Here is a 72,089-nt window from a genome sequence, read left to right as displayed (position 1 = left end):
GGGTGCCCCCTGGCCACTTATATAAAGGATGGAGGGAGGAGGAGGCCGGCCCTCACAGGGCGCGCCCAAAGTGTGGAGTCCTACTAGGACCCCCTAGTCCTAGTAGGATTCCACCTCCCACATGGAATAGGAAAAGGGGAATGGAGAAGGACAAGGAAGAAAGGGGGCGCCCCCTTTCCCTAGTACAATTCGGACTAGTTCATGGGGAAGGGGCGCAGCCACCCTTGAGGTCTTCCTCTCCTTTCCCCTATGGCCCATTAAGGCCCAATACAAATTCCCGTAACACTCCGGTACTCTGAAAGATTACCCGAATCACTCGGAACCTTTCCGATGTCCGAATATAGCCTTCCAATATATCGACCTTTACGTCCCGACCATTTCGGGACTCCTCGTCATGTCCCCGATCTCATCCGGGACTCCGAAAAAACTTCGGTACATCAAATCACATAACTCATAATACAAATTGTCATCGAACGTTAAGCGTGCGGACCCTACGGGTTCGAGAACTATGTAGACATGACCGAGACACGTTTCCGGTCAATAACCAATAGCGGAACCTGGATGCTCATATTGGTTCCTACATATTCTACGAAGATCTTTATCAGTCAAACCGCATAACAACATACGCTGTTCCCATTGTCATCGGTATGTTACTTGCCCGAGATTTGATCATCGGTATCTCAATACCTAGTTCAATATCGTTATCGGCAAGTCTCTTTACTCATTCCGTAATGTATCATCCCGCAACTAACTCATTAGTCACATTGCTTGCAAGGCTTATAGTGATGTGCATTACCGAGAGGGCCCAGACATACCTCTCCGACATTCGCAGTGACAAATCCTAATCTTGATTTATGCCAACTCAACAAGTACCATCGGAGACACCTGTAGAGCACCTTTATAATCACCCAGTTACGTTGTGACGTTTGGTAGCACACAAAGTGTTCCTCCGGTATTCGGGAGTTGCATAATCTCATAGTCATAGGAACATGTATAAGTCATGAAGAAAGCAATAGCAATATACTAAACGATCAAGTGCTAAACTAACGGAATGGGTCAAGTCAATCACACCATTCTCTAATGATGTGATCCCGTTAATCAAATGACAACTCATGTCTATGGCTAGGAAACTTAACCATCTTTGATTCAATGAGCTAGTCAAGTAGAGGCATACTAGTGACACTCTGTTTGTCTATGTATCCACACATGTATCAAGTTTCCTGTTAATACAATTCTAGCATGAATAATAAACATTTATCATGATATAAGGAAATATAAATAACAACTTTATTATTGCCTCTAGTGCATATTTCCTTCAGTCACAACAGTCCTATCATCATGACACGAGTTCCAGAGATTAACGACCTCCAGGAAGTCGGATTCTATCACGACTTTCCCGTAGCCCCCGAGCTTGGCAAAGATAACACCGTCCCGGATTTCTAGGGTTTCAGAGATAAGGGGGTCGGCAATCCCCTGATAGGGTTTACACCACGCAGCTCTGAAAGTGGAGTGGGATCGAGCAACTCCTCCCACTCCTCTTCGAGCCTCCAATGCAACACTGCCATCAGTGTTTATCTTGATCTCCCCCTCCTCGGGTGGCCTCCATCCATGACCCGGCAGCAACCGGGCATGTGCCTTTCGTAGATCAAGCAAAGCTAAAGTATCTCTGGTCATTTTCATGGACTGTATCGGGTCAAGACCACCTTTACCATGAGTTATGTTATTTCTTGACATCCATATAGCCCACATGATCGTCACCAGCTTGGCTCGGTCCGACTCAGAGAACTTGGGATCACAAGTGATGTCCTTTGACCATGTTAGAGGATGTAGATCAGTTCGTTTCACCCCGAGCCAATCCGGAGCTTGGGTCCAAAACCCTCTCGCATGGGACTAATTCATCAGTGCATGCATCATGTCCTCATCTTCATACTGACATATTTTGCACTTGCTCGCTGTTGCTATATGTCGATATTTGAGTGTAGATTCTATTGGCAAGATACCTCATAGAACCCGCCACCAAAAAACTCTCACTTTTGGCAGAACCTTCAACTTCCATAATGTGGTCCAAACTGTTTTTCTGTCGCTGAAGCTTCGACTACCGTCCCTTCCTCTAGAGCCAAATGCTCGTTTTGAGTCAAGAGAGCGTGGTAAGCTGACTTGACAGTGTATGAACCATATTTCTCAAAGGCCCATGCCAGAATATCATCACCACCGCCAATCCTTAGGGGTGTTCAGAATGGCGTTTGCATCGGGTGGTATGAAGTTCTCTCGGATTACTTGACCTTTCCAGAGCCAAGTTTCAGAATCAATAAGATCAGACACTTGCTGTAACTGCGCATTACCAATGTGAGCAACCGGAGTCATAGTTCTGGCATCAGGGATCCATTTGTCCTCCCAGATAGAAACGGTCGTACCGCTTGCAATGAGCTTAAGCAGGCTAGTTCTCAACGCCTCCCTGCCTGCGATTATAGCCCGCCACACAGCTGAAGAAAACTTAGGTGCAGTAGATTGCATGAAATTACAAGACTGGAAATATCTTCCTTTTAGGACCAGCGAACACAGAGAATTGGGGTTCGTCATCAAGCGCCACCCGTGCTTGCCGAGTAGTGCAAGATTGAAAAGTTGCAGATCTTTGAACCCCATTCCTCCTTTAATTTTAGGTGCAGCCAACGTGTCCCAAGACAGCCAATGTGGAGACCGACGATCAAGGTTACTGCTCCACCAGTATTTGGCCATAAGAGAGGCCAACTTCTTGCACACTTTTTTCGTTAGCTGGAAACAAGACATGCTGTATGTGGGAATTGACTAGGCTACTGCTTTAATTCTAACTTCCCTTCCAGCGCATGAAATGAGTCTCTCTGCTCCACCTTGGAGTTAGACCGAATCCTCCCCCAATGTGGTCGAAGGTTCCTCTAGTAATTCGACCAACAGCCGTTGGAAGACCGAGGTAGCGTTCACCAAAAGCTTCCACTATAATATGCAGCGTTTGCTTCAGTAATAACCTGGTAGGATCAGGAGTGTTTGGGCTAAAAAATATTTCACTTTTTCTTTATTAACTGCTTGACCAGAACACTCCGCATATATACGAAGAATATCATTCAAACGATAAGCACTCTGTACCTTAGCTTGCATGAAGATCAGACTATCATCAGCAAAAAGTAAATGATTGATCCATGGACATCTATAGCTGACCCGTATGCCTCTGTCGATATAAGCCCTCCATAAAAATTCAGCAGTGAAGTGAGGCCCTCGGCACAAAGCAAAAACAAGTAAGGTGATACGGGGTCACCCTGACGGAACCCCCGAGAGGGAGAGAAGAAAGGGAGAAGCTCGCCATTAACTCGAAAAGAAAAACGGACTGAAGTTATGCACTTCATTATGAGTCGAACAAAATCCAATCCAAACCCCAACTTTAGCATAATTGCTTCGAGGTAGTGCCACTCGATGCGATCATAGGCTTTCATCATACCATTTAATAGCACAAGCAGCATTTCCTCCCTTTTTCCTTGTTTTCATGGGATGCACGCTTTCATGCGCGATTAAGACGTTGTCTGTGATCAGACGGCCCGGGACGAATGCGCTCTGTTCTGCTCCAATAATATCATCCAAGAACTCCCTCAGCCGATTAGTAATAGCTTTGGCAGCAACTTTATAAAGGACTGAGCAGAGAGAGATTGGGCGATATTGGGAAATCTTTTGTGGGAACCGTAACTTGGGTATTAGGGTGATGGAAGTGTCGTTCATACCCGCTGACAATTCACCACCATTCAAGAAGTCAAGCACTGCTGGAACTATGTCATCCTTTAGAAGATTCCAGTGTCGCTGAAAAAACCCCGCGGTGAACCCATCAACTCCCGGGGCTTTTGACGGTGCCATTTGAAACAGGGCTTTTTTTACTTCTTCCGCCGTGTATGGCTTTTGCAGCTCATGATTCATCCGGTCCGTAACTCTATTGGGAACAAACTCGAGCAGATCTTCCATCTGCCGAAAACATTGAGACGTATATAAATTTTCGAAGAAACTTTGAACCTCTTCCCGATCCACCTCGGTAGTAGTACACATTGTACCATCCGAGCGTTCAAGTTTCTCGATCCGATTCATGCGCTTACGCTGAGACACTTGAGCACGGAAATATCCTGTGTTCCTGTCTCCTTCACGCAGCCATGGCACTCTAGACCGCTGTCGGGTCCAAATTTCTTCTTGGTGCAGAGCAAGTCTCAACTTTTTCACAATCGCTTTCTCCTCCTCGGAAGGCCCACTGCCCACCGATCGGCTCCTCGGTCGTGTTAGCTGCTCACGTAACTTAAGAATTTTGCGAGCAAGACAACCAAACTCCCTTTTACCCCATGCAGATAACTGTGTTTGTAAGTTGTTCAGGGCCTAAACCACGCCGCTGAGGCCACGACGGCCCGACCCCTTCTGCCAAGAGTCTAGAATAAGCTGGTCATAATCCACATGTGTCTGCCACATATCCTCATATCGAAAGGGTTTAGGCCGTCGTGTTGGAGAACGTAGTAATTTCAAAATTTTCCTACGCACACACAGGATCATGGTGATGCATAGCAACGAGAGGGGAGAGTGTTGTCCACGTACCCTCGTAGACCGAAAGCGGAAGCGTTAGCACAACGCGGTTGATGTAGTCGTACATCTTCACGATCCGACCGATCAAGTACCGAACACACGGCACCTCCGAGTTTAGCACACGTTCAGCTCGATGACGTCCGTCGAACTCCGATCCAGCCGAGCTTTGAGGGAGAGTTCCGTCAGCACGACGGCGTGGTGACGATGATGATGTTCTACCGACACAGGGCTTCGCCTAAGCACCGCTACGATATTATCGAGGTGGATTATGGTGGAGGGGGGCACCGCACACGGCTAAGAGATCAAGAGATCAATTGTTGTGTCTCCAAGGGGTGCCCCCCTCCCCGTATATAAAGGAGTGGAGGAGGGGGAGGGCCGGCCCTCTCTATGGCGCGCCCTAGGAGGAGTCCTACTCCCACTGGGAGTAGGATTCCCCCCTTCCAAGTAGTAGGAGTAGGAGTCAAGGGAAGGGGAGAGAGAAGGGAAGGAAGGAGGAGGCGCAGCCCCTCCCCTTAGTCCAATTCAGACTAGGCCTTGGGGGCGCCCAGCCTCTCCTCTCTCTTTCCCCTAAAGCCCAGTAAGGCCCATATACTCCCTGGTGAATTCCCGTAACTCTCCGGTACTCCGAAAAATACCCAAATCACTCGGAACCTTTCCGATGTCCGAATATAGTCGTCCAATATATCGATCTTTACGTCTCGACCATTTCAAGACTCCTCATCATGTCCCCGATCTCATCCGGGACTCGAACTACCTTCGGTACATCAAAACACATAAACTCATAATATAACCGTCATCGAACTTTAAGCGTGCGGACCCTATGGGTTCGAGAACTATGTAGACATGACCGAGACATGTCTCCGGTCAATAACCAATAGCGGAACCCGGATGCTCATATTGGCTCCCACATATTCTATGAAGATCTTTATCGGTCAAACCGCATAACAACATATGTTGTTCCCTTTGTGATCGGTATGTTACTTGCCCGAGATTCGATCGTCGGTATCCCAATACCTAGTTCAATCTCGTTACCGGCAAGTCTCTTTACTTGCTCCGTAATACATCATCCCGCAACTAACTCATTAGTTACAATGCTTGCAAGGCTTATAGTGATGTGCATTACTGAGTGGGCCCAGAGATACCTCTCCGACAATCGGAGTGACAAATCCTAATCTCGAAATACGCCAACCCAACAAGTACCTTCGGAGACACCTGTAGAGCACCTTTATAATCACCCAGTTACGTTGTGATGTTTGGTAGCACACAAAGTGTTCCTCCGGTAAACGGGAGTTGCATAATCTCATAGTCATAGGTACATGTATAGGTCATGAAGAAAGCAATAGCAACATACTAAATGATCAAGTGCTAAGCTAACGGAATGGGTCAAGTCAATCACATCATTCTCCTAATGATGTGACCCCGTTAATCAAATGACAACTCATGTCTATGGCTAGGAAACATAACCATCTTTGATCAACGAGCTAGTCAAGTAGAGGCATACTAGTGACACTCTGTTTGTCTATGTATTCACACATGTATTATGTTTCCGGTAAATACAATTCTAGCATGAATAATAAACATTTATCATGATATAAGGAAATAAATAATAACTTTATTATTGCCTCTAGGGCATATTTCCTTCACGTCGATGTACACTGCAAGTTAGATTTTCCCTGAGATCTGCAAGGACAAAATAGTGATATGACTCCGCAGCGACAATGTGCCGAACTTTGACATTTGCAAACAAATTAGTAAGTGCTATGTTGCCAAAGGCTTTGTCCAGCCGGGCTGTAACATTAGCTCGACCCGACTGCCTATTATCCCAAGTATATTCCATGCCTGACCAACCCAAGTCAACTATTGCACATTCATCCATTACCTCCCGGAATGATTTCATCTGCCACTCAGGTCTTGGTGAAAGAGAAAAGTGTTCCGAGCCAAATAACGTTTCGTTAAAATCCCCAATGTACATCCATGCTTCATGCCGGATAGCAAACAAAGTTCTCATGAATCTCCAGCTGTGGCATCTATCTTCCACTCGCGGAGCTCCATAGAATCCTGTAACACGCCATTTTTTGGACGTATCATTTTTCCTCTGCACCATAACATCTATATGGCCAGAATTATAATTTTTGAGCTCAACATCTAGCTCAGTAGACCATAACAAACCTAGTCCCCCACAGAGTCCAACGCTGCTCACCGCAAAACATCCAGCAAAACCAAGAGAGTTCTATAGGTTCTCCACTCGCTTGGTTGGAATTTTGGTCTCCATAAGAAATAGGAGGCCGGGCCCTTCCTGCTTCACAATGCTGCGAAGCTCATGAACTGCCTCGGGGTTCCCAAGCCCCCGGCAGTTCTAGCTAAGGCAACTCATCATTCCCGGTGGGGCTGCCCTGCAGCCGCCGCCGAACATTCTGAGTTTTGAGAATTAGTGGGAGTTGGTTTCTTCTTTTTGGTTTCTGGCTCTCTCCCTGACTCCTTCTCTTCGCCATCCGCTCGCATCTCACCCGCTTTAAACACCACTACAACAGTTGTGGTTTCATTCATTTGTGGTTCCTACAGTTGTTCCATCGGAGGCAAGGTGATCTGACGATAAACTTGCTTCGTTCCCTGAGGCCCTCCCTTTCTCTTATTCCTCTGATCATGTTTCTTTCTAGGCGAGGTAACCTCTGGACTGGGGTCAGCTCTAACATTCGTAGCACGAGCATCTTTTGTGCTACTATGGCTAGACTGTTGCTCCTTGGACGAGCTATCATTAGAAACCCCTTTTTTCTTCTCCTCTGGCGCTCTTAGGCTTGTTTTAAAGGGTAGCTCACCGTTTTCATCACGCGTACCAGGGGTCGGACAATGAAGGTCAGAATGTCCCAGTCGCCCGCATGAGAAACAGAAATTTGGTACTTGCTCATATTGAATATCATACCAATCCCTCCCACCTCTCGCTTCAGAGTCAATTAAAATCCACCTGCGTAGAGGCTTACTTACATCAATGGTAACCCTAGCTTGTAGATATCCACCAACAGGGTCAAATTGCACAGAGGATGCATTCTTATCAATTTGTTTGGCCACTTCTCTACCCATCACATCATTCCACAAATTGAAGGGAAGATTTGGAACCCTAACACAGTGACCCCTCCCACACGCGATCGCGATCACGTTGGGACTCAAACTCTGCAACAAACATGTTCTCACCCGCCGGGCGGAACACCAATCCTCTAGGGTTACCCCAAGCCGGGCGCAATGCATTGGCGATCGTCTGGATATGCAGTAAATTCCGGTGTAAAACCTTGCCTGCGATCGCCCAAAACTGCCTCGACCCGCTGTCCTCGTCATCCAGAACCAAGGGTGTTGCCTCCTCTGCGGTGAGATCTAACTTTCCCATGGCTTCCTCCATACGCGCCCTCTCTGCGCGGGGCGAGAGAGCGCCCTTGTCCCTTGAGGGGCCCGGCACCATAGCCATCCGAGCCCGATGGAGTGCTGCCCGCCGAAGCCAGTGATCGGCGGTCGTCGTAAACTCCATGTGAAACCCTAATCGCCTCCTGAGAGAGCTCCTAGTTTTCCGGGGGAAAAAGTCACTGAGCAGACCAGGTGGAAACTTCAATGACATGATGAAGTTCAATGAGATGATTAGCTCTCTAGCCTTGGTAGAAATACCTCTGAAAGGAAGGAGCTTTACTTAGAGTAATATGCAAAGTGCCCCATTATTGGAGAAACTATACTGGGTCTTCACTTCAGAGGCTTGGACCGCTCATTTCCCAAACACCATGGTCCTTCCCCTTGCTAAACCTGTGTCTGACCATATTCCATGCCTCATTCAGATAGGAACTCATATTCCAAAAGCAAAAATCTTCAGATTTGAGAATTATTGGCTGCAAATTCAGGGCTTCAAGGATATTGTCAAAGCCAATTGGGATCAGGATCTGAATATTACAAACAGTGCAAAAAGGATCACTGCCAAGTTCAAAAGAATAAGGAAGTGCTTAAAGCAATGGGCTAAAACTTTTTCACAGCTCAGCAACACCATCAAATCTACAAATGAAGTTCTTCTGTTCTTGGACACTATTGAAGAGTTCAGGCCCCTATAGGTGGTGGAATGGAATGCCAGAGAATGTTTAAAGCAACACTTGTTGAAACTTGCTGGAATTGTAGAAAATATATTGGCAGCAGAGGGCTACCATTAGATGGGTTAAATTTGGAGAAGCAAATTCACGAGGCCAAGGCTACTCTCAAGTATAGAGTTAATCATATTCATAGTCTTCAAGATGAGAATGGCAACACAGTCAAAGATCACAGCTCCAAAGCAAATATTCTTCTAAAAGCATTCAAGGACAGACTGAGCAATTCAGTGCCCACTTTGAACATGTTGTACTTGCAGGGGCTCATCAATAGACACCCTAACTTATCCATGCTGGAAGTCCCTTTTTCCAGAGAGGAAATTGATGATGTTATCAAGGATCTACCAACTGAAAGGCACCAGGTCCTAATGGTTTCAACACCAACTTTGTTAAAGCCTGCTGGGATATAATTGCTCGAGGTTTCTATGCTCTCATTAAGGATTGCTATCATGGAAAGATCAACTTGCAAAGTATAAAATCATCTTTCATCACTCTTATTCCTAAGACTGAGAACCCAGCCACTCCAAATGATTTCAGGCCTATTTCATTGCTGAACTGTTCAATCTAGATCATCACTAAATTGCTTGCAAATAGACTTCAGAAGGACATCCTTAAGCTGGTACACACAAACCAATATGGCTTCATTAAGAATAGATCTATCCAGGTTTGTTTGGCCTGGGCTTATGAATACATCTACCAATGCAATTCCTATGATGATGAAATCTTGGTTTTGAAACTTGACTTCCAAAAGGCTTTTGATCTCACTGAACATCAAACCATCAAGGAGATACTCATTGCCAGAGGTTTTGGAGATAGATGGCTTATGTGGATGGACATGATCTTCAACTCTGGTTTTTCATCTGTGTTATTAAATGGGGTCCCTGGTAAACAGTTTCTCTACAAGAGAGGAGTCAGGCAAGGAGACCCACTCTCCCCTCTTCTTTTTGTCTTGGTTGCTGATTTGCTACAGTCAGTTATGAATGAGGCTATGAACAACAATCTTATTACTAAACCTCTGCCTGGACAACCATGCCCTGACTTTCCAGTCATCCAGTATGCTGATGATACAATTCTTCTAATACCAGCCAACACTATTCAGTTGGAACAAGTCAATAATTTACTCATGCATTTCACAGCATACGCTGGCTTGAGAATCAACTTCCATAAATTAGCCATGGTCCCAATTAATACTAGTCCAGCAAAAATGGAGTTGCTGGCTCAAAATTTGGGATGTTGCATTGGTGCCTTCCCCTTCACTTATTTGGGATTGCCACTCAGTTTGGCCAAACCAAAACTAGAGGATTTTTCTCCCATTCTTAACAAGATTGACAAGAGGCTAGCTGGTTGTTCCACCTTCCTGTCATATGGGGATAAACTTGTGCTCATCAAATCTGTTTTCACAAGTCTACCAACCTTCTTCATGAGTACTCTTGAACTCCCTGCTGGCATTGTTGAGCAGATTAAAAAATTTGTCAGACACTATTTTTGGAGAAAATATGGTATGGAAGACCAAGGCACAACTGTTGGGGATATTACCACTGGGCGTAAACCGGCCAGGAGAGGTCGGGTTAACCCCATAAGTAGTTCATCTGTATCTGAAGTCCATGAAGATAGACGGTGACGCTTCATGAAGGCCCAGCGCCCAAAGCCGGTTTAAGGCCTGTAGACATAAACCGACATTGACATGTAAACTTGTGTTGTAAGATAGAAGTAGCAAAGACCGAGCCGGACACGATTATGAGCCGGCCTCGGATTCTGCAAACCGACGGGCATCAACCCATGTATATAAGGGGACGACCCGGCGGCGATTCAAGGACAACAGACAACAACTCGAGACCCAGGCAAAGCGTATTCGCTCCCTGGTCATCAAAACCCCAGCAATTCCATCACAACTAGACGTAGGCTTTTACCTTCATCGTAAGGGGCCGAACTAGTATAAAACTCTCTTGCGTCCCTTGTCCGCTTTAACCCCTTTAAGTTAACCCATAGCGATGGCTCCACGACTAAGTCCTTTCTCTAGGACATCTGTCGTGACAAAACCACGATAGTTGGCGCCCACCGTGGGGCTATCGGACGATGGTTTCAAGTTCTTGGAGGGCAACTTCGAAGGACTCAAGGGTTACGCTGTGGGCCGGATGACCAAGAGTCGTCGCGGCAAGCTCTACATCGACGATGCAGGCTGGGGCCCCGGGGCCAGCTCAATCGAGTACGGGTACCGGGTCCCCTTTGGTGGCATACACGTTTTCATTGGCAAGATCGGCGAACCGGGCCCTGAGCCAGACATCTGCACCGACCTCGTCGAAACGGCTCAGCGTGCGAGATCTGCCCAGGTCAAGCCTGTCATGAAGCGTGCCTTCGTGGGAGTTATCCATGGAGGGGAATCTGAGGATAGATCGGAATCTGGTGGTGAGACCGTCGTTTATTCCGGCGACGAGTCATCAACCGGAGAGACCGAGTCGTTATATCAGTTACAAGATGGCCGGATTGGGGGCTGTTCCGATGGCGACAGTATTCCGGACCCCTTTGATCTGCCAAACCGGGTTGCGATCTTCATGGCCGGCACGCAACCAGCGCTCCACTCCTCGACCGCAGCGGCAGCTGCGGCCGGGGCAGGAGGCCCTATGCGACTGCCAGCTCAAGTTCTATCTGATTTGTTTGACGCGTTGGCAATGCTGATGGCGGAGGTTAACCCGGCGGATCAGGATGCACACAATGCGGAAATCGCGAAAGTGAAATATCAGATCACCCAAGCCAAAGCCGACTTAGCAGCTGAGGATACCAGGATAGCCGCGGAGCGGGCCGCTTTGGATGCACAAGCTTACCGGATTATGCTGGATCAGAGTGCGTCGAACGAAGTCCTGAAGAGGAGGCACCGATCTCGCCTGCCGCCGGTTTATGACGCTAGAAATCTCTTTAACACCCCAGGAGCAGGGACCAGTAATCCGCCGGTGGTAAACCGGGCGGAGGCACCTGCAGCAGGGGCGCCGATTCAGCCAGGTTTGGCGGATCCGCCTCGTCAGAACAACATTGTAACACCGCATGTCCCCACGCCACCGGATCATTACTCTAACCCGATGGACAACATTGTCGCTGCCGCTTCACGGCTGGCGGCCATCCCGATCGAAGGCGATTCTCCGGCGGCGGTCGAGACGCGTCGGGTTAAGGAGCTTCTTCAGACAGCCTTGGTTCAACAAGAGGCTTATTCATATAGTCGCGATCGGATTTATTCCACTCCCCATCCAAGCCGGAGTTACAACAGGCGTATGGATGAACCGGAAGTGTCAAGCAATGCGCGGAACCGTGATCCGCCCCGTGGCAATAACCCGGCGGGTGGTGCTGGTGATGCTCAGGAGGTGGTGGCACTACAAGAAATATGTCAACTTATGACCTTCTGTCAGTGACCCTGGAAGAATTGGTCATAAATTTATGACCATTTTAGACCAATTGGTCAAAAGCTATCTGGGGGGCTCCAAACCCTAAACCATAACAACCATTTTGGTCAGAAAGGTCATAATTTCATTAAAGGAAATGGGCGTAAAGCTAGTAGCACTGTCGACTGCCTCATGCCTAGCCGATAACGACCAATATAAATGGTCACTACCCTTTATTTTGAATGCATTAGGATGATTAGGCAGCCACCTCAGCAACCTCGCTTATGTGTCATTCTCTAGGTGTCATTTTTGCTTAAATGTTAATATTCAACAGACAGGCGGGGCACACACTGATAGGCGGGACCCATTTGACAGGCGCCCGAAAGCTTAATTCGCCCAAAAAAGATGCGCGAGGCGGGACTCGAACCCACGACCTCGTGCTTGATTCGCTCGCTCGCTACCGCTGGGCTAGAGAGGGATAGTTGCTCATGTATGGGAATTTGCCTATACATTATATAAAACTACGGCTCTCTCGTATCATTGACAAGTGGGACCTTCCGACCAGGTGGCATCGAACAGAGCAACACTTAGCGTTTTTCTAGGTCTTCCGACCAGGTGGTGGCAGGCGTTTTTCTAGGTCTTCCGACCAGGTGGTGGCGGGCGACGGCGGGCGGGGGGGGGGGGGGGCGGGGGCGTGGGCCGGCAGCGGAAGCAACCGGCAGGGACGGGGGCGGCGACCGACGGTGGTGTTGCCGGGGCCGCTCGCCTCGACCACAATAGGAACGGCGACCTCGCCACTCGCCTCGCCCATGACATGAACGGCGACCTCGCCGCTTGGCTCGCCCACGCATGGGGGACTTGCCGCCACCGAGCATGGGGGAGTCACCGCCGCCGCAAGCAGACCTCACCCACGTATGCACCACTCTCCTTCCCCCCTCTCCTCTCCCCCATGCCTCAAATTTGCCTGTGTTGCGCCTGCTGATGAACACTAGCCTGTGTTGCGCCTGCTGCGGAGGGGCAGGGGAGAAAGAGAGAGATAATTTGAGTTTTATTATCTTACTAGCTGAGGGGCAGGGGACGAACACACCTCCCAGTATGCACCCCTCTCCTCTCATGCTGATCTTGTTACAACACTAGCTGAGGGGCAGGGGAGAACTTTGTTTGAATCCTAGGAAATGTTTGTGTGGAGAACTGATAGGACTTTATTTGTCTGATATGATCATAGGTATGTAGAGAACTTTGGATGTCCAGAACTTTGAACTTTGCTCCTAAACTGAATTTGTCTGATCTGAATTTTTGAGCATTGGGCAATGTAACTAGTTTTGTGGATGTCATAATGTGTGTGTGTGTGTGTGGTTGTATGAATAATCAATCTGCACCTCTGAAGTTCCAGCCTAAGGTTTATGTAGATTTGATGTAAACTTGGAAAATATGAAGGGAGTTAATGTAGATTTGATGTTACACCTCTGAAATTTCAGCCTCAAATCTGTTAAAGAACATCAATATTGATGTAGACTTGATGGAAACTAGGAAAAATCTCATTGATGTAGATTTGATGCAATCTTGGAAATGTCATTCATGTAAATTTGCAGTGCTGTTATTGTTGGTGGTTTAACCACAATAGTTCTTTGTGGCAGCATATGTTGTTATTGTTGGAGGTTTAACCACAGTAGTTCTTTGTAAATCACCTTTGTTTTTTGTAAACCAGCAGGTTTTTGTTAGCTTTTCTTTTCTCCCATGTGAAATCTGTAATTCCTATGAACTGCTTTTTATTACTCCCATGTGAAATCACTAAACCATGTGAACTGGACTAAAGTAGTGAGAAATTGGAAATAGCTGAATGTTGTGCTTAGGGAGTTAGCATATAAAGTTGGGTGCCATTACTGCCATCCATTTTCATTAATTAATCTTGATGCACTTAGATTGATTTGCTAAGTTGCAACAATTTGTTGTCTTTGGCAGATGGACAGAAGCTGGATTAGAAAAGGAGTTAGAAAGTTTTCGAAAGAACATATGAACGGAGTTGATGATTTCATGGCATTTGTTCGAGCAAATTTTGCCAACGATGCTCACATTCTTTGCCCATGCTGCGAATGCCTCAACCGTTCAAGAATGGCTCAAGGAAGAGTGGAAGATCATCTGCTTCTTAATGGGATGTCCAGCACATATGATAGGTGGATATATCATGGGGAACCTTTAGACAGACAACCTCAACATTTTGAAGCTGATACAGAGGCCCCTCATATGATGGGTGGTGGTGATGCTGGCAATGATTTCATGGAAAAGGTTTTGCGAGATAATGCTGGTTTGGAGGAAGAGGATGGGCATGAAGACGATAGGATTCCTGACCTATTAAAGGATTTGTACGATGCTGAAGATCGTGCTGATGGACAGAAGTCGTTGTTTGCTGAGGTGTTAGAGGAGGCGAAGCGCGCAGCTCGTGAAGGGGGTAAATTTTCAAGATTTACCTTCAGCGTGAAGTTACTCCACATCAAGTCTTTCTACCGGATTAGCAATGCTGCATTCAACGCAATACTCCGCCTTTTGAGCTTGCAATTCCCTGATAGTTGTGTTCCCAGATCTTATGATGAAGCATTGAGCATAATCGGCAGGCTGGGGTTAGGTTATGTGTCAATACATGTGTGCCCAAATAACTGCGTCTTGTTTCGGAAGGATTTAGCAAAGCATGATAACTGTCCAAAATGCAATGCCTCTAGGTGGAAAGATGCTGATGGGAAGAAGTCAATACCGGAGAAGGTACTGAGGCACTTTCCGTTGATACCAAGGCTGCAGCGGATGTTCATCTCGAAGAAATCATTGCGTGAGGTACAGTGGCACCAGCTGAAGCGGCAACCTATGGACAATGAGCTGAGCCATCCAGCGGACGGAGAGGCATGGAAAGAGTTTGACCGTATACATTTAGATTTTGCTGCAGATCCAAGGAACATAAAACATGGCATTGCCACAGATGGGTTTAATCGGTTTGGGAACATGAGCACGTCTTGTAGCATGTGGCCAGTTTTTGTGGTGCCGTACAACCTGCCACCATGGGCATGCATGGATCAGTCCAACTTCATGATGTCATTTCTTATCTCGGGTCCAGAGTCTCCAGGAAAGGATTTTGATGTCTTTATGGAGCCCCTCGTAGAAGAACTGCTCCAGCTCTGGACTGGTGTACCTACATACGATGCCTTGAGTCCGGAAGAAAAGTTCAATCTACGTGCTGCAATCATATGGTCCATCCATGATTTCCCGGCTCTGCACACTATTTGGGAGGATCACAGCAGGTTATAAGGCCTGTGTCCATTGTGACAAAGACCCTTGCTCAAAGAGAATAAGGAGCAAGATCTGCTATATTGGGCACCACCGCTTTCTTCCCCAAAACCATCGCTGGCGAAGAAGCAAAGATTTTAATGGTAAGAATGAAACCCGTGACAAGCCAGCTAAATTCACTAAAGAAGAGCTGGAGCAGCAACTTGAAAAGGTGAAAGATGTGAGACCAGGAAAGCTTGCGAAGAAAAGAAAGCGTGAGGAAGGTCAATGTTGGGACCGGAGGTCTTGTTTGTGGGACCTGCCATACTGGGCTGATCTGAAATTAAGGCATAATCTCGATGTAATGCACATTGAGAAAAACATATGCGAGAATCTGCTAGGGATGTTTCTGAACATTGAAGGGAAGATAAAGGACACGGTTAGTTCTAGGCTTGATTTGGAGGACGTGGGCATAAGAGAAGATTTGCATCTACAGCACAATGAAGATGAAGATTCATTTGAAATGCCACGAGCATGGTATACAATGAGTAAAGAACAAAAGCTTGCATTCTGTGAATTCCTAAGAGTGGTGAAATTTCCAGATGGTTATGCTGCTAACCTAGCAAAGTGTGTTACTTCTGATGGATTCAAGCTTTCAGTACTGAAAACCCATGATTGTCACATCCTCCTCCAAAGGATTTTACCGGCGGGCCTCCGAGGAATCATGGACAAGGATATATGTGAAGCGGTTGCTGAGCTGGGAAATTTCTTTAGAGAACTGTGCTGCAAAACACTCAAGTTAACTGTCCAGGAAAGACTTGAAAAAGAAATCCCAATTATTCTTTGCAAGCTCGAGAAGATTTTCCCTTTAGCTTTCTTCACTGTGATGGTCCATTTGGCGGTGCACTTACCAAAATAGGCAATGCTTAGAGGCCCTGTGCAATACGGTTGGATGTACCCAATCGAAAGAAGGCTGCTTACTTGTAAGCGTTATGTGCGAAACATGTCAAGACCTGAAGGTTCTATTGCTGAAGCATATGTCATTGACGAGTGCTTGACTTTTTGCTCTAGATACTTTGGCGATGTGGAAACAAGATGGAACCGGCCAGGCAGAAATAGAGAGTGGTCTGATTCGCAAAGTGGTGATGTCTCTGTTTTCAACCATGGTGTGAACTTTCTTGGAGCCTCACAATACTTGGAGGCTGGTGATGAGTATGACAAGATGGTTTGGTATGTGCTCAGCAATTGCGCCGAGGTTCTACCATATATCGAGTACGTTATATCTTGTGCACTCATTATATTTTTTTTGCTTGGGTTGGCACTAGCCTAATGTTTTAATTCACATGTTTTGTTTGCATTGCAGGAAATGCAAGGAAGAGTTAAATCAGGAAGAAAGCAAGATCAATGTTGATAAAAGGGTTGCCAAGGGGTTTGCTAATTGGTTTAAGAATCATGTGAGATCTTTAGCCACATGTTTGATGTTTTCTGTGTTATTCACCAATTGTTAAATACCATTGTTTGCTAAATGGTTTATTTGTGCAGATTGGAAAGTTGCATGAGGAGAAGAAGGTCAGTGATGATCTATTTGCTTTGGCATGCTTACCGGATAAGCGAGTGAGAGTGTATTCAACATGCATTGCTGACGGTGTCCGGTACCACACCGTTGACCGCGAGGAAAAAAGGAAGACACGGAATAGTGGAATCGTCACTGAGGGGTCACATGATCGTGAGATCATTGACTTCTATGGTCAGTTGAGAAGCATCGTAGAGTTGCAGTACAACTCTAGTGGAGGCATCCATCGCTCGGTTGTCTTATTTCGCTGTGACTGGTTTGAGCTTGGTAGCAAGAAGAAGAGAGACTCTTTTGTCAAATATGATGGCCACTTCAAAAGCATCAACACTGCAAGGTGCTGGTATAAGAGTGATCCCTTTATTCTAACAACACAAGCAACAATGGTGTTTTATCTGCCAGACACTCTTTTGCACGGAAAATGGCGAGTTGTGCAAAACTTTGAGCACAGACACTTGTGGAGTGGGACTGAAACTGAAGTAGAAAAGGGCCCCGGTGATGGTGGACTAACATACCAAGATGATGACTCTACGGAAATTCCGTTGCAAGCTGATGATGACTCTATGGAAGTTCCGGTGCAAAGCAGAGTGCGAAGGGACCGGGAACGTGTGATCATTGATGCTGCAATAGTTGAAGGCATCAAGAAAAGAAGAAACGTGGTAGCGGATGGACATGAGAGCGAGGATGAGGAAAACAGGACTGATCATACTATACTGCAATATTGTAGTGATGATGAGGAAAACAGGAGTGGGCATAGAGTTCCTTGTTTTCGTATCGACGACGATGAGTAGCGAATGGACATGAAGGTAAATTTGGTCTCCTTGGTGGTCCTTGTTTTTATTGGTAGTTTTGGTTGATGTGATCCTGATGTATTTTTTGTACTACAATTCTCTCCAGGTACCAAAATGCATGTGATAGAGAGGCAGGTGATGGTTGAAGATACAAAATGAAGAGGCAAAATGAAGCTTTGGTGTTCCTGATCCCGATCTACAAGTTTTGAAGATACAAGATGATGGTTGATGTGATCCTGATCTACAAGTTTTGGTGATCATGAAGTTTTGGTGATCATTAAGATCATGAAGTAGTGGTGAACTATTTTCAGAGCTGTTTTTCTTAGTTTTGGTGAACATGCTCTAGTAGTTTTGGTCAGAATTATTGTTGTCAAAATGTTGTCAAATGATTGCAAAACTATTTTGTCTTGTAATGTTGTCTTGTAATGTTGTCAAAATGTTGTCTTGTAATGCAAAATGTTGCCAGAAGATGTTGTTTTTGTGATCCTTTAGTAGTTTTGGTGATCTATTTTGTTCAAGTTTCAGAACTATTTAGTTCAAGTTTTTTTGAACTGAAGATGTTTTGGTCAGAGCTGTTTTGGACAGAAGATGTAACTGAATTTTGCATCATTTCACCGTGAGCAAAAATATATGCGCAAGCAGGGACTCGAACCCACGACCGTGCGCTTGTTTCACTGTGTTTCTACCACTGGGCTAGGAAGAGGCTACTGGTCTTCTACTCTATGACATATCTTTTCAAATCATTAAACAAGGCAAGTATTTAACACATACCTCACTGACAAGTGGGCCACTCGACCCACTCGCTGACAAGTGGGCCATTTTGCTACTCTACCCACTCGACCAGTTCCCCAGAAAATATTGGCGCGCGGCCAAAAAATATGAGCGAGCGGGGGCTCGAACCCACGACCGTGCGCTTATTTCACTTGGCTTCTACCACTGGGCTAGGAAGAGGTTGTTGGTTTTGTACTCCATGCCCACCCTTTTCAATATATCAAACCACTCGCTGACAATTGGGCCCGCTCCTCCTCCTCTCCACTCTTTTCCCCACTCCCCCTCTCCACTCCTCCTCTCCACTCGACCCGCTCCTCCTCTCCACTCGACCCGATCCTCCTTTCCGCTGCTGCCGGCTCCTTCCTCTCCCACCGCCGTCGTCTCCTTCCTCTCTCTCCGTCGCCGACTCTCCGAAGGTATGAATCTGCTTCCTCTTCCTCTTTGTATCTACTGTTATGATTAGATTAGGGTTCTTGCCGCTGCCTAGATTGGATTAGAGTTTGATTAGGATTGGATTAGGGTGTTTGTTAATACAAATTTTGTGCTATTTTAGGTGACGGCGATGGCCTCCCCTTCTCCTCCCCGGCGCCTCTGCTCGTTTGCTGGTCCGACGCCTCCCGGGCGGCTTCCCCTACGCCGCCGGCGACCACTTCTACTCGGACTCCGTCGTAGGTAAGCCATCCGCTTCATATCCTCTCTCCTTTCTCATCTGCTCCACCGCGTGGTTTGAGAATCCAGGGTTTGTTATGCATATTAGGCATATTGTTCTAGGGTTTGAGAATTTTTCTAGTTGTTCTTGGTGGATTTAGGCATATTGTTCTTGGTGGATTTAGTATGCTCTGTTGGTGGATTTAGTGTGGTAGATTGTTGCTGTTGATTACTATGTTGTTGCTGGTGGTAGTCACCTGACAGCAATTAACTGGTAGACTGCTGACAGTGTGGAGATGAAGGACAGTGTAATTACCTGAATTCTGTGATAGACAGTGTGGTAGACTATTGTTGCTGTTAAATTCTGTGGTGAACATGCTGTTGTTGTTGCCAGACTGCTGACAACAATTAACTGAACATGTTGTTGCTGTTGCCAGACTGCTGTTAGATTACTATGATGTTACTGTTGTTATTCTTGTTGTGGTTACCTGATGATGAGTAATAGCAGAGGAGAGGAGTATTGCTGTTGTTATCTGATTTGGCATGACTAGTAGAGTAAGTAACTGATGAGGAGTGTTGCTGTTGTTATTCTTGTTGTGGTTACCTGATGATGAGTAATAGCAGAGTGTTGTTGATATTTTTGCCATCAGAAATGTCCTTGTTTTTGCCATCTGCTGTTGATGTCTGTGTGGTTGATTTCTGTGGTGGTCACCTGTTGATGGTGGTGTTGCTCAAGTCTGTTGATGTTTTTGCCACTTCTACTCATTGCCCCTTTGCCAAGATATAGTAGGAGCAAATTGAGGCCATTGCCATTTATAGTAGTATTCCAAATTGAGGCCCTGGCAAACACATGTAGTAATTATTCTACTGTTTTGAAGTGCTTGTTTCCTATTTATGTCCAGTCTTGTTTATGGTAACTTGTTGTTTAATTACAATGCTGCTTTTCAGATAAGTGAGATGGCTGGCTTGGAAGGTTTTGAGTTCTTCGAGATCGTAATTGAGAAATCTTGCAGTAGGCAGGTATATTTATCATAACTCATCTCTTTAATTATCATCACTCTGCTGTCTAGTGCTTGATTGGCACAATTAACCACTGCTTGACCCTCGCTGCAGAGGCTGCCTGACAAGTTTGCGAAGATGCTCGCCGGCCATGAGCCCCACAAAGTGAAGCTGCGGGAGGCCGGCAACGGGCTTCGCAGGCTGTGGGACGTGTTGGTGGTGTTCGATGGTGAAGGCCACATGTACATAGGGCCCGGCCGGGAGCAGTTCGCCCGCGCCCATGAGCTACAGCTCGGGCACTTCCTTGTCTTCCGCTACGACGGCGACGCCATGTTCACCGTGAAGATGTTTGACAACACCATGTGCCGCATGTACTACCAGCACGATGACGATGCCAGTAAGCTCTCTGCCTCTCTTCTTCCTGTCCTTTTGGCTTCCTCTACCTGCACGCCGACAACACCATGTTCACACTTTGTTGCATTTGGCCAGGCAATGGGAGCAGCAGCGGGGATGACGAGGAGCAGAGCGGGGATGACGAGGAGCAACCTATTCTGGCTAACGACGACCCTGCTATGGTGGTGGCGGATGACGCCTTGCTATGGTGGTGGATGACGACGACCCTGCTATGGTGGTGGCGGACAACGACCCTGCTATGGTTGTGGCTGACGACGAACTCGCGATTGTGGTGCCTAATGCTGACCTCGCAATGGTGGTGCCTGACAATGACCTCGTGATGGTGGTGGCGCCTGCAATCCCACAGCTTGGCGACAGGACCATGCCAATTGTGGTAGAGGAGTACATCCGCGTTGGGATTCGCCACTCTAAGCACATCAGGTTGATGAAGGAGAAGAAGGAGGAGTGAAGATGTTAAGAAATGAAGTGGCAATGTTAAGCATGTTAGGTTTAAGCTTGTTAGTGTAATCTCAACATGTCAATGTTAAGTATGTCAGGTTTAATTTTGTGCTTGCTCATGGATGCTGTATGACAGTGCCATCTAAACATGTCAATTTCTTAATTATGAATATTCAGTTTGGTAATTCATGGGAATTGAAATTTTTTATGCATGCTCATGGATGAAAGACAAAATTATGGGTTTTTGTGCATGCTCATGTATGAAACAATATAAGTTTCATTTTTTGAATGCTAAAAACATGACTCAAACCCTAGCCACGGACGGCCGCCGCGACGAAATCGGCCGGTTTTTGAAAACATCGTAAAAAATTCAAAAAAAATCAAAAAAATGGGAGACCTCCGCGTAACATCATCAAATGTGGCCTACCAACTAGCAAAAATACTAAACTTGCAATACCGGTGTTTTCTTGAAAAAGTGTTCTAAAAAACGACCTACCATGAACGAAGATTCATGGCTTTCAAGCCAAACTAGCAATTATATGGCCGCATCCGTTGAATAGTTTTTGATAATATGCCCAAATTTGGCGCATGCCTCCGTCTTGTGATGGCAAACAATGTTGCCAAAGCGAGGTTCCAACTTGTTTAACAAAAAAACCGTTTTTCATTTTTTGAATGCTAAAGACATGCGTTTTTCGTGAAGCGGCTACAAGGAGGGTCACCCCAAATGGCGCCATTCCATGTCTATCTCAAAGTAGACCCTGTTTTACGGACGGTCGCCAAAAAGCATGCATTTCCGACCCTCGTAGCTACTCCCGGCCATTCAGACCACCTTCGGCCGATTCAGCTGGATCGGCTGGAATTTGAACTGCTGGTCCTCCATAGCTTGCCCGTTATTTTTTCCAAAAATCATTTTTAGCTTCACAGGTAGGCATTTCATCAATGAATCGACGCAGATTGGCACGACTCAAACCCTAGCCACGGACGGCCGCCGCGACGAAATCGGTCGGTTTCTGAAAACATCGTAAAAAAAAGAATCAAAAAAATGGGAGACCTCCGCGTAACATCATAAAATGTGGCCTACCAACTAGCAAAAATACTAAACTTGCAATACCGGTGTTTTCTTGAAAAAGTGTTCTAAAAAACAACCTACCATGAACAAAGATTCATGGCTTTCAAGCCAAACTAGCAATGATATGGCCGCATCCGTTGAATAGTTTTTGATAATATGCCCAAATTTGGCGCATGCCTCCGTCTTGTGATGGCAAACAATGTTGCCAAAGCGAGGTTCCAACTTGTTTAACAAAAAAAATGTTTTTCATTTTTTGAATGCTAAAGACATGCGTTTTTCGTGAAGCGGCTACAAGGAGGGTCACCCCAAACGGCGCCATTCCATGTCTATCTCAAAGTAGACCCTGTTTTATGGACGGTCGCCAAAAAGCATGCATTTCCGACCCTCGTAGCTACTCCCGGCCATTCAGACCACCTTCGGCCTATTCAGCTGGAACGGCTGGAATTTGAACTGCGGGTCCTCCATAGCTTGCCCGTTATTTTTGCCAAAAATCATTTTTAGCTTCACAGGTAGGCATTTCATCAAAGAATCGACAACAGATTGGCACGACTCAAACCCTAGCCACGGACGGCCGCCGCGACGAAATCGACCGGTTTTTGAAAACATCGTAAAAAATTCAAAAAAATGGGAGACCTCCGCGTAACATCATCAAATGTGGCCTACCAACTAGCAAAAATACTAAACTTGCAATACTGGTGTTTTCTTGAAAAGTGTTCTAAAAAACAACCTACCATGAACGAAGATTCATGGCTTTCAAGCCAAACTAGCAATGATATGGCCGCATCCGTTGAATAGTTTTTGATAATATGCCCAAATTTGGCGCATGCCTCCGTCTTGTGATGGCAAACAATGTTGCCAAAGCGAGCTTCCAACTTGTTTAACAAAAAAAAACGTTTTTCATTTTTTGAATGCTAAAGACATGCGTTTTTCGTGAAGAGGCTACAAGGAGGGTCACCCCAAACGGCGCCATTCCATGTCTATCTCAAAGTAGACCCTGTTTTACGGACGGTCGCCAAAAAGCATGCATTTCCGACCCTCGTAGCTACTCCCGGCCATTCAGACCACCTTCGGCCGATTCAGCTGGAACGGGCTAGAATTTGAACTGCGGGTCCTCCATAGCTTGGCCGTTATTTTTGCCAAAAATCACTTTTAGCTTCACAGGTAGGCATTTCATCAAAGAATCGACAACAGATTGGCATGACTCAAACCCTATTCACGGACGACCGCCGCGACGAAATCGGCCGGTTTTTGAAAACATCGTAAAAAATTCAAAAAAAAATGGGAGACCTCCGCGTAACATCATCAAATGTGGCCTACCAACTAGCAAAAATAATAAACTTGCAATACCGGTGTTTTCTTGAGCTATTCGCTATGCTTTTAACCATGATTTCTACAAAGTTTACAAAAAAAACCTGATTTTTTCTGCCTCCAAACCTCTAAAAACTGGTGAAAATTTCCCTCCCACCCCACCAAAATTTCCCTCCTAGCACAAAATTTTCCCTCCCACCCCACCAAAATTTCCCACCACTTCTCTCCCACTACTAGGCGGGTCCCACCACTCCCTCTACCACTAACACGCGGGATCCCCTCCCCTCCCAAAATTTCCCCATTCCCCTCCCCTCTCCCCGACGAACCCTAGCTTGTCCCTCCCCGAGCCGCCCCGCCCCGCCGCCCCTCCATTCCCCATTCCCCACCCCGCAACCCTAGCGCCGCCCCTCCCCTGCTCCGCCCCGCACCTCCCTGCTCCGCGCCGCCCCGCTCCCACTCCCTCCCCTCCTCCGTGCCGCCCCGCCACGCCGCTGCGCCGCCCCGCCTCGCCGCAGTGCGTCGCCCTCCATTGACGGCGGCTACATCGACTACATCAACGAGGACGGCGGCTACATCGACTACATCAACGACGAAGGCGGCTACATCAACGACGGCGCGATCGACGACGACCACCGCTGCATCGTCAACATCATCTCCCCCTAGGTACTTCTCCCCTTGATCCATCTCCCCTCCTCTGGTGGATCCACCTCCCCTCTGGTCGATCCATCTCCCCTCTGGTAGATCCCCCTCATGGGTTAGGATATTCTAGGGTTAGGATCTCCTGGTGGTTCGGTAGGTCCTTGTTCTTGGGGTTAGGGTTCATGTTTATTGTTGCGTGGGGATGATCTCCCTCTGGTTCATGGGGTCAGGGTTAGGATTCATGGGGTCAGGGTTAGGGTTCATGGGGTTCATGGGGTTAGGGTTAGGACCTCCTGGTGGTTCGTTTGGTCCGCTTCATGGTTTAGGGTTCATGATTTTAGGGGATGGGGATGGATGGGGAAGTGGATGATTTTAGGGGTGAAGAAGTGGATGATGTCTGGTTCATGCTTGTATCAGTACTTGCGTGTGTATGGTTCAATTACTCAGCTAGCATAGATGGTGAATTAGGTTTCCAACAGCACTACTTGCTTGTATCAGTAGCACTTGGAAAAGAAGCTACTTGCTTGCTTGTTTGTATCAACGGTACTTTCTTGTTTGTTGCCCTTCAATTTCCTTCCTTGTTTGCTTGTTACTGTCAGTAGCACTATGCTTGTTTCTATCAGTAGCACTTTCCATGCTTGCTTGCTTGTATTAGTAGCACTTATGCACTTTGCTTGCTTGCAACTATGGTTGGTATGAACATGTACTTGATTGCTTGTAGCACTTTTCTATCAGTAGCACTACTGGGGTTTGTAGCAGTGTTCTTCTTTCATGATATGTGCATGAAGCTTGTGTTCTTCTTTCCAGTGAACACGAGAATGCTTAGTACTTATTGTGGCATTGGAATTCCTGGTGTGTTAAGGCAGTATGACTAGTTTTAATATATACTAGATTGGTGCTAGATAATTTTGGGTGTTGTAATATACAAGGTTGATTCTAATTGTCAAAATGTCTTAATTTGTGTCATCTAGTCTGTAGCCATTTTTGGTGTGTAGAGGCAGCATAATCAATAGTTGAGTATAGTTTTTTCATCTGCTTTTGTACGGATGCAAGTATAGTTGTTTCATGCTTTACCAGTGGCAACATCTAGTTGTTTTGAAGGTCCTCATGATATACTCGTCTAGCTTGCTGTCAGACTGTCTAAGCATGTGTACATGACACCAATTCACTAGTTCATGTTGCTTGCTTGCTAGCATACATGTTGCTTGCTGGCATACATGCTTAATTAGGGTTTCCATCAGCAGTACTTGCTTGTATCAGTAGCACTTGGACAATAATCTACTTGCTTGCTTATTAATTAGGGTTTGTATCAATAGTACTTGCTTCCTTCTCTTCATTTTCCTTCATTGCTTGCTTTTTTCTATCAATAGCACTTTGCTTGCTTGTTTCTATCAGTAGCACTTTGCTTGCTTGCTTGCTTGTATTAGTAGCACTTATGCACTTTGCTTGCTTGCTACTAGTGTACATGCATGCTTGTTTAGTGCACTTACATGTTTTCTTAATTAATAACACTAGATCACTGTATTGTTGATCCATCAAGTTTGTTTCACATGTATGTGCATGATGGTCCAAATGCTTTCCTTTATTGATACAAGTGCATCATTTTACTTTATCCCTGTTGTATCTGATTGTTGTTTATTCTAATTTGCAAGCACCACCTCAAGATGATCCATGGCAAGGAGGACAAGGTCAAACATGAGGCCAACCGTTGGTATGCAACTTGCTCCTTGTGGTTATACTGTTAGTTTCATAAAATCTGTGTCTTAATATGCTAAGTGAAATGTATTGCTGCAATCTGAATATGCTGGCTTAATTGTGCCTGTGTGCTGTTAGTCTTCCTTACCTGAATAACTAGGATTAAATGATAATAAAATATCATAAGATATGTTTGGTTGTCTGTCCATGCATTCCAAACATTCACCTAATAGTTACGTTTCCTTTATCATGCAAAGAAGAGCCTCTTATCGAGTACGAGAAGGTTAGGGCTAGAAATATCATGAGGAACAATCGGATGTTCCAGTCCCTTGGCATCGGTGCAATAGCGTCGATGCTTAGGAAAACAAATGGTGTACAAGAAGGTAGATGTGATGACGTTCAAGAAGGTAGTGGAGTTATCAATGATGACCCAGAGTACAATCCTAAGGAGGATGAAGTTATTGATGGAGAGGAAGTGGATGATGTTGTAGTGAACAAGACTGTTAAGGTGCAAACTCTGTCTTGCTTGGAGGGTTGGGGTTCTTTTATGCTATGTGTTTCCTTGTGCTCACATATTTCTCTTGTGATCTAATGCTTTTTTCCGTGCTGTTTATACAAGGCACTGAAGGAATCTAGGACGAAGAGGCCTGGTGTTAAGAAGACAGTCATCAAGAAGAAGCTCAGAAACATCTGCTGCAATGCCTCCAGGAAGGGTGATGGCCCCAGCTCCAGGACAAAAAAAGAGGATCCTGGAACCTGATGAACCTGCCCATGATAGAGTCACAAGGCAGAAAGCAAAGATGGCGACTGCGATGGACCATCAGGAAAGTCTGCTGCGCGTGGACTCTGAGACCTCGGTGCAAATGGGTGATGAGTTGCCGCCCATGGATGAAGGAACCACTCTCAGCATGGATGGAAGTGGCACTGTCTGCCTAGATGAAGGAGGAACTATCTGCATTGATGAAGTAGGCACTGTCCACACAGACCTCAGCCCTGATGCACCTTCTATTGACAGGAATGTTGTCATCAATGAAGAAGAACAGCAGCTTGTGCTTCAATCAGGCAAGTTGACCTTTGCAATGCTATCTTTTACTAGTGCATTTTCCAAATGGAATGATCATGTATGCTTTTGTCGATTCCTGCATTTGTTGATTTCTATTCTAATTTATGAGTTCAATTTCATTTTCAGATGCAATGAGTACCAAGACTAGACTTAGAAAGGGCAAAGGGCTAGAGAGAATCACCAAGTCACTTGGTAGCAAGGTGCCTATCCAAATTACCGAAGGGATGAAGCGTCCAGAGAAGCCTCTGCAGGCAGCAAAGCTTGCTTCTGAGTGTGGACTCGTTGCAAGAAGCCATCTTCCGGTTCTTCCTCACTTCAAGCTGTACAAAAAAAAAGCTAGTCTATTGGAGAACTACATTGGGAAAGTTGCTGTAAGCTACTTGTTTCATAGTTAATGTGCTATCTATTTTCTGTTACACCTATGCATGATCACTAATATTGTTCCTACCTTGTTTGCTGTCTTGGTAGGCAAATTTTGAGATGAACACGGACTCGGAGACCATCAAGACCGCGTGCAAAGATATTCTGCAGAAACATTCAAAGAACAGACGCCATCAGATCAAGAAGAAGTATTTTGACACCGTAGCCTCAAACAAAGTCAGCATTAAGTCTCCGGTTCCAGATCTGACGGATGGTGAATGGCAAGCTCTGGTGGAGATGTGGTCTACCCCAAGACACAAGGTTTGTCTCTGCTTTGTTTGATGCTTTATGTTCTGCACATGATATGCTAGTGCTAGATCATGCTGACAATATGCTTTTTTGTAGGAAACCTATGTGTCGAACAAGATGAATCGAGAAAAAGTCGTGTACAATCAGAGAACTGGTTCCAGGCACTACACAGCACACATTTTTGCCACTGTGGGAACTTTTCTCTAGAGACCTTACCGTTTGATCCTCGTTGAATAACATTTCTAATTCTTGCTGAATAACATTTTGATTTTTGTTGAAAAACATTTCAGAAAGAAGAGCGTAAGGGTGAGGAGCTGTCTGCGATTGACTTGTTTAAGGCCACCCACAACAGCAAGAAGCACGGGTTTTCGGAGCCAGTCAAGACTGCTATAGTAAGGCACTCCATGCTTTGTCCATGCCCTGTTTGATTCACAGCCAGCTTTGATGCTGTTTGATGCTGTTTGATGCTTTGATGCTGTTTGATTCGGAGCCACTCAAGAACACATGCTATGTTCCATGCTTTGATGCTATTTGATAGTTCAACAAAGATATCAGAACTTGCTGTAGCTATTTGTTGCATTTTTTATGATATTATGAAATTTGCTCTGAATGTTAGTCTGATGATCGGCTCACTCGGGAAGCCATCTTATATAGAACCACCATTCTAGGCTTCATGAAGCGATCATATTGATCCAATCGCATGTCTCCAGGTCACATAAGTTACTAGGCAAATAATGTTGTCAAGTTACTAGTCATCATCTTCTTCTGTTTGAGTTTGAGTAAAATAATGTATAGATTTTGTGTGCTGGTTTGGTTACTTCAAATAATCCATTGGTGTGCTGGTTTGGTTTCTCTTGCTTGGTTTGGTTTGCAAAATGTGAAATAGATCTCCCACTAATGCCTATCATTTTCCTCCATATGCTAGCTTGAGATGGAAAAAATGAAGGACGCGCCGGTACCAGAAGGTGAAGAGCCAAAGTCTGCTGTTGAAATTGTCGAAGAAGTGCTCAAGACCGAAGTCAAGCAAAGCACATTCCTCAGGAATGTTGGGCTCCAGTCATCTAGGAACAACTCCGGCAAAGCAACTGCTGAAGTGGCTGCTCATGTTTGTGACCTTGAGCAGAAGCTGGGGAGGTCCGAGCTTCAAGCTGAAGTGATGCAAGAAGAATTGGCGGCAATCAAGATGAAGGTGGAAGAAGCTGAAGCTGCACGCGACAAGGAACTTGAGCTGCTGCGCAAGAAGTCTCAAGAGCAGGAACAGAAGTTAGCCCACTTGATGGCTCTCTTTGGAGCTAAGGTAGTTTGATGGTTGTGCAGTTTGTCTTTGAACCTGTGATCTGATGCAGTTTGTCGTAGTTTGAAGGCTGGGAAGTTATGTCGTAGTAGGTCGTGAACTTATGCAGTTTGTTGCATTTTGCACTTTGCAAGTGAACCTGGGAGCACTTGTGAACCTGGGATCTTGTGAACCTGGGAGCACTTTTTGTTGAACCAGTGAACATGTGATGGCTCATTTTGGAACCAGTGAACTTGTGATGGCTCATTTTGGAACCAGTGAACTTGTGATGGCTCATTTTGGAACCAGTGAACTTGTGATGGCTATGTGCAGTTCCGAAGCTGTGTAGTTCTGCATTTTCTGAATTATTTGAGTTTTGTTTGGATCACAGAATATTATTTGGATTAATTGGGCTCCAAATTGAGTTGGACTGCAAAAAGGCCGAGGCCCAAACAAGAATTTGACTAAAAAGGCTTGGGCCTAAAAAAAGAGTTGACTGTAAAAAAAAGTTGGTAAAAGGCTGCATCCAAGAAAATAAAAAGGCCAAGGCCCAAATTAGAACTAGACTAAAAAGGCTGTGGCCCAAAACAATAGTGGACTTTTAAAAAATCATCATAAAAAGGCTCCATTCCCAGAAAATAAAAGGCCAAATTATTGGGCCAGGCCCATGCAGATGAGCAAAACAAAGAGAAAAAATAAATGGGCTGAATTATTGGGCTTGGCCCATGTAGACGGCTGAAATGGACCTGGCTGATTCTATTTTACGACCTTTTCATTTGGTCGTAATTCTGCCACGTCAGCTTGCCACGGTGGATCTGACGTGGTGTGGGCGGATTCCAGTTTACGACGGCTAGCTTTTGACCATCTATTTTTTGTCACAAAAAGGTCACAAAAGGAAAACTATGACCATTCACTGACCAATAGTGGTGGTCATAAGTGTGGACCGGGCTTGGGCACGAAGAGAGGCCGAATTAGCGGCGCAGCATGAAGCCCGTCAGCTTACTCTGGTTCGTCCACCCACATGGGTGGAACCAGGAGTTACCTCTAGTTCTTCGGGAGTGCCGTGTCTCGTCCCGGCATTGCGCAATGTGCGCCTGCCCAAGGATTTCAAGGGCCCGCGCAAGGTGCCGAATTACACCGCCGATTTATCCCCTGAAACTTGGGTCGAAAGCTATGAGATGGCCATGGACATGCTGGATGTGGATGATGCGGCATGTGCGAAATACTTCACCATGATGCTAGTAGGGACAGCCCGCACTTGGTTAAAGAGCTTACCGGCTAATTCTATCAGGTCATGGGCCGAGTTGAGAGCCCGGTTTATTCAGAATTTTAAGGATACATGCATGCAGCCCATGTCAATTGTGGACTTAGCTGCCTGTGTCCAGGAGGAAGGAGAGTCAACAACCCATTGGGTGCACCGGGTTTCGGAGATTTTGCATTCATCGGACCGCATCAACGCTGACACCGCAGTTTTAACATTGGAAGGCAATTGCCGGTTTGAACCCCTGAAGTTGAAGTTGGGATGGCTCAAACGTCATTGTAATGACATTGGAACCCTCATGGCTGCACTGGCGAAGTATGCCGACTCTGATAGTACCAAGGATCCCGAGTCTGATGATGATAAGACAGGGAAGGGAAAAAAGAGCGGCAACGCCAAGGGGCAGCACCACAACCCGGCGGGTCATGGAAACGGCGGCAAGCGTAAGGCGGACCACGGTTAGACTTTGTGGCTAATACTAATACACATGACAAGGGCCAGCGGCGTAAGGGTAAACCACCCCAGCGCGGTGGAAGGCCAAGTCCTAATCTGGACCGTTTGTCTTATCTGTTGAACCAGCCCTGTCCAAAGCATGGGACGAAAGAGGACCCGCCCACGCACCTCTGGAAAGATTGTTACATCATGCAAGAGTTCAAAAATTCTGATTCTTTCCGGTATGATCATGGACCAGGAGGCGGTTCGGGCCCCGGCTCTCATGGGCCGGGTTATGGTGGAGGAAATTCCGGTTCAGGCTTCCACAATAATCAGGGTGGACATAACAATCAAAGTAATCAGGGTAACCAAAGTGGCTATAATCATCAGGGCAATCGGCAGCAGCAGCAGTCGGGTTACCAGAGCAACCCGAAGCAGTTGAATAGCGGACAGTATCATGTCTTCACCACTAGCTTGGACAAGCGCGATCAGAAGCTTCATAAAAGGGTGATGAATGCCGTTGAACCGGCGGTGCCCCGTTATTTGCGCTGGTCCGAGCAGCCGATTGTGTGGAGTAAAGAAGATCATCCACCCCGGGTTGACAATCCGGGTCATCTGGCTCTGGTGGTGGCACCTCAGGTAGGAGGTTATAAGTTCACTAAGGTACTCATGGATGGAGGGAGTAGTATCAATATCCTTTATTATGAAACTTTCCGTTGCATGGGGCTAACAGATAAAAATCTTAACTGTCCAATATGGTGTTCCATGGTGTGGTGCCTGGTAAGTCGGCATATCATGTTGGTAAGATAGCTCTGGAGGTGGCTTTTGGAGATGAGCATGACTCGAGATCAGAAACCTTAACCTTTGAAGTGGTGAAAATCAGAAGCCCGTATCATGCCCTATTTGGACGGCCAGCTTATGCTAAGTTTATGGCACGGCCTTGTTATGTTTTTCTGCAGCTCAAGATGCCGGGTCACAAGGGAACTATAACCGTGCATGGGAGCCGCAAGATTGCTCTGGAGTGTGAAGAAGATGATGTGGCTTATGCTGAGTCGGTTTGTGCAACAGAAGAGTTGAAGTTTTACAAGGACAATGTTGATCCGGCCGATATGACTTCGTTGAAGAAACCAACTACAGAGCATGATCCGGCCCTGAAGTTTAAATCGACTGATGAGACTAAGCTTTTTGACTTCGTGCCTGGCGATTCGTCCAAGCAGTTTAGCATCAGCGCTAACTTGGATCCGAAATAGGAAAGCGCGCTCACCGAGTTCATCCGTGAGAATCGGGACATCTTTGCATGGAAGCCTTCTGACATGCCTGGTGTACCAAGAGAACTCGCTGAGCACACTCTCAATGTTGATCCTAAGTATAAACCGATCAAGTAGTTTCTCCGCCGGTTCAATGAAGAAAGACGCAAAGCTATTGGAGAAGAAGTAGCCAGGCTCTTGGCGGCTGGATTTATCGTTGAAGTATTCCATCCTGAGTGGTTGGCTAATCCGGTGCTGGTCCTCAAGAAGAATGGCACTTGGCGTATGTGTGTAGACTACACAGATCTTAACAAAGCTTGTCCAGCAGATCCTTTTGCCCTTCCCCGTATTGATCAAATTATTGATGCTACGGCGGGTTGCGAGCGTTTAAGCTTTTTGGATGCATATTCTGGTTATCATCAGATCAAAATGGCAGTTAAGGACCAGGAGAAGACAGCCTTCATAACTCCCTTTGGAGCCTTCTGCTATGTGTCCATGCACTTTGGGCTCAAGAGTGCCCAGGCGACTTATCAACGGTGTGTGCAGAATTGTGTTCATAAACAGATCGGCCGCAATGTTCACGCCTATGTGGATGATATTGTGGTAAAATCAAGGAAGAAGGAGACATTGATTGATGACTTGAAGGAAACCTTTGATAACCTACGGGTTTATAAAATGATGCTTAATCCGGCCAAGTGTGTCTTTGGTGTACCTACAGGCAAGCTCTTGGGCTTTTTGGTGTCTAACAGGGGCATTGAAGCTAATCCGGAAAAGATCAAAGCCATCACCTCCTTGGCTAAACCGAAGTGTATCAATGATGTTCAACGCTTGGCAGGCCGGATTGCCGCGTTGAGCCGGTTTGTCGGTCGCCTTGGCGAGAAGGCCATCCCTTTGTATCAGATGCTGAAGAAAACGGATAACTTCGTCTGGAGTGACGCCGCTAATGAAGCATTTGAGGACTTAAAGCGTCAGCTAGCTAATCCGTCGATTCTCGCTGCTCCGGTTGACAAAGAACTATTGTTGCTATATGTGGCAGCTAACGCTTGGGCTGTTAGTGTGGCTATTGTGGTGGAGCGCAAGGAGGCAGGAAAGGAATATCCGGTTCAGCGGCTGGTTTACTATATCAGTGAGGTACTTATTGAGTCCAAGCAGAGGTACCCGCATTGGCAAAAATTGATGTATGGGGTTTTCATGGCAAGCCGGAAGCTTAAGCAGTATTTCCAAGGTCATCCCATCACGGTGGTCAGCTCTGCTCCTTTGGGGGATATAATCCAAAACAGGGAAGCAACCGGCCGGATTGCTAAGTGGGCTATCGAGCTCGGGCCTCACGGGTTGAAATACATACCCCGAACGGCGATCAAATCTCAGGCACTTGTGGATTTCATCAATGATTGGACAGAATTACAAGCGCCAGAGGAGAAGCCGAATCATACTTATTGGACTATTCATTTTGATGGGTCCAGGCAATTGCAGGGCTCGGGGGCTCGAGTCGTATTAATTTCCCCACGAGGTGATAAGTTTTGTTATGTTCTCCGTTTAATGTTCCCTTGCACTAACAATGCAGCTGAATATGAGACTTTACTCCATGGTCTTCGGATGGCTAAGGAGATGAACCTAAGCCGAGTTAAGTGCTTCGGTGACTCGGATCTGGTGGCTCAACAAGTGTCCGGCACTTGGGATTCCAAGGACCCACTAATGGCAGCATATCGTCGTGAGGTGGATATTGTTGCAGGTCACTTTAAAGGTTATCAGGTGGATCATGTGGACCGGCGGAGGAATGAAGCGGCGGACGCTTTAAGCCGCCTGGGTTCCCAACGTAAGCCGGTTCCACCTAATGTCTTCCTGGATGTTTTGCATAATCCGTCCGTCAAGCTCCCTGGTGAAGAGGATTTGGCTGTTCCTGATCGGGAGGCTCAGTTGGTGGCGGCTCTTCATGTTATCCCGGATTGGACGGTTCCATATCTGGCGTATATAAACCAGGGCGAGTTACCAGAGGATGAAACTTTGGCCAGGCAGATAATCCGGCGGTCCAAGTCCATGACTATTATCAATGGAGAGTTACATCATTGCAGTGTGACAGGGGCGTTTCAACGCTGTGTGTCTCCTGAGGAAGGCCGTGAAATTTTGCGTGAGATCCACGAAGGAGATTGTGGTCACCACGCCGGTTCAAAATCTTTGGTGTCCAAGGCGTTTTGTCATGGTTTCTATTGGTTGACAGCTCATGCTGATGCCGAGGACTTGGTCAAAAGATGTGATGGCTGTCAGAAATTCTCAAGGCGCGCTCATGTACTGGCTCAAGAATTGAGAATGATTCCAATAACCTGGTCGTTTGCAACTTGGGGGCTGGATATGGTTGGGCCTTTCAAGAGGTCTAAGGACAAGAAGACCCACCTTTTGGTGGCGGTTGATAAGTTCACAAAGTGGGTGGAGGCAGAGCCAGTTAGTAAGTGTGACGCAGCCACGGTGGGTCAATTCATCAAAAAGGTGATCTTCCGGTTTGGCTTTCCACACAGCATTATAACAGACAATGGTAGCAATCTGTCAAAAGGTGCCATGAAGGAGTTATGTCAACGTGAGCACATCCGGCTTGACGTGTCATCAGTGGCTCACCCACAGTCTAATGGTCAAGCGGAGAGGGCCAATCAAGAGATCTTGAGAGGCATCAAACCCCGGCTTATGGTTCCTTTGCAACGGACGCCGGGTTGTTGGGTGGAATAGTTACCTTCTATGTTGTGGAGCATCAATACCACACCCAACAGATCGACAGGATACACACCATTATTCATGGTTTACGGAGCGGAAGCAGTTCTTCCTAGTGACATCCGTCATGACTCGCCTCGTGTAGCGGCATATGTTGAAGCTGACAACGAGAAGGCACAGCAGGAAGCTCTTGACCTGTTAGATGAGGCACGTGACATGGCGGCAGCCCGTTCGGCGATTTATCAGCAAGATCTGCGTCGTTATCATAGCCGCCGGGTTAGAACCAGAACCTTTCAAGAAGGTGATTTGGTGCTTCGGCTCATCCAGGATCAGACGGATATGCACAAGCTATCCCCCTTGGGAAGAACCATTTGTGGTCAGCAAGAATCTACCTAACGGGTCATACTACCTAATCGATGTTCGAGAACGCAAAGACTCACGTAAATCGGAGGAGGAGACCAACCGGCCGTGGAATATTGCTCATCTTCGGCCTTACTATACTTGAGCTATAGGCTCTGCTTATGTACATATTATGACATTGTATATATTATGTTCAATATAATAAATAGGAACCTCAGCTAAAGCGGGGTATCTGTTGTTTTTCTTACATCATGTGTGGTTACATGGAGCTTACAAAGCGGCGTCTAGTTTACCCCTTGATTTAGCTTCTCAAAAGCTTCATATTAGATCACTTGGGGGCTTGGTCGTATCCGGACCATAGCTACACCTCTTGATCGGCGCAATGCCACAGCATCACTTGGGGGCTTGGTCGTATCCGAACCATAGCTACACCTCTTGATCGGCGCAATGCCACAGCATCACTTGGGGGCTTGGTCGTATCCGAACCACAGTCACACCTCTTGATCGGCTCAAAGCCACATCAATCCGGGGCCAAAGACAGTGTTGTAAAACAACAGCTCAAACATAGGCACCCACTGAGCACAGCTCACAATGTTGTTTGGAGATTCTTTGCTGTCGAATTTAGGGCCTGGCAGCCCGTGAAAAGCCTCGACTACAACGCTGGCTTGAGAATCAACTTCCAGAAATTAGCCATGGTCCCAATTAATACTAGTCCAGCAAAAATGGAGTTGCTGGCTCAAAATTTGGGATGTTGCATTGGTGCCTTCCCCTTCACTTATTTGGGATTGCCACTCAGTTTGGCCAAACCAAAACTAGAGGATTTTTCTCCCATTCTTAACAAGATTGACAAGAGGCTAGCTGGTTGTTCCACCTTCCTGTCATATGGGGATAAACTTGTGCTCATCAAATCTGTTTTCACAAGTCTACCAACGTTCTTCATGAGTACTCTTGAACTCCCTGCTGTTATTGTGGAGCAGATTAAAAAAATTGTCAGACACTGTTTTTGGAGAAAATATGGTATGGAAGACCAAGGCACAACTCTCATTTCATGGAACAAAGTTTGCATTCCAAAAGATCAAGGTGGTTTGGGTGTGCTAAACATTGCAACTCATAACAAATGTCTCTTGATGAAGCATCTTCATAAATTCCTAAATCGTCATGACTTGCCCTCGGTCCACTTGATTTGGGAATCATACTATCCTCAATGAGTTCTTACCCAAAGACCCCAGGGATCTTTTTGGTGGAAAAACATTCTCAATCTGCTTCCCCAATACAAAAAGGTTGCTACTGGATTAATTGGACAAGGAAACACCATCACTCTTCGGGATGACAATTGGGGTATGGGGATTATCAAAGATAAATTTCCCCAATTATTCTCCTTCTCCAGCAGGCCTAATTTGATAATCCAAGAGTACCTCCAAGCTGATAATGCACTTGATAACTTTCACATTCCACTTTCAATAGAGGCACACCAACAATTTTTGCAACTACAAGATATGTTTCAGACACGTGCATCTAGAAATCACCATGACAAATGGAGCTACCCATGGCGAGCTGAATACTCCTCCATGAAAATGTACGAGTTGATTGCAATTGGGGTTCAAGCACCACCTATCTTTGCAAAGATATGGAAGAACGCTGCAATGCTGAGATATAAAATACTCTTCTGGCTGCTCTTACTTGACAGAGTCAATACAAGGAATCTCCTGCACAAAAAATCTTTCCATTTACCATCATACAAATGTGAGCTTTGCCACTCCAATGCTGAAGAAACCTCCCTACACTAAATTTGGGACTGTGACTTTGCCTCAAGTTGTTGGGAAGCTCTGCTTGGTCACAGAAACAGAGGCATTTCACCTTATGAAGAGATTACACTTTTGGCTCAAGCCCTCCCAGATCAATTGCCATGGAAATCCTCATCATGGGATGTTGGAACATCTGGATTCAGAGGAACAGAAAAAAATTCAGAGCACGATAGCATTCTATTCAGGCTTGGAAAGGCCTGTTGAAACATGATCTTTTACTTCTCAAGCATAGAATCAAGTCCAAGTTTGAAGCTCAACTCTCCAGCTGGATTGATCAGTTCCTAGGATAAAATTCAAAGCATGTTGGGATTTGATAGAGCAGGAATTGGTCGACTTAGTCCTCTGTGACTTGTAAACTTCTGTAAATACTTTTATTTTTAATTAATTCATACTGTATAATGATTGTTCTATGGGTTTCGGTTAAAAAAAATAACATATGTAATTAACAAACTCCACATCATGTTTCAGTTTTCTGCCCTATCGACCCGATGACATGCTAATTATCCACGCCTACCTAGTAGTACGGCCGTACACATGCATCATGCATTGCAATGTGAGCATACAGTTGCACAAAGCGGCTAATTCAGGAGTTTGAGCAACCTAGGCTATATAACTAAGAATTGGTATCTACTTGATATTAATATATTTCCCTTTTCAAAGAAATAGAACTAAGAATTCGCAAAAAAAAACTAAGAAAAGTTGGAAGCAGCAAAGAAGAAATTAGAACGCATGCCACGCGCGGGTTTCCCACACTGAAGTAACCGATGAACTAAGGGCATCTCCAACGGCAACCCGCAAAATTCCCTGCACCGACCGATTGTTTTTCTCTTTTGACAACCGGAACTGCACCAACCGAATAGCACTGGCAACTACTACTAGTACTAGCGTCACGGAGGTGAAGGTGTCATGGACCTTTTTTTTAACATAGGATATTTCATTGATCTAGCAGCAACGTACATATACAATTGTGCATTGCAGCACAAGACCATCTGCAAATACAGCTGCGTTGAGACAATTCTCTTTGCTAGAAGCTAAACATCTGAAACTTGAACATCTATTCTGAATCTTTAGTGCTAGCTTGGCTTGGTGATGTGCTCGATAATTCTGACTCCTAGGAATGTGGTAGATCCTGGAAGCATTGAAGGCTGAAGAAAGTTGTCATGTGGGATAGTTGCGGCCGGATGGTCCAATGACCCTGAGTGAGGAAGATATTTTGAATTGCTGCCCCTTCGCTAATGTTGCGTTGTCCGTGAGGAAAGTAGCCTGCTGAAGCTGAAGCAAACCTGCAATGTGGGTTGCAAGCATCAAACTGAAAGCTTCAGCCTAGATGGCAGAAGCCACTAGTGGAGAGACAACCGAGATACAAAGTTGAGAGCATGTCCGGTCGCCTCCCAACCGCATGAATATACCTAATCCAGTGAGTGTCGGTTGGCCATCCGAATTACAAAACCAAGAGGCATCTGAGAATATAATAGGACCTGTAAAACTGGAGATATATCTAATTGTGCTTCCTGGATGTGGTATAATCTGCAAGGAAGCATGATCCTCCTGCCCTAACACAACATGCTCCATATGTAATTTGCAGACTCTCTATCTAAGGGAACTCTCACAGCGCATGCGCAAATAGATCGATCGGTCCCACGATACGACGGACGGACGTGTCGTCGACCCGTCGACTGGCCTACCGTGGTCTACCAAAGGTTTTGTTTTCCTTTTTCTCCCGTTCGTCTCGTGAACCGATCGGGTCGCCCCGTACGGTTTCCCATCGTCTCTCAACTCAAGCCTACCTATGCATTGGATAAATTTTGAGCTTAGTCGGCAGTGCGTGAGTCGTGCGCACGCTCGTGAAAGTCACCGGATGCCCGGGTCGACGATGTTTCTTACCTTGGGAGGGGGGTCCGGAATACCGTTTTTCAGACCACCAACTCGTCCATGCAATCACAAAGGCTAAAATGTTGTGCAAAGATTGGAAGATTTAGCTTCAGCGGGAGAAAGGACCAAAGGAGATCTTGGGTAGTCCTTCTAAAAATACCAACACTCTTTCTAGGGCAACTCCAACGGGTGTGAAGCATTTTGTCCGCCAGCATCACTTTCTCTAAGCGTGGACAAAAACCACGGCCGAATGCGACGAGTGAATGGATGGACATCCGCTTTGACTCATTTACTGCCCAAATTTGGGTTGGGTTTGTTTCCGCGCGGACACACCGCAGACGTCCACGTTGTCCCTCCTCCCTTGTTCTTCATGTCTTGCCTGTCGGTGGCACACGGCTAGTACCCCTCCCACCCCATCGATCTTGACCTTCCCGACATCTTCGCCCTCATCGCCGCAACCCAGCTTCCTTCCCCTTTGCAACCACCGGTGCCCCACCCAGCCGCCACCGATGCCGCCACCGCCGGCGTTGTTTCCACTTCTTGCGACCGATGGTGTAGCTCGTGGCCCACACCCTACACCCCCTTCAACCAGGGCCGTCGCCACCCTCAGCACACCACCGTCATGCCACCACCATTGTTGGAGGACGTTGAGTTTGATGGCCTGCTCCCGGAACCGACCAGGACATGCGTAGGACAAGACTAATGTTGTTGGTAGGGGCTGATATCTTTAGAAATAAGATACACCGGGCGACTATCATGCTCAGGATTGTTGGATGATGATTCTAAGATATATGTTGATTCGGTGGCTGGTCGTGCGGTTCTGTAATAAGGTTTAGATTTTGCTCGGTAGACGTCTCTTGTTGTTAGAGGGTGCTCGTTAACCCGTCATGTGACACTCAGACTGAGGTCTTAATATGAACTTGATGGATGCTTGTGTTAGCAATTTTCAGAAAAAATGAAAATTAGGGGGTGAATCCTTCAAAAAAATTAATACTCGTGTATATCGAAAAATTGCTTACAACCGGCCTATGAAATAATTACATTTTGTAAAAATGCCCTCTGTCAATGCGAATTTTAAAGAATTTGTGCACTTTTTTTGCAGACTTTACATACACTGCAATACTACAGTACTCATAAGCAACAATCCTCCATTAACAAAATAATTGTGCTAATCTCTCCGGCCTCACTTTGCTCCATTTGCTTCGAAACCCTGGTCGGCGATGTGCACCGACGGCTGGGTTCTCCTGAACCTAAGTCTGTTCACCATGGGCTTCACCTTCTCGGTAAGCTTCATGATGGCCAAGAAGAGCACCCTGTACAATATGACCATCCCGAACAGGACCGCGAGGTCGACCCACTTGTTGTACCCCATCTCCACCTGCCAGTAGTCCCTGAGGATCTCGTCGCCGGTGATGGTGTCGCCGCCGCCAGCCTGGTTGTTTGGGAAGGTGAGGCCGAGGAACTCGTTCTTGTAGAACCCCTGGTTGGCGTACTTGTGGAAGGCGACGTAGTACATGGGGTACCTCCACACCGGCTTGGGAAGGTCGTGGGGCAGGCGGAAGAAGCCGCCGTTGAGCATCATGACGCCCTGGATACCAGCGCCGGTGATGATGCCCATGAGAAAGTCCGGCACGGCGCTGGCCACAATCATCATCAGGCCCTCCACCAGCATCATGGTCATGAACAGTACCAGTGAAAAGTAGGCGAAGTGGTCGAAGCTCCTCTGCAGGCCGACCAGGTAGTAGGCTATTGCACCCGGCACCAGGGAGATGAGCAGCAGGTACGGCGTCGCCGACACTGTGTTGGAGATCACGAACGACGACACGCCATAGTGCCCGTTCAGCCTTTCCCTCCCAAATATCTGCATTGCACATACAGAAAACATATCAGATCAATGTATCGCCGTGAGTCGTGAGATGAGATTAGCCAGTTGTTTCGTATGACGGAGCTCGATCGGAAACTTCACCTTCATGTCCTCAACGAAAGACGGGAAACCTCCGATTGCCATGAAGGTGAGGAAGGCACCGACGAACATGAGCATGGAGCCACGAGCCTGCATGCAGAGTTTTCAGTCACGCGATCATAACAACAAGTACAACAATGATCAACGACGGTGGCAATGAGCCAACGACAACGAGGGGCTTCCAGTCACCTGGATGGATCCGTAGTTGTGACCGATGTCGTAGAAGATGGTGCCGCAGCAGAGGCAGAGGGCGATGTAGATGGCGAAGCGGAGCCAATAGTAGCCAAGGTCCCTGTACATGTTGACGAAGGACCTCTTGGTCAACACGAAGGACTGCGTCAGGAAGCTAGGCTGCTGCCCTTCCATCTTCACCACCTCCCCTCTCTGAAACCATGCAAATGAACCACATCCACATACCCCACTTAAAATCGGTAAAATTTAGCACTCTAATTGGAAGTTTCGGAATGTACGTGGTGGCCCGGCTACTCACGATGCCGCGTATGTCTATGATCTGCCTCGTCACCTTCTCCATGTGCACGGAGGATTTGTAGGAGGCCGCCAGAGCGTCGATGTTGTCGGCGGTGGTCGTCCTCTTCCCGCCGAGGCCTTCCTCGATGTCCTGAGGAATCAACGTATGCAGGGCATTGTGAGAAGTTGTATTCACTTAGGCCGCCCATAGTGGTTAGTATCGTAAGTTTGTATCGTCCATATGATAATATTGTATGATAATTATCATAGAGTGGTGTCTTAGATGACCTTATTTACTGTCATGCAAGATAATTTATTATGATACGGTATCGTGATATGATACTCAACTTTTTCTTCTTCATTTAATTATATGTCATCAATGAAAATTGTCTAATTGACATGCATGATACTAACTATGATACTTCCATTACAAGCAGCCTTAGAAGATTTCAGATATAGATCCGTGTTAACTGGACTGTGACGATGTGCTTACGTTGTCGAAGTCCTTGTTGATAGTTCTCAGGAAGTGGTCAGATGGGTTCATCAGCGACGGGCAGGGAAAACCGTTCAGTGCGAAGAACTGCAACAAGCAACCAAACAAATTACTGTATTCGGTAACAAAAAGATCAGTGGCTTCAAGAGTTTCTTGTGTACTTTGACTGTAGTAATCCGGAAGATAGGAACAGATGACATATGTCTGAAATTTCACATGTTTTGTCAAATCATTAGGAATATCATTTCTTCAATTATCTACCATTGTATGACCGACCGACCAAGACACATTTCTTCTCCTCTGTGACCGGCACACCGTCAGATAGGAAAACGCGCATGTTTGTCAAACCGTGTGGTCAATTTAATCACCCTATAAAATTACTCTCACCTATTACTTCCTCAATACACCGATTAATTTGTTGTATATGGAGACTTGCTTCGCGCAGTGGTTTACGTAATACGAGTACTACACGATCACTCCACAGTCGTCTACAGCTAAACCGAGCTTTCAGCCTCAGCTGTCACCACTGAAAAAGCTGTCCAGAATGCAAGCAGATCTTCACCACTGTGCTATGAACGCGACGCCGCAGTTGAGTCAGGCGGCACTGATCGATCAATGCACGTGGCCAGCCAAACGTGTATGGTTTTTTATTCTTTTTGGGAGTTAGCTTCCCTGCCAAAATGAATGTTCCCAGTGCGTGGCGCAGTCCATATGTTCCCCGGCGGTTTGGATCGATCGTGTGCAGTGCTCCTAGTCCCTACCAGTGACTCGAGCACAGTTCCAACTGTGCGTACAGTGGTTAATATCGTGATCTATCTTTCCACAGTACGCACGTGGTATTGCTTTTGCACGTTACAACTGTTCCTCTGGGTCTCTTGGCGAGCTCTAGTCATTTTCTAATACTCCCTCTGATTATATAAACAAATTCAAATGATAAGTATCACACGTCAGGTGCCTGACACTCTGGTCCTGACGTTTTTCCTATAGCAATTTTAGTCACGCAAGGATGGCAAATTCCAGTGACACACGGCAAATTTTTGTAAAAAAAAAAAAACTAAACCACGAAAGTTGTCATACTTGCCAGCTGAAGTGATGTTATAACCTTTTTCTTTAAATTAGATGTATACAGACATGTTTCATTGTATTTGTTTACTCATTTCATTCCGTATGTAGTTCATATTAAAATATTCAAATTGAACTTTTTGTTATCTTTCTGTTGAGCAATTAATGGAAAGGGGATGCCCGGTTGGAAAAAATATATTGAAATATATAAAATATCTTATATTTGTTAACGGAGGGAGTGCATAATTACTGCCGTCGTACGGTACTTCTTTGGCAATTGTGATCTCTTTGAAAGTTAACAATGTATTTTTCTGAAATCTTTTAGTGCAATTCTGTTGTGGGTGGATAACTAAGTTAAATGAGCTATGAATGGTGTACCCAATTACCCAACCAAAGGTGATATTACTTACAGAAGTTTTTTTTATTTATTTCTCTCGATTTAGATCAAATTTTGGCTGAAATATATTGGACTTGCAGATATACCCCCATAGGCCGTGCTAAAAAAATCAGTATATATGTTTTATAAATTGATCATATGATCTCACCAACAGATTCAAGCCTAAACATCAAATAATTTGTATTACCACCGTCCAGTGTGAAACTGTGAATACGCCTACTAGGGTCGCGATCATGTCCAAGTCCAAACACGTACATACGATAGCAACAGCAACAGACAACAATCAAAGTGCACGTATTCGTACGTGGACGCATACGTACGCACGAATACAACAGTATGTACAGACGTACCTGGTTGGTCTCGGCGGCGGGACCGAAGAAGACGGTCTTGCCGTAGGCGAGGAGGCAGAGCCCGTGGAAGAGGCCGTAGACCTCGGTGCTGGGCTGGTGCACGGCGGCGACGACGGTCATGCCCTCCCGGCGCGCGAGCCTGGCGATCCGGCTGACGACGTGGAAGGAGGCGGCGCTGTCGAGGCCGCTGGTGGGCTCGTCCAGGAACAGCAGCGCCGGCCGGGTGAGGATCTCCATGCAGATGCTGACCCGGCGCCGCTGCCCGCCGCTGATCCCCTTGTGCATCCACCCGCCGATGCGCGTGTCCGCCGCGCCCTCCAGCCCCATCTCCCGCAGCGTCTCCTCCGCGCGCTCCCGCTTCGCCGCCGCCGACATGCCGCTCGGCAGCTGCAGCGACGCCGAGTAGCGCACCGCCTCCCGCACCGTCAGCGTCGTCATCAGCACGTCGTCCTGCGTCACGTACGCCTGCAACACGCAAAGGATGCGTTGATTAACTAAAATAATTGATAGAGTACGTTCGTTCACGATCAACCCGAATGAAAATGAGATTCTCGGAATTGAAATAGCTCATCCATGGATGCATAGGCTTACCGATGTCCCGTAGGATAGCTTCTGCCTCCGGCCATTGATCAAGATGTCTCCCTTCTGGCTGACACCAGAGCGTAGCCTTCCTGTAATTTTGTACCACGGAAGGTCGTCGGAATTAATTCTTTAATCTTCTTACCGCAAAAAATATAGGATCTGTTTAGGACACATCTAGATGTGACATAGTTATATCACATCTAAGCTGATGTCTACTCTGTTTGTGGTCTATTTTCTTTGTCCTATTTCTTTTTCTTATTGCTGCATTATATATTTATGGGAGCTTAGATGTGACATCCTTAAAAACATCTGAATGTGAATTAGACAAACTGAAAATTATAATATCTAGATACTAATTGTACGAGTCGCTACGACGCTAGCTGGCGAACAAAATATTTCCAGTAGTTTATCAGGAAGGCTGGCTGTCTGACTAGCGAAGGCCAGCCCGCATACGATATCGTATAGGAGTAGTATTATTCACGAGCATGTATACGGCTGTACCAACCTGCTAGAGCGTCCAGAAGGGTGGATTTGCCGCAGCCGGAGGGCCCCATGATGGCGAGGACCTCGCCGGGGCGCGCATAACCGTTGAGGCCGCGCAGGATGGGGACGCGGCCGGCCTTGCCGCCGGCCGCCGACACCCACAGGTCCTCCCAGGAGAGCACGACGCCCTGGTCAACCCGGCGCAACGACGTCTCGCGAACCACGGCGGGCACGGCGCCGGCGCCGTTCTCCACGCTGATCTCGAGCGACGAGGAGGTCCGCGACCGCGGCAGGGTCACCGGCATCGGAGCGAACGGCGGCGGCGGGAACGAGCTCCCGCTGCCGAAAGGGAAGCCGTCGGTGCTGCGCAGGGAGCCGCCGAGGACGTCGGAGGCCGTGTCGGACGGGCCCTCGTCGTCTGCGGCGTGGCCGGGACGGCTCTGCTCCCGCGGCGGGCTCGGCCTCCACCTCGGCACGGCGGGCAGCAGCTGCTCGGACGCCATATAGGGATGCTTAGCCGGCTCGATCGTCGGAGACGTGCGCGGAAGCTAGCAATCAGCTGGCCGGGTGGTGGTATGGGTTTCTTCTTTTGCTCGTGATGACTCTGCAGATTGGTGGTATGGGCTGAGAGCCCGAGACTGCTTAAATAGAGGGAAGATGAGGTGGTTGAGTGCAGGATTTGTACTTACTCCAAACTCAAATCACAACTTGGTTTAGATTAAGTTTTCTTGAATGCCTTTTTGAACACAGGAGCGGGTCAAGAGGGGAACGGGGTGCTTAGTTCCTTCTGCATGTGTATACTATACGTACGTGCGTGTGGCATTCAACTTCCTTTTTCTATGACAAGGTCCAATGTTTTGCAGACAAATACTAATATTGTCGTGACAAGTACGAGGCTGACACCATTAGGCAATTTTACTGCCGAAGCAGTGGTTCTGCTGTACTAAAATGATTACGTCTGTGTGCTTTCATTGCTTGGTACGAGGTTCTCCAGAGCAACTTACCCTGCTTCCTTCGGGTTACGATACACTGGAAATGCACATTTAAAGAAATTTCGTACCAACAGCAAATTCCATCATAGTTGCTGACGTCCTCACCCAGTAGATGACTCACCCTCCTGCCCCATGGTAAGATTCGCAGAGGACACCCTAATCCTAGCTAGGGCAACACCACAAACCGTGATAACTCTGAAAATTCTTGTTGACTTTGCCAATGCCACGGGACTCCACTTAATTTCAAGAAACTACTATGTATCTTCCCCGACCAAACGTGAATTCTCCTCCCCTCTACCTGACACTCTGCCGGATGGTGGCAAGGAGGGCAACACCGGTGCCTTGGCTTTAGCTAATAGTTTAGGTTAGACTTTTTAGCCTTTGCAGTGGTGGCGCTTCATCTTCGAGTTCGTCTTCTCAGCTTCGATCCTCCTCGAATCTAACCCTCGGGACGGAGTTGACGAAGTTGCAATGTAGATTCTTGTCATCTTCTTGGACGACGAGGTTAGGATTTCTCGTCATGCGTGTGCGGTAGCGAGATCTTGTGTCAACCACATTTGATCAATTCAAGGGCTCAACAACGACAACTGTGACTACAGGGCGCTCGTCCGTAGGGGCACATGGACATAGACTTCTCGACTGTTATTGACAAAGTCAGGTCAGCTGCAGCATGGGAGGGACGACATCGAGACGTCGGTAGCTCATTCTAGCATTAGTAGTTGTCGTTCGCATGTCTAGAAACATTGATATAATTTTTATTATGTTTGGGTTTGCTTTGTACTTTTGGTGAACTTTTATAATAGACTCGGGTTTTCACAAAATAATATAATTCAAGAAATTACTTTCTACCCCATCAATGTTTCACACAGGAACTAGCATCATGCTAGCAAATGACCATGGCATTGTCATTGCCTTCTTCCCCAAACATACCTAGCCTACCCCATCACCAACTAATCTGTTGTAGCCTTTCAACCACCTGCGACAATTTTCTCTTCAATTGGCGAGCTCTTCTTCTCAGGAAAGGGTGTTGGCTTGTCCTCTCCTCCGCAGTTTTGGATAGCCCCTACTTATTTCATGGGCTCCTTCCTTGAAAAATGGTGGTAGGATGACATGATCAATATAGACGGTGTTTATTTTGGTCAGACAAGGATGGTCACTTAAGAGCACAATGTTGGTGGTTGCTTGGGGAAATGTTTGAACTCCTAGAGATGATGGGGGCTCGGGGTTAGAAGCATTCAGGCACAACAATTTTGTCTTATCTTAAAATTTACTTACAAATCCTTGCATTCAAACAACCCCCATGAGAAAGAGTGGTCCCATCTCCCATGGGACCAATGAATCCTACCTTGCAAATATTGCACACAAACATTTAGTCACACTATGAGAGGTCACACAAATGCATAGCTAGACGTAACAAATCTACTTTCTTCTGGATAGGCAAATGGCTACTCCTCAAAACCCTAGCAACCGCTTTCCCAGCCATCTACTACCACCACCTATACTAGGGAGATTTGTAGCAAAGATTATGCACAGAATGATCAGACTTGTCTTGCATAACAGACTAACCATGGTAGTGGCCAGTGAACTCTATGTGCTTCTACCTCTATTGCAAGACCTCATCAACCTAATGGTGACACCTTCGCCACCCGGGGATACTACTCCAACCTAGACACCTAGGTGCCAACCCGAAGCTTGAACCTATGTGTGCCCAACAAAATCATGATTTTTGGGTGGAAAGTTCACATGGATTATTTCAACACCATCGAAAACCTCTCCCACAAGGTGCCCCTCCCCAATGCAACCATCCATATGTTCCACCATGAGGTTGGGACTAGGATGCACTTCTTCTTCCGATGTCTGGTTGCTCAACGATTATGCCATGCCACAAGCATGAAGCATGTGTTCCAGTCATTCGATGAACTCTAGTTCTCCTCATGGCACGCAAACTTAGAAACAACGCTTTCCATGTCCATGTTGCTCGTCGTCCTCTAGGTAATCTGGGTGAAAGAAACACAATTGTTTCAGGCAGACAACGCTGCATATAAATTATGTAATCCATACTATCATTTATGACCTAACGATTTGGACACTAGCTGAAAATGTGGACTGGTTTCCTATCCCTGCAATAATATCGCACTTGTACTCCATCCCCACCCCCTCCTAAAAAATGCTATGAAATTAAGGTCGGGAATTCCCCCTCCCCTTCCCCACGTGAAATTTCAAAAAAAAAATTCATAGGGAGATTATATTAAGAATTGGATAATTGAAATTTCTAACGATTCCTTGACTTCTTTCTATGATTCTTTTGGGTTTTCCATGTGAAGTTAAGCAATCCTATAGGATCAAATAGTATATGCTACTCCAGAACCATGGGTTTTCATACCCGTGTGTCTTGACATCCTTTTATCGCATGTTATTAGAAACTAAGAAAAATAGCTACCATGCCCAAGAGCCAGTGGTGTGACAAAGAAGGCAACTTTCGTGCCTCGCACATCATGGGAGAAGATTTGTGGCCATTTAATTGCTTCATGACTCATAAATTGTGATCTTTGCATGTCCTTTATGAAGGAATATGCCCTAGAAGCAATAATAAAGTTATTATTTATATTTCCTTATATCATGATAAATGTTTATTATTAATGCTAGAATTGTATTAACCGGAAACTTAGTACATGTGTGAATACATAGACAAACAGAGTGTCACTAGTATGCCTCTACTTGACTCGCTCGTTGAATCAAAGATGGTTAAGTTTCCTAACCATAGACATGAGTTTTCATTTGATTAACGGATCACATCATTAGAGAATGATGTGATTGACTTGACCCATTCCGTTAGCTTAGCACTTGATCGTTTAGTATATTGCTATTGCTTTCTTCATGACTTATACATGTTCCTATGACTATGAGATTATGCAACTCCCGAATACCGGAGGAACACTTTGTGTGCTACCAAACGCCACAACGTAACTGGGTGATTATAAAGGTGCTCTACAGGTGTCTCCGATGGTACTTGTTGAGTTGGCATAGATCAAGATTAGGATTTGTCACTCCGATTGTCGGAGAGGTATCTCTGGGCCCTCTCGGTAATGCACATCACTATAAGCCTTGCAAGCAATGTGACTAATGAGTTAGTTGTGGGACGATGCATTACGGAACGAGTAAAGAGACTTGCCGGTAACGAGATTGAACTAGGTATTGAGATACCGACGATCGAATCTCGGGCAAGTAACATACCGATGACAAAGGGAACAACATATGTTGTTATGCGGTTTGACTGATAAGTATCTTCATAGAATATGTAGGAGCTAATATGAGCATCCAGGTTCCGCTATTGGTTATTGACCGGAGACGTGTCTCGGTCATGTCTACATAGTTCTCGAACCCGTAGGGTCTGCACGCTTAACGTTCGGTGACGATCGTTATTATGAGTTTATGTGTTTTGATGTACCGAAGATAGTTCGGAGTCCCAGATATGATCACGGACATGACGAGGAGTCTCGAAATGGTTGAGACATAAAGATTGATATATTGGACGACTATATTCGGACACCGGATGAGTTCCGGGGTCACCGGATATTTATCGGTGTGCCGGGGGGTTATCGAAACCCCCCGGGGGAAGTATTGGGCCTTAGTGGGCCTTAGGGGAGAGAGAGGGCTGCAGCCCAGGAGGTGCCCCCCCCCAAGGGGAGTCTGAATTGGACCAGGGGAGGGGGCGCGGCCCCTCTTTCCCTCTCCCTCTCTTTCCTTCCCCCTCCCTCCTTCCTAGTAGGACTAGGAAAGGATGAATCCTACTCCTACTAGGAGGAGGATTCCTCCTCTCCTTGGGCGCACCAAGGGCCGGCCGGCCTCCCCCCTTGCTCCTTTATATACGGGGGCAGGGGGCACCCTAAGACACACAAGTTGATTGTTCCAAGCCGTGTGCGGTGCCCCCCTCCACCATAATCCACCTCGATCATATCGTCATAGTGCTTAGGCGAAGCCCTGCGCCGGTAGCTTCATCATCACCGTCATCACGCCGTCGTGCTGACGAAACTCTCCCTCGAAGCTCTACTGGATCGTGAGTTCGTGGGACGTCACCGAGCTGAATGTGTGTAGATCGCGGAGGTGCCGTACGTTCGGTACTAGGATCGGTCGATCATGAAGACGTACGACTACATCAACCGCGTTGTCATAATGCTTCCGCTTACAGTCTACGAGGGTACGTGGACGACACTCTCCCCTCTCGTTGCTATGCATCACCATGATCTTGCGTGTGCGTAGGATTTTTTTTGAAATTACTACGTTCCCCAACAGTGGTATCCGAGCCAGGTTTATGCGTAGATGTTATATGCATGAGTAGAACACAAGTGAGTTGTGGGTGATACTAGTCATACTACTTACCAGCATATCATACTTTGATTCGGCGGAATTGTTGGATGAAGCGGCCCGGACCGACATTACGCGTACGCTTACGCGAGACTGGTTCTACCGACGTGCTTCGCACAAAGGTGGCTGGTGGGTGTCAGTTTCTCCAACTTTAGTCGAATCGAGTGTGGCTACGCCCGGTCCTTGTGAAGGTTAAAACAACACATACTTGACGAAATATCGTTGTGGTTTAGATGCGTAGGTGAAAGTGCTAGTTATGGACTAGAGGTGGGGTGAATAGGCGATTTTTATGAAAGTCTTCAAAACATGGAAGTTTCGAAGACAAACAATAGAAATGAACCTATTAACATGCTGTGGAAGGTAGACTACACTAGGCAGCTAGGTAGTAATGATCAGGATGGAAGATAGTATGAAGCCAAACAACAATAGTAGTCACAAGTGAAGTCAAACAGGTAACGCAAGCAGGCAATGACTTCACGAAGACAAACTGTAAGTAAAGAGAGGGAGAGGATAGAACCAGTCGCTTGGTGAGGACAAGGATTTGTTGGACCAGTTCCAGTTGCTGTGACAACTGTACGTCTGGTTAGGGAGGCTGAGATTAAAGTCAGAAGACCGCGTCTTCACCTTATTCCCCTTGAGCTAAGGACACCCAGTCCTCGCCCAATCACTCTGGTAAGTCTTCAAGGTAGACTTTCAAACCTTCACAGACTTCGTTCCCCGGCAATCCACAATGACTCTTGGATGCTCAGAACACGACGCCTAACCGGCTGGAGGATTCACACTCCTCAAGTGTAACAAGTCTTCAGGTCACGCGGATGGAAAGACTTCAGTGATGCCTAACACTCTTTGGCTCTGGGTGTTTTGGGCTTCGTCCTCGCAAGGATTTCTCTCTCTCAAAGGCTTCGGAGGTGGGTTCCTCTCAAACGACAAAAGCCGTGCACTAACTCTGAGCAGCCACCAATTTATGGTGTAGGGGTTGGGCTATTTATAGCCACTAGGCAACCCGACCTGATTTGTCTGAAATGACCCTGGGTCACTAAGGAACTGACACGTGTTCCAACTGTCAAATTTCAAACACACGCGGCAGCTTGACTTGGGCTACAAGTAAAGCTGACTCATCCAGCTATGGATAAGATTTGCTCTCATTGTCTTCGCTCGAAGACATAGGATTTGGTTGAGCATCACTTCAGTCACTCTGACTTTGTTCACTTGGACCCCACTTAACAGTACAGTGGTTCCTATGACTCAACAAAGAAGAAGAGGAAACTATGAAACAACTATGTCTTCGCACTCCATAGTCTCCACGTGAATGTCTTCTCGAGTCATAAGCTTCGATGTGATTGTCTTCACATACCACCATTGTCTTCAATGTCTTCATACATTTTTAGGGGTCATCTCCGGTACGTAAACCGAATCAATGAGGGACTACTACCTATGTTATCCTGCAATTCTCACAAACACATTAGTCCCTCAACCAGGTTTGTCGTCAATACTCCAAAACCAACTAGGGGTGGCACTAGATGCACTTACAATATCCCCCTTTTTGGTGATTGATGACAAACTGGTTGAAGTTTTCAACGGGGATAAAAGTATGTGAAATTGTAAAGGATTAAGATATTGTCTTCATAAGTAGCAAAAGGCTCCCCCCTGAAGATGTGCATATAAGTATTTTGCTTTTGGAATGCGAATGCACATGGCAGGTTGTACTTGTGGAGATCCTCTTCATCTTATGAAGGCAATTCATCATGCATGATAAGATATAACGAAGATAATTGCATGCATAATGAAAAATGGACGTCTGCAATATGACTTCATGCGGGATTTATCATCGCACATGCGGAATTTATCGTTGCATCACAGAGTAGCAGAAAAAGTAGCAACCACCCATATGGAACCAAATGTATCAAAAGCGAGAGTTGTAAACACTTGGCAAAAGTATAGCAACCACCCATATGGACCCGCTTGAAGACTATCAACTCATATGCTTCTCCCCCTTTTGTCAGTAAGGACCAAAAAGGTTTGAAGACATAGAGCCTCTACTTGTTCCCATGAGGAGTAGGTGAAGCAGCAGGGTCGTCGTTGAGGTTCGGTGGTGCAGAAGAACTTGGTGCAGTGTCGATACGCGCCGAAGTTGGAGGTGGTGAAGTAGCATCATCTTCTTCATCAATAACTCTGGCATCAACAGTTGCAGCTGAGGAAGAATAGTCAGATTCTTCAAGTGAGGGAGTCCAACGCAAGACAGCAACCCTGGGAGGAGTGGAATCAAACTTGAATCAGTGAAGCCATCGTCTTGAAGATCAGCTTCAAAACTGAGCAATGTCAGACTCTTCCACGACCTCCGACAGGTTTCATGAGTGACAAACGCATTCTTGGTGGCAAGGTTGTGAATGCGATTGACATCCACCAAGAGGTTTTTCATCTAACACTTCAGCCAGTCATGATGCTTATCCTATTTTTGATGCAGGGCGATGAGAAGCTCCCGGTCGTTGAGAACACGAGAATGCTTCCGAGGCCTTTGAGCAATTGTGCTTTCAGTGGCTTCCGTATGGGCACGATGAGGTGCATGTGTAATGCCAGCAAAAGGATAAACACGAGTAGCAGCCAGAACGCCTTCAATAGGTTGAGTGAAGCTTTGGTGATCGGCATTGTGAAGATAAATTTGCTCCTTGGCAGGCTCTGGGTAGATAGCTTCGACAGACATATCAACCTCTGGCAAGAATATCAGATGGTTGGGAGTAGACGGCTGATAGTTGACAGCAGAGTGAAGCTTGATAAGACACATAACCCATGGAGCGTAGAACTTCAGACCAAAGAGATCAGAGCCAGATGCAGCCAATTGCGTGATGAAGAAGTCTTGAGCATTGAAACTGATGCCATTGAAGTTATCGAAGACCAATGTCTTGATTGCTCCTTCAAGCTTCGCTGCAGGTGAATGTCCCTTGATAGGCCATAGAGTTCGCCTGATAATATGGTAAATAGTGCGGGGCAGATACTCTAGGTCTTCAACAAAGAATTCCCTTGGATATTCAGCGTCGCGTGGTAGTGGCTTCATCATGCTCAGCATTTGGCTCATGTTGGGCTCAGGCTTCTGAAAGATGCTCTCCAAAGCATTGCGGTGAAGCTGACAACCAGGCTCGAAGAGTTCACCTGGAGTGGGCAGGCCTGTGAGCTCAATAATATCCAGAGCTTTGGCTTCGTGGTGTATATTGCCTGTCATCCACTCAAGGATCCAAGTCTTCGGATCCCTGTTGTAGCCGCGAATGTGGAGGGTAGCATAGAATTGTAGCAAAAGCTCTTCATTCCAGTGCTCTTTATCAGTCACAAATTGCAGCAGACCAGCATCTCGGAAACAGTCAAGGGCTTCTTCTAAGCAGGGCAGTCCAGCAATAGCTTCACAGTCTAGACGCATATGGGGAAAGATGCGCCCTTGATCATAAAGAACACATGAATAGTAATTGCACCGCTGATAGCTCCAGAACCGATCAGATGAAATTCTTGGCTTCGAGTAGGGGTTCTTGGCACTATCAAAGAAGGTGTTGTGTGCAATGAAGCCATTTGCATTGAAAGATCCTGGTGAAGTTGCAGTACCTGGAAACCTTGGCACCCTTGGCTTAGGCTTCTGGACCTGAGGCCTGTGCTCTACATGATAATCAAATTGTGGACCGGCAGCAGGTGGAGGAACCAGAATGGGCCACCGGACAGTAACCAGCTGACCATGATCAAATGCTTGCTCAATGGTGTGTGGCCTTGGAGGCGGTACAGGAGCAGTGGCATTGGCATTAGCTTAAGGCTACAGATTGGCTTCAGGTGCAGCATTGGCTTCAGGTTCATTAGAAGCTTCAGGCCCATTTACTTCGGGCGCCATATTGACTTCAGGCGCCACATTTGCTTCAGCCATGACAGCGTCATTGGCTTCAGTATTGATGTTGGTGGCCGCCGCAATATTGTCAACCTCCACTTGAGTAGTTGGAGGGACGGACACGTTCTCCTCGAGAACAACTTCTTGGTTAGACGGGGGTGTAGCAACACGTTCTTCTTCTTGACTTGGTTCTTCTTGTTCATCGGCAGATGCAGCCAGAATGTCTTCAGCAGCTTTGGCTTCAGACTCTGAGATGTTTGCAGTTGGAGTGGCTTCAGGAAACTCTTGGCGTGATACTGAGTGGTGATGCTCTTCTCCTTCTGGAACACTCGAAAGAGTGACTTGTGGCCTTGGTCCTTTGCAAAGCCTGCGAAACACTGGCGACGCTTGTGGAGATGGAGTTGTCTGGGCCACAAAGTCTTCATCATCAAGCACCGGAGTGGTGACTTGAGTTGGGGGAGTACGTGGTGATTCTTCTTGACGGGGGGAGTCTTGAGGGTGATAAGCCCATGAATTATCCCAAGCAATTGGCGTCAACGGACGACCAATGCTGATGAGTTCGCTTTTCGTGAGAACAGGCGATGATACCATTTGGTGCTCGATCTGAGGAAGGACTTCATCATCATTTACATTGTCTTGGGGACCAATGTCTTCAGCTGCGGTGTGGTCAACAGCTGGATTTTCTTGAGCTTCAGGAGCCTCTGTGGTAGCAGGCTCGTGAACTATCAAACGACGCTCTTGGTGTGTGGACGCAGGACGAGCAACTGAGATTGGCTCGATGACAAGGGGCTCTGTGGGAGCAGCCCGATCTTTCTTCTATGTCTTTCTCTTCTTGGTCGGTGGAGCATCATCAGTGGTGTTCTTGGACTTGCGCTTTCTTGCTTTGGCTTCTGCTGTCCTTGTTTTCTTGAGCTCTGAAGCTACTGTGGGGACCTTAGGCTTCGAGCCTATCATGCTGGCGGGGAAAATAATGCGAGGTTCTTCCCGCCTGGATGCTTCAGCTGGGGCCACAGTAGGCTTCATCTTCTTGGCAGACATCTTGGGGTCGTTGCCAGGACGCCCAACTGCCTTGTGCTTCTCGGCTTCATTGTAAGCTTGAACACATTTGGCAGCAAGGAGTTTCATGCGTTCTCGTGAACCTTTAGCTTCGTCACGTTTCTTGTGAAACGCCTCCTTGAGCTCATGCATCATTTTCTTGAAGTTTTGGACATCAGTCACACTTAGCTTGGCCATGTGCTTCTTGAACTGAGCCTTTTCATATTCAATTTTGTTCTTCAGTTCAACTATCCCCTGAGAAAGAGCCAGTTCAGGAGCAATGGCTCCGTGGAAGGAGACGCTGAGGCCAATTGGGAGCTGAAGATCATCAAAACTGAGGTTTGGGCTGTCAAACCACTCATCAATGAACTTGTTCAGGATGTCCTCATCGAAAAGGGGAAGATCATTGAAGATTTCCGCCTCTTGCTTGCTCTTTATCAGCAGCTCGAGAGCATCGTCACCAAGGTCGTCGTCACTAGACAGATCAATGGCTTTGTTCTCACTCCTCAGAATGGCAGCTGGGGTCAGCGCTTGTCCAGTAATCTGCATGGGCTTCTTCTTCTTCTCAGACTTGGAGATGCGAGAGAGATCTTCGGAATGCACACTTGGTGCAGGAGGATCAGTGGCCAGAGGCTTCGGACGCAAAGCTCTTGGTGCAACAGAGGGCTTTGAAACCTTGGGTTTCTTTGGCTTTTGTGGCTTTGGTGGAGCAGGCGCTTCATCAGAATCAGCGTCGTCTGCAGAGTGCTCCACGACTGCCCCTTGAATGGCAATATGCGTGATGAGACCCTAAAGGTTGTAGAAGGGCCTGATGATATTGGGTTCTGCATCATGTGTGCCATCAGCCTGAGGAGCAGAAGGACCGGGGTTGAAGTCTAAACCAAGTGATTTCTTGTTCTCTTTGGCCGATGCCTTTGCAGTATGAAAGTTGCGCTTGAAAATATTGTCGTCACGACACCATAGCAATGATGATGGGTCGGCATTGGCAGGCCGTGGTCCACGGACCATACAAGGGTAGAAACCCTGAGCAATAGCTTCAGCTCTGTTCTTGGGTTGAAGATTTCGAAAGAGAATATCACCCGAAGTACACTTGATGGCATTCTTCTCAGCATACTCCTGGGTCACGAACCTGTATTTGAACCATTGCTCGGCCCAATATCTTCGAATCCAATGGATTTGAGTTTTACGCTGATTGTAATCCTCTTCTGGATCACTCTTGTACAGCTCATAGAGATCTGGTGGCAAATCCCTTGATGTGCCCCCACGGCGCTGCCTGCCGCCCTTCCTTGCAGACTTTTCCGTGGCCATGAAGTTCAGACTGAATGGCTTCAAAGCTGTCAAAGTCTTCTGTCCGCTGGTCAGACAAGAACTAGCTTCGGGAGAGTTAATGTGATGCTGTAAGAATTCTGCAAATGAATGCAGACTATGAGAACCCAGGGATTCTCCCACGGACATGTACCAGTGACAGCATTAGAGATGTGAGGGAAGGGGAAGAGGTCATATGCATTCTTAGGAGATTTTGAAGATAAATCAATTTAGAAAACATTGACCTCATAGCGCGAAGACATTCACTTTATGTTGGGAGTTGGTTCCAGATTTGTACGAATCCAAGAATAGGTACAAGTGAGGAATCTAACTATGTGTGAAGCATAAGTGAATATACTAGGCATATTATGAGATGCAGAACAGGATAGATCTAACTATGTAGCCACAGAAACCTCTTTTGGTGAGGAAGAATGAATCTATCGGATCAAAAAGGCAGTAAAAGTGAGTTTTAATTACCACACGAAGAACTGCTAGACGGAGTAGAGAGGAGGCCGAGAAGTTCGATCTTCCGTGCCCTAACTTGGCAACGGAAGACACCTACGGCGGCGGCGGAGAAGAGGAATTCCGCGGCCGGCATGAGGACGGCGGCGGCGAGGTCGCGGCAGCTAAGCGCTTCGTCGCCGGCGTCGTCTAGAGCTAACGGTGGCTCTAGGATTTGTCGAGGTGGAGAGGTGGAAGAAATATTTTGACCGCGATGTGATGTGTATTTATAATAAGAGGGACAACACAGCGCAATTACGCAGGTGCCCCTGGCGGTTCACATCTGAGGGACATGTGGCAAACATGCAACACATTGGAAGTTGTTCCATGTTCCCACGCACGCCTGGACTGTCGGGTGGTCGTTGCGGCTTCTCCGGGTTTCAGGCAATAAGGATTTGAGCATTTAAAACAGATTCTCCGTATCTTCTGCTGACAAGGACGCAGAGAAGACATTTGACGGTTTCAATAGAATGCATATGATTTGGATAGATAGAATTTGAGGTAGAAGCATAGAGAGGTTAGGGTCCGATCACATTCACTTAGTTCAAAAGATTCAAACGAGAAGACATAGCTATAAGTGAATGCTGTAGAGGACAGAACACAAGTATATGTATATATCTGAGTAAGGCCAAATCAACAAAGTGAAGATCAACATGAAGACAAATCAATGTTGAAGATAAATAAAATACAAAGACTTAGCAAATGTAAAGCCAAGAGAAAAACACTCCAAACAAGAATTTGGTGGTGGCGTTACCCACCGTATAGGAAGTATTAGACCCAGACACGGCGCACAATTATTGTGGCGCTCCGAAGTCAAATTCCGCATTAATGTATTCACACTTAGAGTGTAAGTCTTCATTGATTGAAGATATACATTACTTCGTGTGTTGCACATCTAAGTCATCAACATGCATAAGTGTTAGGATGTGTGCCTAATCACAGGACATTCGAGGATTCCAAGATATTTAGCTCACACCGCTACTTGCAAAACCTTTTCTCATCCAAGGGCTTTGTGAAGATATCTGCCAATTTCTCTTCAGTGTTGACGTGAATGATATCAATATCTTCCTTCATGACATGATCTCTGAGAAAGTGATGACGAATCTCAATGTGCTTCGTCTTCGAGTGCTGAACCGGGTTGTTGGCAATCTTGATGGCGCTTTCATTGTCGCAGTAGAGTGGCACTTGCTTCAGATGGATGCCATAGTCCTTGAGTGTTTACTTCATCCATAGAAGCTGAGCGCAACAAGATCCAGCAGCAATGTATTCAGATTCAGCAATGGAGAGAGATACACAGTTCTGCTTCTTTGAAGACCAACAGACAAGTGATCGTCCCACAAAGTGACATGTGCCTGATGTAGACTTGCGATCCACCTTGTCACCAGCATAATCAGCATCCGAGAATCCAAATAGATCAAACTCTGAGCCCTTTGGATACCATAATCCTAGTGTTGGGGTGTAAGCCAAATATCGAAGAATTCGCTTCACAGCTAAGTGATGCGATTCCTTTGGTGCCGCTTGGAATCGGGCACACATGCAAACACTAAGCATTATATCTGGCCTAGATGCACATAAATAAAGTAAAGAACCAATCATGGAGCGGTATACCTTTTGATCGAACTCTTTACCATTGGCGTCAAGACCCAGATGACTTTTGGTTGGCATTGGCATCGTGTAACCTTTGCAGTCTTGCATTCCAAACTTCTTCAGGCAGTCTTTGAGGTATTTCTCTTGAGATATGAAAATGTCGTTGCTTTGTTGGCGAATTTGAAGACCAAGGAAGAACTTCAGCTCACCCATCATGGACATTTGATATTGCTCTTGCATCATGTGTCCGAACTCATCACTGTATTTCTGGTTAGTGCAGCCGAAGATAATGTCATCCACATATATTTGGCACACAAATAGTTCACCATCATATGTCTTTGTGAAGAGTGTGGGATCCAGGGAACCAGGTTTGAAGACTTTGCTCTTCATGAAGTCTTTGAGTGTGTCATACCAAGCGCGAGGGGCTTGTTTGAGGCCATACAGTGCCTTGTTAAGCTTGTATACCATATCAGGATGTTTTGGATCTTCAAAGCCAGGTGGTTGTGCAACATACACTTCTTCTTGAATCTTGCCATTGAGAAAAGCACTTTTCACATCCATTTGATACAGAAGGATGTTGTGATGATTTGCGTAGGCTAGCAGTATGCGAATAGCTTCAAGCCTAGCCACAGGAGCAAATGTTTCATCGAAGTCAATCCCTTCAACTTGAGTGTAGTCTTGAGCAACGAGACGAGCCTTCTTTCTGACAACTTGACCATGCTCATCTTGCTTGTTGCGATATATCCATTTGGTGCCAATGATATTGTGCTTACGAGGATCAGGACGCTTGACCAATTCCCATACATTGTTCAGCTTGAACTGTTGGAGCTCTTCTTGCATAGCTTGAATCCATTCAGGTTCCATGAAGGCTTCAGCAACTTTCTTGGGTTCTGATATTGAGACAAATGCAAAGTGCCCACAGAAATTTGTTAGCTGTGTTGCTCTTGAACGAGTGAGTGGACCAGGTGCATTGATGCTATCAATTATCTTCTCAATCTGTACTTCATTTGCAACACGAGGATGAACTGGACGAAGATTTTGCTCTTGCTGATCATTGTCATCATTTGGAGGATTGTCTTCATGCTCAGCATTGTCTTCAGGTTGATTAGGTGCAGAAATGATAAGTTCCTCTTCAGCCTGAGCCTCAGAAGGTATGATCTGTCCAGTTCCCATGAGCTTGATGGATTCACTAGGTGGAACTTCATCTAGCACATTTGGCAGGTGCTCTCTTTGCGAGCCGTTAGTCTCATCGAACCGCACATCCACAGTTTCAACCACTTTATAGTGAAAGAGGCTGAAGACTCTGTAGGAGCGCGAATCCTCTGAAGTAATTGACATTTGGATTCTTACTAGTAAGGAGTTCATAGGATGTCTTCTTCAGAAGCTTGTGAAGATAAACACGGTTGATGACATGGCATGCAGTATCAATGGCTTCGGGCCAGAACTTTCTTGGAGTCTTGTATTCATCAAGCATTGTCCGAGCCATCTCAATGAGTGTTCTGTTCTTGCGCTCCACGATGCCATTTTGCTGAGGTGTGTACGGAGCTGAGAACTCATATGTGATGTCCAATGTATCCAAGTAAAGGTCGAGGCCGGTGTTCTTGAACTCTGTGCCGTCGTCACTTCTGATATGCTTGATCTTGATGCCATAGTTATTCATGGCACGGTTGGCGAAGCATCTGAAGACATCCTGCACTTCAATCTTGTAGAGGATTATGTGCACCCATGTATATCTTGAATAATCATCAACAATGACGAAGCCATAGAGACAAGCAGTAGTAGTGAGAGTGGAGTAGTGAGTAGGGCCAAATAGGTCCATGTGCAGCAGCTCGAAGGGTTGAGATGTCGTCATGATTGTCTTTGAGGGATGCTTGGCCCTCGTCATCTTTCCAGCTTCGCAGGCACCGCATAAGTGATCCTTCTTGAACTTGATGCCCTCGATGCCTATGACGTGCTTCTTCTTTGCGAGAGTATGCAAGTTCCTCATGCCAGCATGCCCTAGCCTCCGATGCCAGAGCCAACACTCTGAAGCTTTTGCTAGAAGACATATCGCAAGCTGTGGTCCTGCTGAGAAATCTACCATGTACAAATCATCTTTCCGATACCCTTCAAAGACTAGAGACTTGCCAGATTCCATTAGAACAAGGCAACGATATTTTCCAAATATCACAATCATGTTCAAATCGCAAAGCATTGAGACAAACATTAAGTTGAAACCAAGGGATTCAACAAGCATCACTTTATCCATGTGCCGATCCTTTGAGATTGCAACTCTACCTAGACCCAATACCTTGCTTTTACCAGTGTCAGCAAATGTGATATGACTCTTGTCTGATGGACATAAGGTTGAGTCCATGAGAAGACTTCGATCACCAGTCATATGATTAGTGCATCCGCTGTCCATAATCCATTCTGAAGCATGAGGTGTCATACCCTACAGTACAGTTAGGGGGATAGGCTTCACCAAGAGTATTGTGAAGCATAAACATTTGACGCACAAGAGGATTATCAAAGCTCATATCAAGGTTAGGACTGATAGGATGATTGGCAAGCGATTCAAGAACAAAATACATAGTAAGACCATTTAGGCATTTTATCTTGCGCCCTACAAGATGTTTTAGGTCCCCAGCAAAAGCATCGGACGCCTTTAATTTCCGGCTGGAGACCTTTCCCTGCAAAAGAAAGTTAATTTTTCTTAACCACCCACATTTTCAAGGGTGGCTTAGAAGCAATGAGTCTAAGTGCAGCATCTGAGAACTTCGGCTTTGGAGCCCTAGCAAATAGCCTTGCAGGAGGTGAATAGTACTCATATGAATAAGCAGAATAGTTCTTAGTCTTATGAACATAGCGGTTTGATGACACGAGCATATATTCATAAGTTTGAGTATGATTTTCCTGTAAAACATTGGCGTTAGGGTGACTCAGGCGAGTCCTGTGTCTGTATGAAACCTTTGGGCCATATGAAGCCTTTGGTCTGGGGTTTGTCTTCTTCCCTTGTGGTGTCATGACGACATTCACACGAAGATTCTCAAGACACTTTTTGGGCACCCAGATCTTCTTCATAGGTGGTCCATTCCTGCAGTTAGTACCAATATACCTGGCAAACACTTCACCATTCTGATTCTTAAACAGTTTATAGTTTGCATCAAAAGATTCATCAATGATAATTGGCTTAGCACAAGTGAAGCCAGATAAGGTGGATGGATCCACTGAAGGTCCCTTTGCAGCAACCCATGTGGTTTTGGGGTACTGCTCAGGCTTCCAGTAAGAACCATCAACATTCATTTTCCTCTCGAACCCAACACCTTCTTTCCTAGGGTTTCGGTTTAGAATCTGCTTTTTGAGGACATCGCACAGTGTATGATGCCCTTTGAGACTTTTGTACATCCCTGTCTCAAGCAATGTCTTCAACCTAGCATTTTCATCAGAAATAGTAGTGGCATCCTCATCAGAGGGGTTAGTTACCACATCAACAGTTGACGATATTGCAACAGTGGCAGCAGTAGAACAATCAGCAACAGAAGTAGCATTATCACGCTCAAGGCATTTTAGACATGGTGGTTCAAATCCTTCCTGAGCGGGACTAATCTGTTGAGCGCGAAGTGACTCATTCTCTTTTTGAAGATCTTCATGAGTCGCTCTCAATTTCTCAAGTTCTTGCTTCCTTTGAAGATAATCGTAGGAAAGCTTTTCATGAGTTGTTGAGAGCGTTTCATGACGACTTTCAAGTTCCTCGTACTTAACATGAATATTTTTTATGTCTTCAATTAAAGACTGAGATCGGGTCATTCCCGCGTCCAACAGGTCATCGCTTTTGTCTAACAGTTTTTGAATATGTTCCATAGCTTTCTGTTGTTCAGTTGCAATTTTAGCAAGTGTTTTGTAGCTGGGTTTGGATTCACAATCAGAGTCATCTTCACTGGATGTTTGAATGTAAGCATCACGTGAGTTTACCTTGGCACCACGTGCCATGAAGCAGTAGGTGCGAGCGAAGTCGTCCTAGTCATTATCATCAGCGTTGGTGATGGAGCCATTGTCTTCGGTGTTGAAGATGGACTTGGCAATGTAGGTTGTAGCTAGAGCCAAACTTGCAACGCCAGAGTCGGACTCCTCCTCAGACTCCACCTCTGCCTCCTTAGAAGCAGACTCCTCCTCTGAATCCATCTCCTTGCCAACAAACGCACGAGCCTTGCCAGATGAGCTCTTCTTGTGTGATGAAGACTTTGATGAAGACTTGGAAGAAGACTTTGAGGATTTCTTCTTCTTCTTGTCATCAGAATCATATTCCTTGCTCTACTTCTTCTTCTTGTTTTCATTGTCCCACTACGGACACTCAGAGATGTAGTGACCAGGTTTCTTGCACTTGTGGCATGTTCTCTTCTTGTGGTCATGAGTAGAAGCTTCATCATTTCTTGCGCTGGATCGTGAAGACTTTCTGAAGCCTTTCTTTTTTATGAATTTCTGGAACTTCTTCACAAGCATAGCAAGCTCCTTTCCAATGTCTTCAGGATCACCAGAACTGCAGTCAGATTCTTCTTCAGATGAGGAAGTAGCTTTTGCCTTCAAAGCGCGAGTTCGGCCATAGTTGGGGCCATAGATATCTCTTTTCTCAGATAGCTGAAACTCATGTATGTTGAGCCTCTCAAGTATGTCAGATGGATCGAGTGTCTTGAAGTCAGGGCATTCTTGAATCATCAGGGCTAGGGTGTCAAACGAGCTGTCAAGTGATCTCAGGAGTGTCTTGACGATTTCATGCTTGGTGATCTCAGTGGCGCCGAGAGCATGAAGCTCATTTGTGATGTCAGTGAGGCGATCAAACGTGAGCTGGACATTCTCATTGTCGTTTCTCTTGAAGCGGTTGTAGAGGTTGCGAAGAACACTGATCCTTTGATCTCTCTGGGTTGAGACGCCTTCATTGATCTTGGAGAGCCAGTCCCAGACTAGCTTCGATGTTTCCAGAGCACTCACATGGCCATACTGTCCTTTGGTCAGATGACCACAGATGATGTTCTTGCTAGTAGAATCTAGTTGAATGAACTTCTTGGCATCAGCAGGGGTGACACCTTCACCAGTCTTGGGAACGCCGTTCTTGACGACATACCATAGATCGACATCAATGGCTTCAAGATGCATGCGCATCTTATTTTTCCAGTAGGGGTAATCAGTGCCATCGAAGACAGGGCTGATACGTCTCCAACGTATCTATAATTTTTTATTATTCCATGCTATACTATATTCTATTTTGGACATTAATGGGCTTTATTATACACTTTTATATTATTTTTGGGACTAACCTATTAACTGGAGGCCCAGCCCAGAATTGCTGTTTTTTTTGCCTATTTCAGAGTTTCGCAGAAAAAGAATATCAAACGGAGTCCAAACGGAATGAAACCTTCGGGAACGTGATTTTCGGAATGAACCTGATCCAGAGGACTTGGACCCTACGTCAAGACATCAACCAGGAGGGCATGAGGTAGGGGGGGCGCCTACCCCCCTAGGCACGCCCTCCACCCTCGTGGGCACCATGTTGCTCCACCGACGTACTTCTTCCTCCTATATATACCTACGTACCCCCAAACTACCAGATACGGAGCCAAAAACCTAATTCCACCGCCGCAACCTTCTGTACCCATGAGATCCCATCTTGGGGCCTTTTCCGGAGCTCCGCCGGAGGGGGCATCGATCACGGAGGGCTTCTACATCAACACCATAGCCTCTCCGATGATGTGTGAGTAGTTTACTTCAGACCTTCGGGTCCATAGTTATTAGCTAGATGGCTTCTTCTCTCTTTTTGGATCTCAATACAATGTTCTCCCCCTCTCTTGTGGAGATCTATTCAATGTAATCTTCTTTTGCGGTGTGTTATTTGAGATCGATGAATTGTGGGATTATGATCAAGTTTATCTATGAACAATATTTGAATCTCCTCTGAATTCTTTTATGTATGATTGGTTATCTTTGCAAGTCTCTTCGAATTATCAGTTTGGTTTGGCCTACTAGTTTGATCTTTCTTGCAATGGGAGAAGTGCTTAGCTTTGGGTTCAATCTTGCGGTGTCCTTTCCCAGTGACAGTAGGGGCAGCAAGGCACGTATTGTATTGTTGCCATCGAGGATAAAAAGATGGGGTTTATATCATATTGCATGAGTTTACCCCTCTACATCATGTCATCTTGCTTAAAGCGTTACTCTGTTCTTATGAACTTAATACTCTAGATGCATGCTGGATAGAGGTCGATGTGTGGAGTAATAGTAGTAGATGCAGGCAGGAGTCGGTCTACTTGTCTCGGACGTGATGCCTATATACATGATCACACCTAGATATTCTCATAACTATGCTCAATTCTGTTAATTGCTCAACAGTAATTTGTTCACCCACCGTAATACTTATACTCTCGAGAGAAGCCTCTAGTGAAACCTATGGCCCCGGGTCTATTTTCCATCATATTTAATCTCCCGACAACAAGCTATTTCTGGCGCCGTTTTTATTTTTCTTTCTTTACTTTGCATCTTTATCATAAAAATACCAAAAATATTATCTTATCAGATCTATCAGATCTCACTGTCGTAAGTGACCGTGAAGGGATTGACAACCCCTTTATTGCATTGGTTGCGAGGATTTATTTGTTTGTGTAGGTGCGAGGGACTCGTGCGTGGCCTCCTACTAGATTGATACCTTGGTTCTCGAAAACTGAGGGAAATACTTACGCTACTTTGCTGCATCAACCTTTCCTCTTCAAGGGAAAACCAACGCAGTGCTCAAGAGGTAGCAAGAAGGATTTCTGGCGCCGTTGCCGGGGAGATTCGCGCCAAGTCAAGTCAAGTCAAGACATACCAAGTATCCATCACAAACTCTTATCCCTCGCATTACATTATTTGCCATTTGCCTCTCGTTTTCCTCTCCCCCACTTCACCCTTGCCGTTTTATTTGCCCCTCTTCCGTTCGTCCTTCTGTTTGCTCGTGTTAGCATGTGCCTTCTTTTTGCTTGCATCTTCGCTTGCTAAAAAGTTATGGATCCTCATGCACTTGCTAATCTCTTTAAGAGATCCAATTATGATAAACCTATTGCTAGTGAGTTTTGTGCACTAGATTATCTTTATGAGGTTTTGCTTGAAATTCGTGAATCTGAAAATTGTGATGAAGTGTTGAAAGAAGAAACTTATGAAGTGATTCACGATAGATCTTTGAATAAAAATCATGATTGCAATGATGTTATTATAAATTCTATTAATGTCAATTGTGCTAATAATATGCAAAACCCTAAGCTTGGGGATGCTAGTTTTGCTATGTGTACTACTTGTTGCAATGATCATGATTGGGGTGATTCTTATTATGATCTTGAAAATTTATTTAAGCCCCATGATGAATATGAGATTGATAATAGTGTTTGCAATAATATTGAAAGTGGGTTTGGAAGAGTGTCAACTTTAGATCCCACATATTTGGAGAATATTCAATCTTATGGTATTTTTGATAAAAGTGGGTTTGGAGAGGTCATGACTTTAGTTAATGATATTCCCACTATTTTGGAAGAGTGTCAACTTTGCATGCATGTGGATCACGTAGAGAAAATATTATGCGATAGCTATATTGTTGAATTTGAATATGATCCCACATGTAATTATTATGAGAGAGGAAAATATGGTTGGAGAAATTTTCATGTTACTAAATTATCTCTCGTTATGTTGAGATTGCTATTGTTTCTCACTTCTTCCTTGCATATGCTAGTATTTGCTTGTCTTGATAATTTGTTTCTCTATAAGATGCCTATGCACAGGAAGTATGTTAGACTTAGATGTGTTTTTCATATGCTTTATGATGCTCTCTTTGTGCTTCAATTCTTGTCTTTCATGTGAGCATCATCGAAATTATCAATGCCTAGCTAGGGGCGTTAAACGATAGCGCTTGTTGGGAGGCAACCCAATTTTATTTTTTTGCTTTTTGCTTCTGTTTAGGAATAAATATTTGATCTAGCCTCTGGTTAGATGTGTTTTTATGTTTTAATTAGTGTTTGTGCCAAGTTTAACCTATAGGATCTTCTTGGATGATAGTTATTTGATCTTGCTGAAAATTGCAGAAACTTTCTGTTCACGAAAATAATTTTTAAAAATCACCAGAACGTGATAAAATATTGATTCCAATTTCTGCTGATCAATAAACAAATTATCTAGGTCGTCCTATTTTGGCCGAATTGTTGGAGTTCCAGAAGTTTGCGTTAGTTAGAGATTACTACAGACTATTCTGTTTTTGACAGATTCTGTTTTTCGTGTGTTGTTTGCTTATTTTGAGGAATCTATGGCTAGTAAAATAGTTTATAAACCATAGAGAAGTTGGAATACAGTAGGTTTAACACCAATATAAATAAATAATTAGTTCATTACAGTGCCTTGAAGTGTTGTTTTGTTTTCTTTCGCTAACGGAGCTCACGAGATTTTCTGTTAAGTTTTGTGTTGTGAAGTTTTCAAGTTTTGGGTGAAAGATTTGATGGATTATGGAACAAGGAGTGGCAAGAGCCTAAGCTTGGGGATGCCCATGGCACCCCAAGATAATCTAAGGACACCAAAAAGCCAAAGCTTGGGGATGCCCCGGAAGGCATCCCCTCTTTCGTCTACTTCCATCGGTAACTTTACTTGGAGCTATATTTTTATTCACCACACGATATGTGTTTTGCTTGGAGCGTCCTGTATTAATTGAGGATTTGATTTTTAGTTTACCACAATCATCTTTGCTGTACACACCTTTTGAGAGAGACACACTTGATTCGGAAATTATTAGAATACTCTATGTGCTTCACTTATACCTTTTGAGTTATATAGTTTTTGCTCTAGTGCTTCACTTATATCTTTTAGAGCACGGTGGTGATTTTGTTTTATAGAAACTATTGTTCTCTCATGCTTCACTTAGATTATTTTGAGAGTCCTACAAAACAGCATCGTAGTTTGCTTTGACAATGATAGGCATTCAAGACTAGAAAAAAATATGAGTGTGTTGAATATTATGAGAAGTTTGATACTAGATAATTGTTTTGAGACATGAAGATCGTGATATTAGAGTCATGCTAGTTGAGTAGTTTTTAATTTGAGAAATACTTGTATTAAAGTTTGTGATTCCCGTAGCATGCACGTATGGTGAACCGTTATGTGATGAAGTCGGAGCATGATTTATTTATTGATTGTCTTCCTTATGAGTGGCGGTCGGGGACGAGCGTTCTTTTCCTACCAATCCATCCCCCTAGGAGCATGCGCGTAATACTTTGCTTTGATAACTTGTAGATTTTTGCAATAAGTATATGAGTTCTTTATGACTAATGTTAAGTCCATGGATTATACACACTTTTCCTCCTTCCACCATTGCTAGCCTCTCTAATACCGCGCACGTTTCGCAGGTATCATACACCCACCATATACCTTCCTCAAAACAGCCACCATACCTACCTATCATGGCATTTCCATAGCCATTCCGAGATATATTGCCATGCAACTTACCACCGTTTAGTTTATTATGACACGCTCCATCATTGTCATATTGCTTCGCATGATCATGTAGTTGACATTGTATTTTGTGGCAAAGCCACCGTTCATAATTTTTTCATACATGTCACTCTTGATTCATTGCATATCCCGGTACACCACCGAAGGCATTCACATAGAGCCATATTTTGTTCTAAGTATTGAGTTATAATTGTTGAGTTGTAAGTAAATAAAAGTGTGATGATCATCATTTTTTAGAGCATTGTCCCAAGTGAGGAAAGGATGATGGAGACTATGATTCCCCCACAAGTCGGGATGAGACTCCGGACGAAAAAAAAGAGGCCATAAAAAAGAGAGAAGAAAAGGCCCAAATAAAAAAGAATGAGAGAAAAAGAGAGAAGGGACAATGCTACTATCCTTTTACCACACTTGTGCTTCAAAGTAGCACCATGATCTTCATGATAGAAAGTCTCCTATGATATCACTTTCATATACTAGTGGGAATTTTTTCATTATAGAACTTGGCTTGTATATTCCAATGATGGGCTTCCTCAAAATGCCCTAGGTCTTCGTGAGCAAGCGAGTTGGATGCACACCCACTTAGTTCCTTTTGTTGAGCTTTCATATACTTATACCTCTAAGTGCATCTGTTGCATGGCAATCCCTACTCACTCACATTGATATCTATTAATGGGCATCTCCATAGCCCGTTGATACGCCTAGTTGATGTGAGACTATCTTCTCCCTTTTTTTGTCTTCTCCACAACCACCATTCTATTCCACATATAGTGCTATGTCCATGGCTCACGCTCATGTATTGCGTGAAGATTGAAAAAGTTTGAGAACACTAAAAGTATGAAACGATTGCTTGGCTTGTCATCGGGGTTGTGCATGATTTAAATATTTTATGTGGTGAAGATAGAGCATAGCCAGACTATATGATTTTGTAGAGATAACTTTATTTGGCCATGTTATTTTGAGAAGACATAATTGCTTAGTTAGTATGCTTGAAGTATTATTATTTTTATGTCAATATTAAACTTTTGCCTTGAATCTTTCGGATCTGAATATTCATACCACAATTAAGAAGAATTACATTGAAATTATGCCAAGTAGCATTCCACATCAAAATTTTTGTTTTTATCATTTACCTACTCGAGGACGAGCAGGAATTAAGCTTGGGGATGCTTGGTACGTCTCCAACGTATCTATAATTTTTTATTGTTCCATGCTATATTATATTCTGTTTTGGACATTAATGGGCTTTATTATACACTTTTATATTATTTTTGGGACTAACCTATTAACCGGAGGCCCTGCCCAGAATTGCTGTTTTTTGCCTATTTCAGAGTTTCGCAGAAAAAGAATATCAAACGGAGTCCAAACGGAATGAAACCTTCGGGAACGTGATTTTCGGAACGAACGTGATCCAGAGGACTTGGACCCTACGTCAAGACATCAGCCAGGAGGGCATGAGGTAGGGGGCTGCGCCTACCCCCCTGGGCGCGCCCTCCACCCTCGTGGGCCCCACGTTGCTCCACCGACGTACTTCTTCCTCTTATATATACCTACGTACCCCCAAACTACCAGATACGGAACCAAAAACCTAATTCCACCACCGCAACCATCTGTACCCGTGAGATCCCATCTTGGGACCTTTTCCGGAGCTCCACCAGAGGGGGCATCGATCACGGAGGGCTTCTACATCAACACCATAGCCTCTCCGATGATGTGTGAGTAGTTTACTTCAGACCTTCGGGTCCATAGTATTAGCTTGATGGCTTCTTCTCTCTTTTTGGATCTCAATACAATGTTCTCCCCCTCTCTTGTGGAGATCTATTCGATGTAATCTTCTTTTGCGATGTGTTTGTTGAGATCGATGAATTGTGGGTTTATGATCAAGTTTATCTATGAACAATATTTGAATCTCCTCTGAATTCTTTTATGTATGATTGGTTATCTTTGCAAGTCTCTTCGAATTATCAGTTTGGTTTGGCCTACTAGATTGATCTTTCTTGCAATGGGAGAAGTGCTTAGCTTTGGGTTCAATCTTGCAGTGTCCTTTCCCAGTGACAGTAGGGGCAGCAAGGCATGTATTGTATTGTTGCCATCGAGGATAACAAGATGGGGTTTATATCATATTGCATGAGTTTATCCCTCTACATCATGTCATCTTGCTTAAAGCGTTACTCTGTTCTTATGAACTTAATACTCTAGATGCATGCTGGATAGAGGTCGATGTGTGGAGTAATAGTAGTAGATGCAGGCAGGAGTCGGTCTACTTGTCTCGGACGTGATGCCTATATACATGATCACACCTAGATATTCTCATAACTATGCTCAATTCTGTTAATTGCTCAACAGTAATTTGTTCACCCACTGTAATACTTATACTCTCGAGAGAAGCCTCTAGTGAAACCTATGGCCCCGGGTCTATTTTCCATCATATTTAATCTCCCGACAACAAGCTATTTCTGGCGCCGTTTTTATTTTGCTTTCTTTACTTTGCATCTTTATCTTAAAAATACCAAAAATATTATCTTATCATATCTATCGGATCTCACTCTCGTAAGTGACCGTGAAGGGATTGACAACCCCTTTATTGCGTTGGTTGCGAGGATTTATTTGTTTGTGTAGGTGCGAGGGACTCGTGCGTGGCCTCCTACTGGATTGATACCTTGGTTCTCAAAAACTAAGGGAAATAGTTATGCTACTTTGCTGCATCACCCTTTCCTCTTCAAGGGAAAACCAACGCAGTGCTCAAGAGGTAGCAAGGGCACGCAGTGGAGACTTTGATTATCCCTGCAGCCGACATAGCTAAAACTCCAGGTGGTTAAACCGAATCACACAGAACAAGGGAGTACCTTGCTCTGATACTAATTGAAAGTGCTAGTTATCGACTAGAGGGGGGTGAATAGGCGATTTTTATGAAAGTCTTCAAAACATGGAAGTTTCAAAGACAAGCAATGGAAATGAAACTATTAACATGCAGCGGAAGGTAGACTACACTAGGCGAGCCATAGTCAAGTATTCAATGAAGTGAAAGCACGAAGACTAGTAGCAGCTAGGTAGTAATGATCAGGATGGAAGATAGTATGAAGCCAAACAACAATAGTAGTCACACAGTGAAGTCAAATAGGTAACGCAAGCAGGCAATGACTTCACGAAGACAAACTATAAGTAAAGAGAGGGAGAGGATACAACCAGTCGCTTGGTGAGGACAAGGATTTGTTGGACCAGTTCCAGTTGCTGTGACAACTGTACGTCTGGTTAGGGAGGCTGAGATTCAAGTCAGAAGACCGCGTCTTCACCTTATTCCCCTTGAGCTAAGGACACCCAGTCCTCGCCCAATCAATCTGGTAAGTCTTCAAGGTAGACTTCCAAACCTTCACAGACTTCGTTCACCGGCAATCCACAATGACTCTTGGATGCTCGGAACGCGACGCCTAACCGGCTGGAGGATTCACAGTCCTCAAGTGTAACAAGTCTTTAGGTCACGCAGACAGAAAGACTTCAGTGATGCCTAACACTCTTTGGCTCTGGGTGTTTTGGGCTTTGTCCTCGCAAGGATTTCTCTCTCTCAAAGGCTTCGGAGGTGGGTTGCTCTCAAACGACAAAAGCCGTGCACTAACTCTAAGCAGCCACCAATTTATGGTGTAGGGGTTGGGCTATTTATAGCCACTAGGCAACCCGACCTGATTTGTCCGAAATGACCCTGGGTCACTAAGGAACTGACACGTGTTCCAACGGTCAGATTTCAAACACACGCGGTAGCTTGACTTGGGCTACAAGTAAAGCTGACTCATCCAGCTATGGATAAGATTTGCTCTCATTGTCTTCGCTCGAAGACATAGGATTTGGTTGAGCATCACTTCATTCACTCTGACTTTGTTCACTTGGACCCCACATAACAGTACGGTGGTTCCTATGACTCAACAAAGAAGAAGAGGAAACTACGAAACAACTATGTCTTCGCACTCCATAGTCTTCACGTGAATGTCTTCTCGAGTCATAAGCTTCGATGTGATTGTCTTCACATATCACCATTGTCTTCAATGTCTTCATACATTTTTAGGGGTCATCTTCGGTAGGTAAACCGAATCAATGAGGGACTACTACCTGTGTTATCCAGCAATTCTCACAAACACATTAGTCCCTCAACCAGGTTTGTCGTCAATACTCCAAAACCAACTAGGGGTGGCACTAGATGCACTTACAATCTCCCCCTTTTTGGTGATTGATGACAAACTGGTTGAAGTTTTCAACGGGGATAAAAGTATGTGAAATTGTAAAGGATTAAGATATTGTCTTCATAAGTAGCAAAAGGCTCCCCCTGATGATGTGCATATAAGTATTTTGCTTTTGGAATGCAAATGCACATGGCAGGTTGTACTTGTGGAGATCCTCTTCAACTTATGAAGTCAATTCATCACGCATGATAAGATATAACGAAGATAATTGCATGCATAATGAAAAATGGACGTCTGCAATATGACTTCGTGCGGGATTTATCATCGCACATGCGGAATTTATCGTCGCATCACAGAGTAGCAGAAAAAGTACCAGACGACCATCAAGTTTAAGTGTTACAACTCAAAGAACCAAATGTATCAAAAGCGAGAGTTGTAAACACTTGGCAAAAGTATAGAAACCACCCATATGGACCCGCTTGAAGGCTATCAACTCGTATGCTTCTCCCCCTTTTGTCAGTATGGACCAAAAAGGTTTGAAGACATAGAGCCTCTACTCGTTCCCATGAGGAGTAGGTGAAGCAGCAGGGTTGTCGTTGAGGTTCGGTGGTGCAGAAGAACTTGGTGCAGTGTCGATACGCACCGAAGTTGG

At 45.5% G+C, this 72,089-nt stretch overlaps 1 protein-coding gene and 1 pseudogene across 1 annotated transcript; one reads left to right on the top strand and one right to left on the bottom strand.

Annotated features, from left to right (window-relative positions):
* Window positions 1-14,026: 14,026 nt before the first annotated feature.
* On the top strand, window positions 14,027-23,987 carry LOC123494052 (uncharacterized; annotated as a pseudogene).
* Window positions 23,988-39,314: 15,327 nt separating this feature from the next.
* LOC109762360 (ABC transporter G family member 1) lies at window positions 39,315-44,900 on the bottom strand. The gene is made up of 8 exons (XM_020321215.4): window positions 44,158-44,900; window positions 43,662-43,741; window positions 43,071-43,535; window positions 41,262-41,348; window positions 40,791-40,919; window positions 40,490-40,684; window positions 40,304-40,390; window positions 39,315-40,198 (listed from the first exon to the last, which is right to left on the bottom strand). The coding sequence occupies exons 1-8, from the start codon at window positions 44,636-44,638 to the stop codon at window positions 39,521-39,523; spliced, it is 2,202 nt and encodes a 733-aa protein (XP_020176804.1). The 5' UTR covers window positions 44,639-44,900; the 3' UTR covers window positions 39,315-39,520.
* Window positions 44,901-72,089: the final 27,189 nt, after the last annotated feature.

This window comes from Aegilops tauschii, chromosome 5 (genome assembly GCF_002575655.3).
Source record: "Aegilops tauschii subsp. strangulata cultivar AL8/78 chromosome 5, Aet v6.0, whole genome shotgun sequence".
In the NCBI taxonomy this organism is placed as follows: domain Eukaryota; kingdom Viridiplantae; phylum Streptophyta; class Magnoliopsida; order Poales; family Poaceae; genus Aegilops; species Aegilops tauschii.
The sequence above is the reverse complement of the archived record's forward strand: the minus strand, read 5'-3'. Positions and strand labels throughout refer to the sequence as shown.

Coding starts and splice junctions, on each gene's coding strand:
- LOC109762360 (XM_020321215.4), bottom strand. CDS start 44,638: ATGGCGTCCGAGCAGCTGCTGCCCGCCGTGCCGAGGTGGAGGCCGAGC. Junction 43,742..44,157: donor CCTTCTGGACGCTCTAGCAG/GTTGGTACAGCC, acceptor ACAAAATTACAG/GAAGGCTACGCTCTGGTGTC. Junction 40,685..40,790: donor TCATAGACATACGCGGCATC/GTGAGTAGCCGG, acceptor GCATGGTTTCAG/AGAGGGGAGGTGGTGAAGAT.